Below are 72089 nucleotides of genomic sequence, written 5' to 3'. Positions count from 1 at the left end.
TCCGTAGTTGCCCTCCAAATCCATCCATCAGTTAAACCTGCAGAAGGGACAAAAGCAGCAACAAGTCTCAAAAGTTCCCCCACCTGACCAGTCTCCCTTTCCCTCAAATCCCTCCTCCAATTCACCGACCACACCCACTCTTCTCCTTCCCAAAACCCACTCTCTCCGACGAGGCCTTTCTTATTCGAACACAAGTTATACAATCTCGGGAAAGAGAACTTAAGAGGTTTGCTAATAGCCCACACGTCCTCCCAGAACATTGTATTCATCCCATCCCCGAGACGGTGTTGAAGGTGATCAATGAACCATCTATCATCTCTTCCTCCCCCTTTCTCTACAATTTTCGCCCACCACCCCAACTGCCCACTTCTTCCCACCACCGAGCAATCCCCCTCTTCGCCCCAGAGAAGTTCCCCATAAATAGATTTGATCACTCTCGCCCACAAAGCTCCCCCATCCACCAAAAATCTCCAAAGCCATTTAATTAACAGAACATGATTAAACCATTCCACATCCCGAAATCCAAGACCTCCTGTTTTCTTATTGGAACACAAGGAGCTCCATTTAAACCAGGTGATTTTTCCCGACTGAGAGCCTCCACCCCACAGAAATCTGGAGAACAAGGAATTGAGATTCTTGAGCACAGTCTTGGGAATGAAAGCGTAGGCCAGTTGATATACCGGAATCGATTGAAGCACCGCTTTAACAAGAGTGATCCTCCCCGCCAAAGAGAGAGGTCTTTTTCTCCAGCTTGCAATTTTGTTTGAGACTTTATCCACCAAGAACTTCCACTCGCTAACACCATTGCTTCGGCCGCCAATTTTGGTTCCCAAGTAAAGACACGGGAAGGAAGCAATCTTGCAATGGAGAAACGAAGCCCATATCCTCTCGACAGACACATTCACTCCCACCGTCATCAGGCTGCTCTTGGCGAAGTTGACAGCAAGACCAGAGATAAAATGAAAGAGAAGCAACAGACTTTTCAGAGATTCCACATTTCGGTCATCAGCCTCTAAAATAAAGATGGTGTCATCCGCGTACTGGAGGTGTGTAATCGGCACTTCATCCTTACCAATCTTAACCGGAAACAATAATTATCGTTCCACTGCCCTCTCAACGAGCGCATTCAACCCTTCCGCGATAATGAGGAACAAGAAGGGAGACATCGGGTCGCCCTGTCTCAAGCCTCTCTCCATTTTGAAATCTCCCGTTGACGACCCGTTAACTAGGACACTTGCCGTGGCTGACTGTAGACACCCTTGAATCCATTTCCTCCAAATCCCATCGAAGTTCATTCTGTCAAGCAAAGTATCCAAAAAGTCCCATTGAACTGAATCGAAAGCTTTGGCAAAGTCAATCTTAAAGAAGATCCTGCTTCGTCGCTTCTTCTTTGACTCAACAACAGCTTCATTCAAAATGACCGCCCCATCGAGAATGAACCGCCCTTTAACGAAAGCACTTTGATTATCAGAGATGATCGACCCCATCACCTTCGTCAGTCTCCCCGCCAAGATCTTTGCAATGATTTTATACAAGCTGGTAATGAGCGAGATTGGGCGAAATTCATTCAACGAATCAGCCCCTTCTTTCTTCGGTATTAAAACGATAAAAGAAGCATTACCTCCTTTAGGAATTTTTCCGTTCGCGTGGAAGTCCTTCAAGACCTGGAGGATATCCTCCTTAACAACATCCCAAGCCGATCTCCAGAATGAAAAGTTAAAGCCATCAGGTCCTGGACTCTTATCGCCAGAACAGCTCCAGACCGCTTCTTTAACTTCTTCAGGTTCAAAACCTCTAATCAGCCAATTTCTCTCCTCATCAGAGATTTTCCTTCTCACAAAATCAATGGGAATAACAGGCATCTGTCTATTTTTCCGCTTGAAAAAGGTTTCAAAATGATTTCTCACCCTAGCTTTTACCTCTTCCGGTTTGGAGATCCATGAGTTATCAAAGATCAGTCCGCCTATGTCGTTCTTCAAACGCCTCCCTTTAATCGCTTTATGGAAGAAGCCAGAATTCACATCTCCCTCCTTAAGCCATTTCAGTTTAGCCTTCTGTTGTAAAGTCATCTGCTTATGCTTCAGCTGAAGGGAAAGGAGAGCTTGGAGCTCATTTCTTCTGATAACATCCACTTCGCCTAAACAACTCTGCTCGTCAAGCTCATCTTTCTGTTGTAACTCCTTCTTTAATTCGTGAATTTTAGAATCAATCTCACCAAAGGATGTGCGATTCCAAACTTTTAAAGCCTCTCGAAGTTTCTTCAATTTCTCCTTAACTACGAAAAAGCTCCATCCCTGACAGTCAGTCCCCGTCCACACTTTCTTTACAACTTCTTCAAAGTCCGGGTGATTTGTCCAAGCATTTAGGAACCTAAAAGGTTTTGGTCCCCAATCCTCCGTTCTAGTAGTGAGAACAATCGGACAGTGATCCGAGATCGAACGCTTAAGACCGCGTGCAGAACTTCCTTCCCAAGTAAGCATCCAAGTTTCGTTAACAAGGAAACGATCGATCTTGCTCTTGCATTTACCATTGGGCTTGTACCAAGTGTACTTTCGACCTTGTGTATGAATTTCCTTCAGATCATTCCCCCCAATAAATTCCTCGAAAAACCTCGCCTCCGACGCTCGAAACGTCTCCCCGCTGCCCACCCTCTCTTCTCTTCTCCTGACTGCGTTAAAATCTCCCAAAATACACACACTTCGATCCATATTCTGTTCAACAATAGAACCAATTGCATCCCAGAGAATCCTCTTATCCTTTGATTCAGTTGGCGCATAAACATTGATAATGCAACACAAGAGACCGCCCTCCTTAAACCTACCGTTAACAACCACGGCCACCGGTAAATCCCAAGAACTAGATGCTTCGAATACCTCCCTATTCCATAAACACACAATTCCCCCAGCTCTCCCCTCAGAGTTCCTGATTGCCTTATCTGTGTTATTAAACCCCCACCAAGAATTACAAAAAACATCACTAAAAGTCTCCATTTTTGTCTCTTGTAAACAACAAATGTCAATCTTATGCCCTCTTACAAGTTCAAAAACATCTCGTTGTTTCGCAATGCTCCCCAAGCCCCTAATGTTGTATGACAGTAAATTCATGGACAATTCATCTGACACCCAGCATTATCGAAGGAAATGAAGTTACCTTGCATCTCGATTTGGCGGACAATCACCTCTTCTTCAGTCTGACTTGAAAGCCCTAACTTCTTCCCAAAGTCCCAGATTTTCTGACCTGAAATTCCCCCCTCCTTTGTCGAAAGCAACCCTTTTTGAATCTCCCCAGCGTATTCCTCACCTGCGACCTCCTCCCCTCTCCCATTTAGTGGTTCTATTTCAGAGATGAAACGCCCCCAATTCTCCTTCTCCCTCTCTTTATTCTTCTTTTTCCCTTTACCTTTTTTTCCATTTGTGCATCGGGGATCAACCCTTTTGTTGTTGGAAGGCATCCTCTCTTCCCCTGCTTGGGAACCCAAAGAATCATTGTTTTCGGTCCTAGCCACTTCCTCAGCATGTTTGTTTTCTTCTACAATAACATTCACGTCGAGACTCTCACTGTTATCTTCCAGATCGTCAAATCCCCCTTGTACAAGAATGGATTCCTTTTCTCTCACGGCAGGAACCGTGAGCAAGGAAAAAGGTACCTCACAATAGTTTTCGACAGGACGACAAGGGGACTCCAATAAGTTTCCACTTGGGCTTTTGTCTTGGTCCTTTGAGTTTTCGGCCCAAAGGAGACTATCCTCCTGCTCGGGCCTGCAAGAAGACTGGCCTAAACCTTCGGCAACAACCACATTCAAAAGCATTTTCGAGCCTCCCAACGTTGTCTCCTCATGATTTGTAACCTCGACTGAGGTGTCTGCAACGATTTGTTGCGAAAGAATCGAAGAGTTCAATTCTTGAAAAACCGAAACTTCTTGCGAAGGAATCGAAGAGTTCAATTCTTGGAGAACCGAAACGTCTCCATCTCCCACACCGATGTCGTCCATCATTCCGATGGTAGCAATAGCCGGATCCATGGACTCCGCTCCGTCCGACCATCCTGAATCCGATTCCAATTCAGATTCTGACTCATCTAAATCCGGTTCTTCGATCAAGGACGAGAGAGGGTTATCCTGAATTTCTTCAATGCGAAGTGTGAAACTAGCTCCATCAATGCAGCACTCAAATACTTGCTCAATGGATTTGAGACCTGTAGAGATTTGGATCAAAGCTTCGTCCAATTTCTCTCTTTCCTTCGTCAGTTCGTGAATTTTCAATACCCGGCCAAAGTTTGCCGTCACCGAATCAAAGAAACGAGAGTTCCATGCATGAAGCGGGATTCCAATCCATCTCGTCCAAATAGCTCGCTGCTGGTGCACATCAACGAAGTTCCATTTTCTCTTCCAAAGAAACCAGAAGTCGCTCCATTCATCCAACTCCTTGAGAACTTCTTGTGTTGACAGATCGCAAATACTTCTGATGAGCACCAAACTTCCCCCCATCGTCGAAACTTTCAATTTCCCGGCACATTCACTGTTGATTTCTTCTTTTATTTCATCCCAGGAGAAATCATCTTTGATGAAACCTGTGAATGTTCCTTCAAGCCACTTAGAATCCTCCTCCGAAGTTTTGAATTGTAGCTTTTCTCTTGTGCAGGGTTCTCCTTCAAAGACTCCAGTGAGAACTTCTTTAAAAGAAACTCCCGGCTTCTTCTTTGCAGAATCCAAAAAATTGAAGCAGTCTGTTTTCTTTCCAATATCTCTTTTTGTGTCGAACCTCATTTTTTCTTCATCCTTCACCACCCTCTCAAACCTTGGTTTAAAAACCCTAATTTTGTAGCTTCCAATCCAAAGTTGATTCAATTGTTCAAGCAGACCTTCCGTGTCCTCGACACCTTCGAATCGGACAAAGCCGAAAGGCTTCCCTTTTTTATCTCTCTTTTTGGGACAGAAAATGTCAGTCGGAACGCGAATGACACCAAACTTCCTTTTCAAGAAATCAAAGCTGCAATCTTCGGGGATGTTGTTAAAGAAGAAGGTGACTATCTGGGATCTCGAAAGAGGTTTAACCCCAGTTCCACTCCTCCAAGTCTTCCGCTGCCTATGAAAGTTATTGCTCCGTTGATACACCACATTACGTTCTGCTCCGGTCCTCTCGTGCCCCCTTCTCCTCACCACCCTCCAAACCTCCTCACGACTCATGCTCTCCAGTCAATGGACAAGGAAAAAGAACTCTTAACCAAACAACTTCAAGTTACTCCACAATTATTTCAACTCCAACAGCCACTGGTCAGATCGAAAACATTCAAGGTATTGAACTATCTCAAATATCCATTCCAGTAAGCATTCATAACCAATCATGATCAGTTTCATAACAGAAAACCATTGCAACCACCAATTACAGTATGTATGAGAACTCTATTCGTGTTTTGCTAAGACAAATCAGTGCAAACCCAAACTCCAAGCTCCAAACCATTCGCCATTTTCATAGTAGAGAAGAGACTACAACTTAGCTTTAAAGAGAAGTGACGACTGCCTGCTCTGAATCGGACCTGCTCTGAATCTGAAAACGGCACGGCGATATACTGGGAGGAATTGACCGAGGGAGGTTTGGGAAGAAGCCAATCAGATCTTGGCCGAGAGAGACTACCGGCGTTGAGATCGGTGGCTGGCTGGGAGACGTTGAGATCGGTGGCTGGCTGGCCGAGAGAGATCGGTGGCTGGCCGAGAGAGACTCTCGCCAAGTCGCCTCACTCGAAATGTCTTCCGGGAGGTTGGGTCGCTGCGTTTTAAGGTCGGCGGAAGCAGCTGCTACTTCCTTGCAAGGCGTGGTTGAACCGGTGCGACGGGGCGGCGGGTTTGAGTGAGACCGAGGCGTCGGTCAGATCTGGGCGCTGCTGGCTGATACCTGCTGTTGCTGGGCGTGAGGCGTATGCGCGGCGGTCCGATTGGCGGCCTGCTGTTGCTGGGCGAGTGCGCGGCGAACAAAAAGATCTTGTTTGTAGCTCATCCGATGGTGAAATCCGGCAGCTTGGGAAACGACTCCAGCAGCTGATCGACTCCGGCAGGGGGCGAAATCTGGCAGCTTTTTCCTAACATATACATTACTGTATACATATATATTTAAAGTTTTTTTTTTCTATGCAACGGTACAACTACATACTCTAAACATTAATTAAAATAAAATATATTGAAAAGAGAAGATAAATTTTCTTTGTCTTCCAACTAAAATGACTAATACTAGTAAACACTATTTTACCACATGTAGGAAAATTGAAGGTGAGTAGATGTGCAAAGAGAGAGAGATGAATGAAATGAAATGAAAGAGCAAACATATCACATTGGGGGGCTGAGCGGAAAGACAGGGACTAACAACGGACACCACGAAACCTTATCTTTGGCAACACCTCCATCATCTATTTCTCAACCAAATCAATTTCCCCATCATACCAAATCATTGCCCGGTCCCCTTTGTCTACTACCCCCTATCCCCCATCTTTAATTTCTTTTTCTTTTTTTACTTCATACTCTTTTATCAATAATAACTTCACTCATTAAATCGTAAAACAAAATTACTCTTAACTATGTTCATTTTTGCTTTATCTGTACCATGATTGTAAATGATTAGGCAGAGTTCAACTGACTATAAAATTAACACAAAAACTTGGGCGCAACTGGTTGCACCCGCACCCAAATTCTGACTCGAACCAGTATCCAGACTCAAATTGTGTAAATGACACTATTCGATTATACAAATGACACTGCCTATAATTGACACTATTCGATTATACAAATGACACTCTTAACTATGTTCATTTTTGCTTTATCTGTACCATGATTGTAAGTGATTAGGTAGAATTCAACTGACTATAAAATTAACACAAAAACTTGGGCGCAACCGGTTGCACCCGCACCCAAATTCTGACTCGAACCAGTATCCAGACCCAAATCATGTAAATGACACTATTCGATTATACAAATGACACTGCCTATAATTGACACTATTCGGTTATACAAATAGGCAGTGTCATTTATATAACCGAATAGTCTCATTTGCACGGTTAATGTCATTTGTATAACCGAATAATGTCAATTATACACAGTGTCATTTACAATGTTATAATGTCATTTATACGCAGTGTCATTTGTATAACCGAATAGTGTCAATTACAGACAGTGTCATTTATATAACCGAATAGTATCATTTACACGGTTCGGATCAGGGTGCGGGTAAGGGTCTGAGTGCGGGTGCAACCGATTGCACCCAAAATGACCTCTAAAATTAACTAATGGGTATATCTACTTGGGAGATAATTTTTCATTGTTAATAGGATAAAATACACATATTCATTATTTGTACTTGGAAAATACTCACTTTTATAAATAAACATATAGAATATATCCAAATTTAAATGAAGTGTCAAAGGGAAAAGATCCGTAGAGAAATAAAAATATGTAAGGAATTGAGAAAAAATCTTGGTCATTTATATTGATTGATCCTACGATCTATATTTATTATGAATTTATTCATTTCTAATATATTTTGCGAATTTGCGAAACGTTGAACAGGTCAATAATTTTGATGAACGATTCAATAATTTTGATGAACAGGCGTATTTTATTTAATATGTTGAAAATCTCGTCACTACAGGATTTGAACTCCAAACCAAAATGTTTGCTCATCAAAATTATTGACTTGTTCATCAAAATTATTGATCTATTCAACGATTCTAAATTTCGCAAAATATTTAATTTATCCATGGAACCTAACCCTATATTCAAATGCACACTTGAATGTCGATTGATTTACACAGGTGTTTGTAAAAGTTCTTACAAGTTAACAATTACTCTCTTCATTCCTCAAACATCTTCTTTTATGTCCATTTTGGTACATCCCCTAAGCATCTTCGTAACTTATTTTTGGAAACAATTTTACTAACAATTAGCTTTACAATCTTCACTTTTTGTGGAACCCATTTTTCACTCATCAAATACACAACTAACGTTTATTAAAACTAACGTGTCCCCAAGGGGACACCAAGTGGTGCGACCTCCTGTGTGTGAACAGTGAGGTCCCGGGTTCAAATCTCACTGCTCCCCCCCCCCCCCAAGTTCCCCAAATCAAAAAAAAATATACAACTAACGTTTATTAAAACTCGTGCCATCATCCGTTAAGAAGATGTTTGAATCATGAATGGTGTATTAGTCGTGTATTAGTCATAATCTTAGACAATTGCTGAAAAAAGGCTATTGCGACACTTTTGGTGATTAAATTGTGAAATAATTTGAAACACATAATTTATTATTTTAAAAAATATCTACCATGTATATATGTTCAATTAAAACATTAATATGTACTTAATTTTTTTTATATATATATATATATAAATTGTATGATCCTCTCTAAAATTTAATATTATGTCCAAATAATCAACTAGCCGATAACTACACTAGCTAGTAGCTAGCGATCATTTTACGCTAGCCATTAGGGCGGCTAGTATATTTTTGTCATTTTGTATATTTTTTGAATTAAATAAGACAATAATAAAAGATGACCATTTTCTAAGTAAAATATAGATTGCAACTAAACTTTAAAGAGTATAAAAATACTAGTCGTCATTTTAGTTATGAATAGACAAAATACCCTTTTAATTATTTTTTATTTTTTATATCAAAATTTTCAAAATTTTAAATGTTATTTTATTTATATGAATTTTCAAATTTATTTTTTGAAACTATTCCACATCCTGATTAAATGTTCATATCTTAGATTAGCCAAACATTAGAATTTCACTCTCCCCCATTCTTACTCTTCTAGGTTATCAAGATACAACACCAAAAAAAATTGGAAATTTATATACTTGAAGTTTTGATTGGAGTTGGGGTGTTCCAAGGTAATGTTTTAGACCAAAGCTATCTTATAGTACTGTTTATTTTTGTGTTTTTATTGCAACATAGGCTCTGAATCTATGTTTACAATTTTGTACTCTTGTTTACACAAAATTCGAAGTTCATATAATCACGCGTAACTAATTTCGCATGAAGGAGGGATAGTGCGAACTGCATATGTTGGTGCGAAGTTCGCACATTCGCATGATGGTGCAAATTCGAACGCTCGCATGATTGCATGAATGCGCGCTTAAGAGAGAATGAGAAAGATTCGTGCAATCATACGAACGCGTGAAGTTCGCATGTTCATGCAAATGTGCAAACTTCGCGCGAACATATGAAGTTCGCATGATCCTCTTATCGTACTATATTTGCTTCGCGCGATTGCATGAACTTCGAGTTTGGCGCAAACATGAACACAAAATTCTAAATTCTATACTATTATAGAAATACGAAAATAAGCAATATAAAATAGCACTGCTCCAAAACATTACTTTCGAAGAACCAATCAAATTTTTGAGAAAATTGATGTCCTAAGTTTTAGTGTTGGATCTTGAAAACCTAGAAGAGTATGAACAGTGAGGATGAAATTCAATATATGAATATTTTATGAGATGTGGAATAGTTTCAGAAAATAAAATTGTAAACAAATAAAATTTTAATTTTTAAAATTTAAATGAAATTAAGAAGAAAAGATAAATAAAAAGGTATTTTTGTCTACTCATCACTAAAATGACTAGGATTTATATACCTTTAAGTTTTGGTTACAATCTACTCCGTCCGATCCCAAATAACTTCCTAGTAGCGGACGACACATATTTTAAGGAAAAGTTGTTAAGTGTATTGATAGTGGAGAAAAAATGTTATACTCCCTCCGTCCACTAATTGTTGGCCTACTTTCCTTTTTGGTCCGTCCACCAATTTATGTCCTACCCATTTATAGTAAGTCTTTATAATTTTTTAATTGGTGGGTCCCAATAAACAACACACTTTTTCTCCATTCAACTAATAAACAATACTCTTTGTGGGTCCCTTTCTCCACTCAACTAATAAACAATATATTTTGTGGGTCCCTTTCTCCACTCACTACACTTTTTCTTAAAATCCGTATTTTGCCTCCTAGGCCAACAATTAGTGGACGGAGGGAGTAATTAATATTGAAAGTGATGAAAATGTATTATAATTAGTATTGAGAATTAATGATGAAAGGTTAAAAAGTAAGAATAAATAAAGTATTATTAGTGATGAGGTAATGTCCCAAAATGGATACACTACAAAAAAACGCAAAAATAGCGGCCAAAATTAGCGACGGCGAAGCCGCCGCCGGCAATTATCGACGGCACGGCGGCGGCAAAAACGGCGACCCGCCTTTTGCCTATTACCGGCGCATTACCAACGGCAAAACAACCGCCGCTAATTAGCGGCGGTTGTGCCGTCGCTAATTTAAATATATGTTAATTTAAATACAAATTATTTATTACCGACGACGTTGCCGTCGCTATTTACCGGCGGCAAGAGGCCGCCGCTAATCACCACCGCCGGTGACATCCGGCGATAGCACCACCGCCGTCCGGCCAAAATTACCGACGACATTTTTCCGCCGCTAATTACCGACGGCAAACGCCGTCGGTAATTTTTTTTTCATTTATCATCTAATAAATTGGTCAAAGATAATAATACAAAAACATTAAAATTAAATATATATTGAAATACAAGTGAAAATTTAAATATTGATTATTACTAATCTAAGATTATTACTAAGAATTCAAGATTCCTAGAAAGAAACTTATAATTATAACTTAAGAATGTTAATTTGATTAGTGATCCACTCATCAATCAACACTAATCTAATATTATTACTAAGAATTCAAGATTCTTGGTAAAAATCTTATAATTATAACTTAAGAATGTTAATTTGATTAATGATTCACTCATCAATCATCGCTAATCTCATATTATTACTAAGAATTGAAGATTCTTAGTAAAAATCTTGTAATTATAACTTAAGAATGTTAATTTGATTAGTGATTCACTCATCAATCATCACTAATCTAATATTATTACTAAGAATTCAAGAATCTTAGTAAGAAAATTATAATTATAACTTAAGAATGTTAATTTGATTAGTGATTCATTCATCAATCATCACTAATCTAATATTATTACTAAGAATTCAAGATTGTTAGGAAGAATCTTATAATTATAACTTAATAATGTTAATTTGATTAGTGATTTACTCATCACTCATCACTCATCACTCATCACTAATCTAAGATTATTACTAAGAATTCAAGATTCTTAGTAAGAAACTTATAATTATAACTTAAGAATGTTAATTTGATTAGTGATCCACTCATCAATCATCACTAATCTAATATTATTACTAAGCATTCAAGATTATTAGTAAGAAACTTATAATTATAACTTAATAATGTTAATTTGATTAGTGATTTACTCATCACTCATCACTAATCACTCATCACTAATCTAAGATTAGTGATCCACTCATCAATCATTGATTAGTGATTTACTCATCACTCATCACTAATCTAAGATTATTACTAAGAATTCAAGATTCTTAGTAAGAAACTTATAATTATAACTTAAGAATGTTAATTTGATTAGTGATCCACTCATCAATCATCACTAATCTAATATTATTACTAAGCATTCAAGATTATTAGTAAGAAACTTATAATTATAACTTAATAATGTTAATTTGATTAGTGATTTACTCATCACTCATCACTAATCTAAGATTATTACTAAGAATCTAAGAAACTTATAATTATAACTTAATAATGTTAATTTGATTAGTGATTCACTCATCAATCATCACTAATCTAATATTATTACTAAGAATTCAAGATTCTTGGTAAAAATCTTATAATTATAACTTAAGAATGTTAATTTGATTAGTGATTCACTCATCACTCATCACTAATCTAAGATTATTACTAAGAATTCAAGATTCTTAGTAAGAAACTTATAATTATAACTTAAGAATGTTAATTTGATTAGTGATTCACTCATCAATCATCACTAATCTGATATTATTACTAAGAATTCAAGATTCTTGGTAAAAATCTTATAATTATAACTTAAGAATGTTAATTTGATTAGTGATTCAGTCATCACTCATCACTCATCACTAATCTAAGATTATTACTAAGAATTCAAGATTCTTAGTAAGAAACTTATAATTATAACTTAAGAATGTTAATTAATTTGATTAGTGATCCACTCATCAATCATCACTAATCTAATATTATTACTAAGCATTCAAGATTATTAGTAAGAAACTTATAATTATAACTTAATAATGTTAATTTGATTAGTAATTTACTCATCAATCATCACTAATCTCATATTATTACTAAGAATTGAAGATTTTTAGTAAAAATCTTGTAATTATAACTTAAGAATGTTAATTTGATTAGTGATTCACTCATCAATCATCACTAATCTAATATTATTACTAAGAATTCAAGATTCTTAGGAAGAATCTTATAATTATAACTTAATAATGTTAATTTGATTAGTGATTTACTCATCACTCATCACTCATCACTAATCTAAGATTATTACTAAGAATCTAAGAAACTTATAATTATAACTTAATAATGTTAATTTGATTAGTGATTCACTCATCAATCATCACTAATATAATATTATTACTAAGAATTGAAGATTCTTAGTAAAATTCTTGTAATTATAACTTAAGAATGTTAATTTGATTAGTGATTCACTCATCAATCATCACTAATCTAATATTATTACTAAGAATTCAAGATTCTTAGTAAGTAACTTATAATTATAACTTAAGAATGTTAATTTGATTAGTGATTCACTCATCAATCAACACTAAGGTTATGAATGGTGTATAAACTAGATTGATAAAAAAAATCGAAAATTAATAATAAATTAATTACTCCCTCCGTCCACCAATCAACTTCCCATTTGGTGGTCGGCACGGAAACTAAGAAAGCTGAAAAAGGTGGTATAAAGGTGGTGTAAAAGACTAAAAGGGTAGTGTTAATGTATTGTGATTACTTTTACTAATCTTTCACTAGCTATTTGACATTATTTTAATGCCTTGACTTAAAGTTTTTTTTTTTGATAAGCTATTTATTTATTCTTTTTTTTACACTTTAATTAAATAAACTAAAAATTCAGAAAATAAATAAATAAACTAAAAATTCAGAAAATAAATAAACTGAAAATTCGAATATAAATAGATAAATAAATAAACTGAAAATTCAGAAAATAAATAAACTGAAAATTCGAAAATAAATAAATAAATAAACTGAAAATTCGGAAAATAAATAAATAAATAAATAAACTTGAAATTCAGAAACTAAATAAATAAATAAACTGAAAATTCAGAAAATAAATAAATAAACTGGAAAATTCGAAAGTAACTAAATAAAAAATAAATTGAAAATTCAGAAAATAAATAAATAAATAAACTAAAAATTCAGAAAATAAATAAATAAACTGGAAAATAAATAAACTGAAAATTCAGAAAATAAATAAATAAATAAACTGGAAATAAATAAACTGAAAATTCGAAAATAAATAAATAAATAAACTGAAAATTCAGAAAATAAATAAATAAACTGAAAATTCGAAAATAAATAAATAAATCGAAAATTCAGAAAATAAATAAATAAACTGAAAACAAAATTTTCAGAAAATAAATAAATGAACTGGAAATAAATAAACTGAAAATTTGAAAATAAATAAATAAAATAAACTGGAAATACAAAACGTAAATAAATAAATAAACTTAAAATTCTGAAAATAAATAAATAAACTGGAAAATTCGAAAGTAAATAAATAAATAAACTGAAAATTTAGAAAATAAATAAATAAATAAACTGGAAATAAATAAACTAGAAAATAAATAACCTGAAAATTCGAAAATAAATAAATAAATAAACTGGAAATTCAGAAAATAATTAAATAAACTGGAAAATTCGAATGTAAATAAATAAATAAACTGAAAATTTAGAAAATAAATAAATAAATAAATAAACTGGAAATAAATAAACTAGAAAATAAATAAACTAAAAATTCAAAAATAAATAAATAAATAAACTGGAAATTCAGAAAGTAAATAAATAAATAATCTGGAAATTCAGAAAATAAATAAATAAATAAATAAACTGGAAATAAATAAACTAAAAATTCGAAAATAAATAAATAAATAAACTGGAAATTCAGAAAGTAAATAAATAAATAATCTGGAAATTCAGAAAATAAATAAATAAATAAACTTAAAATTCGAAAATAAATAAATAAATAAATAAACTGGAAATTCAGTAAATAAATAAATAAATAAACTGAAAATTCAGAAAATAAATAAATAAACTGGAAAATAAATAAACTGAAAATTCGAAAATAAATAAATAAATAAACTGAAAATTCAGAAAATAAATAAATAAACTGAAAATAAAATTTTCAGAAAATAAATAAACTGAAAATTCAGAAAATTAAAAATAAACTGAAAATTTTGAAATATCCTACTCTATTTAATTAAAATCAAAATTGGATTAAGTAGACAAGTAATGATAGAGTGTGGTGGGTCCAATTGATAAAGTGTAGTAATTTAAAAAGTAAGGGAGGGTATATAAGTCCAAAAAGCAGAGTGGGAAGTTAATTGGTGGACAAAATTTTAGAGGCAAATGGGAAGTTGATTGGTGGACGGAGGGAGTAATAAATATTTTTCCGACATAAAAATAAGAACGGAAACGAGCCCAATCCGTAATTAACAACATTTTTTGTATATCATCTCGACATATTCTAAGGTTATGAATATATATGATATTGTATATTGAAGTAGACTTTAAATGAATTAATAGATACTATATATATCAATAATACAAGTGTTCTGTACTGGTGACCATTCGAAAAGAACTTCATGGTTAAGCGTGTTTGACTTAGAGCACAACTAAGATGGGTGACCGACTGGGAAGTTCGTCTAAATTATACAATACTGTATAAATACCGAAATAAATTGTGGATATACAATAAAATAAATAAATAAATAAATAAATAAAATAAAAAAAATTAATTAAAAAATATTACCGAGGGCAAATGCCGTCGGTAATTACCGACGGCATTTTGCCCTCGGTAATACCTTGAACAACTCCGGCGTGTGCGCCACCACCGTCCAGTGGAAATTATCGACGGTGATCTCGCCGCCGCTAATTACCGACGGCATTTGCCGTCGGTAATTTTTCGGCAACTCTCCGCCGTTCAACGACGGTATTTAACGGCGGAAATGCCGGCGGCTTCGCCGCCGTTAATTGCCGGCGGCGGCCGATCGCCGTCGGTAATGGCGTTACCGACGAGCCGGTTAGCGACGACGATTTGCCGCCGGTAACCTTTATCACCGGCGGCTGTGCCTTATTACCGACGGCAAAATACCGTCGGTAATCGTACGTTTTTTTGTAGTGATAGGAAGTTATTTGGGGGACGGACGGAGAATGTATATTTTATTAAACAAAATGGTCATTTTATTTTTTGACTTACTACATAATGTACATAATTAATGTCAAATATAAATATGATATACTCCATCCGTTCACCAATTCGTGTCATAATTTATCATTTTGGTACGTCTATCAATTCGTGTACTACTTATTTTTAGTAACTATTTCCTTAACAAATAAATTATTTTTTCTTAAAAATTGTGCCCCCTTTCTGCACTCAACAAATGATACATTTTTCTTAAAACTCGTACCCTCTTCTCTTAGCCTATAGTTGAATAACCCTATGTCACTTCGTTTGATTTTGCTCAGATTTCGGGATACATATATGATGCACATTCCACTCATTTCGACAATTCATAAAAAACCAATTTAGAGACATGCTTCCTAAATTGTTTTGGCAACGTACACTTTATCATGGTGGTTAGAGTTCTGTATCACACCAATACTTTTCAGAGGATGGCCATTTATAAGACGAAGTTGCATGGATTCCATTAAAATCCGTTAATAAAATGCGTGCTAAAATTAATTTTGGGCTCGACAAATGACTTGCATGAGGAAGAAATAGAGGCGCCTAATGCGTAAAAAGTGAATATAATTCTGGTGAAAATAATGTATAAGAACATGATCTCGTAAACGAGCTCCAAATTAATCCTAACGCCTCTAAAGATTTGTCAGATGATGAGATGATAAGTTTTGCTATAATTGAGTTTGCATTTTGGATTCGTCAGTTGGGCATACTTTTCACCTTGGTAAATCCAAGGATCCGTCTGGAAGACAACTCAATCTCCGATGTCAAGGAACTAGCTAATTGGTTAGTTTTGATGATTTCATTGAACGTGACAAATTAATCCACTCAATTTTATAATTGATTTGTAATTGAAAATTTATGTTTTAATATATGTAATTGATTATAATATATTTAAATTGAGTGATTATAGGTCAAATTATTATATAAATGGATCCATAATATGTAAATTGTCGAATTTTAGTTAAATTATGGTTTGCACACCATACAAAATTATGACTATAAATTACCATGTCTTTTATTGACAATTTTGTTACTGAAATTTGTTTACTCAAAATTGATGTTGACATGATCCTTTTAATGTTGGCCACCTTGACATGATCGTAAATTAGAATCAATTTTAAATATAATACTGATTTATGGGAATAATCTTTCTATGGCGTAAAAATTTAAAATTTAGCCAAAATTTTGATAATTTACATGCTATTATAATCCCTAAGAAAACATGCATTCTAGCAAAGAGAATTTAACACAATTTGGTTCTATAAGAGGACTCAGTTGGTAAAGTAGATGAGCTCGTAACCTCATATGAGATCGAATCTTAATCAACACTTCTGCGTCAAGTTCGTCATACAAAATTCGCTTAGTGCAGTTTAATTAGGGAAAGGATCCTCTACTGTGCACAGCATGGTGCTGTGCACAAAAACAAGGTAAACAAGGTGATTTAGTATTTTTACTTTTTTGTGTTTTTTTAAAGATGTATTTATTTCCTTCCTATTTGAGTGCACAGCACCATGATGTGCACTGCAGAGGATCTTTTTCCGTTTAATTATCGTTCATATATATGTGCATGCGTGTTTCTTTGTCAAATTAGAAATAAAAAATAAACAAAAAAAGTTGCATTCATCCAATCATGTGTATGCAACAGTTCTAATTAATATACTATTCTGATTGTAGACACTTCTATATAATGCCACATACTTGATTGTGTCAATTGTCACGATTGACGAATTATCCATCGATAATAATATTCTATATCGCGCACTAAAAATAAGTCAAAATATTATTAAACAAATGTCTAATAATCCAATTTGTAAACTGCGAACGGGTGTGGCATATATACTATTGCTTTAGTAGGTGTACATCGGTGAGCTTATATGAATTAATTATTGTGAATAGTTGTAGCTTCAAACAACATCATCATCATTATCCTCTTCTATTAATATATGAATATGATTGAATAATTAATTAAGAGGCGCCATCCAACATTATTAATTCAATTTGTTTCTCACTCTTGCACAAACGAGCCACAGTAGACAAAGTAGCTATATATCCAATTATATTTTCTTTATTTTAAAAGTGATTAGATGAGATTTGGAAGTTGATTAGATTAGATTATGGCATGATTAGCATCTGGACCTACTTTTTTCCCATTTGCCTAGCTAGATAAAGTGCTGGTTCGGGCGGATTCCATTTAATTTTTCTAGACAATGTTTTAAATTTCAAGCCATGAGAGTGTCGCCTACAAAAATAGCAAGAAAAATCGATAATAGAAAAAAAAGAGAAAATCATTATTAATAGGTAGAACGGTCATTTAAATGAAATTAAAAGGCTGCTTGCCTAACCTTATCTTAAAGAACATAACTTTGTAAAAGTGTTTAGATAATTGAACTTATAAGCTACAAAGAGAATTTTGTGATAGAGAGAAAAATTTTGTTAGGCAAATAAAATTAAAAAAGATGAATTTCAGAGGGTATATGATGGAAATAACAAATCATAGTTGAATAATACTCCATTATTTACAATGATTTTTACATGTAAGATTATGAAAAAATAAGTTAGGATTTTTTTATTTTTTTTAAAGAGCTTATAAGTTTTTGGAACATATTTTTACGTATATATATATATATATATATTTTTTTTTTTTTTTTTTTGAGAAAGGGAAAGGATTTCATTAAGAAGAAGAAAAGGTGTTCAACAAAGCAGGAAGGGAGCCTGCAAACGAGGGCATCGCCCGGGAAACAAAAGCAAAGCTAGCAAGCCTATCGGCTATGATGTTTCCTTCTCTCGATGTCCAGCTGAACACGACGCTTGAGAGGGTGGCAGCCCGGTTATAAATCGCCCTGAGCGTGTCACCAAGGTAGGAGAGATCCGACTCCTTTTTTGAGAGCATCCAGAAAAGCCCCAGGCTGTCCGTTTCTAAAATCACATCTTGGAGCCCCAACTTTTCACTCAGCCGCAACCCTTCAAGGATAGCTAAGGCTTCCGCTTCAAGCACAGAAACAGCACCAGGAACAAAACCAAAACGGCAGCCCGATGGCGACTCCACTCCCTCAGTAACAACCGCCCCAAAGCCCATTCCGACACCAATCGTAACAGAAGCATCACAAGAGATCCTAACCTGACCGGGGTTTGAACAGGAAACGCGCAGAGGTTTGATCGTGGCTGCCGGAGAGCAGGTGGGTTTGGACCACGTCGCCCTTTGCGCAATGAGGAGGCAGTCTTGGTGGCTAATCTTTTTTCCTTGAAAAATCAGAAGATTTCGGGCGTACCACAGGGACCAGACGAGATTGGCGAAGATTTGGTGCACTTCTTTGTGTTGGGAGTCACAAATCTTATTGAGCCAAAAGGGGATGGGCCAAAATTCTCCATCCGGGACAGGCTGTAACCGCAGGGGGGAAGATTCCCAGAAGAATTTAACCCAAGCATTTACGTATATATTTTAAAGAAGGGGTTATTGCCGAAAAATACATATAGTTTGTCAATTTTCTGATTTATAACATGACCTTATAATTTGACCAGAAAATACATCAAATTTCAATTTAATCGCAATTATAACATGACCTTATAGTCTAACCAGAAAATACACCAAGTTTCAATTTAATCTCAATTATATGTATAAATATAGTATATTGTGAGATGAAAATAAAAGTAAAAAATATTTAATGTTAAACTTTGATAATGTTATACTAAATTAATTATAAGGTCATGTTATAATTACAATTAAATTGAAAATTGGTGTATTTTTTGGTCAAGTTACAAAGTCATGTTATAATTATGATTAAATTGAAAATTTGTGTATTTTTTGATCAAATTAAAAAGGCATGTTATAAACCATAAAATTGGCAAACTATGAGTATTTACAGGCAATAACCCCTTTAAAAAACTTATAAACTTAGGCAAACACCCTCTAAATCTTTTGTTCGAAAATGATAGTACTTCATAATGTGTTTTGTTTATCTAAGACGTACACGTCACATTTGTATGGATAGGGTGCGATATTTACTATATATACATATAGAGGAAAGTTATATAGTACTACTACAAATCTTATGTGAGTTGTGAGTATCATTCCCTTTAATTTATGTTAACATTTTTTTTATATATATTTATTTTGGTTATAATAGTTTAAAGATTTTATATCATTAGTTTAACAAATTACATAAAAATCAAAGCTCTATTTATTCATTTTTCCTATAACTTTAAATAAATGAATAAAAGAACAAATCAAGCTTTTATTTTCATGTAATTTGTAAAATTAATAACATCAATAATAATTGTTGAGGTACTATAATTAAAATAAAATGTATAAAACAAAATAATATCATGATGTGGACCAAACGAGAATTGTACTACTCAGTACTTACATAAGATATGTAACATAATATTGCTATATATATATATATATATATATATATATATATATATATAATAAAGAAATATTATAAGAGGCAGTATGAATTGCATTTCCATGGCCAAGTGGAAACAGTCATGCATCTTGCATTAGTTATAAATTTACAAATAGTCCTTCCTCCGTCCCACCATTTTAGTCCCCTCCCACTTTTCACACATATTAAGAAAATGCATTTAATTTTTATATTTTTTATCTTTTATACCCTTATTTATTATTTTCACACATCCTTTTCACATTTAAGTGAAGCATTAAATAAGGTTAATTTAGTAAAAGCAATATTTTTATATAGTATTAATTAGAAAAATGAACTATCTTTTTGGGACATCCCAAAATGAAATAAAGGACTAAAATGGTGGGACGGAGGGAGGAGTATTTGTATTTACGGACCAGGCGTGTATGAAAGCATGCATGTATGCTTGCACAAAACCTTAATTAAAGTCATCCTAAGTAATTTATTTGCTGAGTAGAGACAGTTAATTAAAATAAAAAGTATAATACTACTACTTACGTCGAGATATTATTTGTTATATAGTTCAATTTAAAGAATCGCAAATCTTCTCGATGATGGTGATAATAATAATAATAATAATAATAATAATAATAATAATAATAATAATAATAATAATAATAATAATAAAAAAAAAAAAAAAAAAACAACCAACTAAAGAAATAGAAAATATAAGCATAAAAAAAGTCATACATCGATGAGGTGAGAAATGAACCGTTTTCCTAAATTTGAATTGCTACGTTGATGCTAAAAAAATTTAGGTCATATAAATTGTATGGGATGGGTGAAACACGCCTTGCAAATATAGCTGGGACGAAAATTAAAAGTATATTTCATGCCTTCTTGATCTTGGGGCTCATCCCTCAAAATAATTAATTCAAGCAACTTATTATTCGCTTGTGCGTGACAAAACCCACTCAACATTCATTAAAAAAAGAGACAAAAAATTTAATTTATTTACGACAACAAAATAGTATATGAGAGAAATTAATCATGAATCCTGATCGCACCTTTATAGCTATTTGGATTATTGTCAATTTTTGGTCTGAATTTTGGAAACTCATGATATACGTAAAAAAGATCTTAGCTTTTCAGTATTTTTTTTTTCAAAAAATGTCACTAAGTTAAAATTCTAGCATTAAATTTCTAATTTGATACTGAATTTATTTTTTGTCAAACGAAAATTCGAAAGAAAATGTTGAAAGATCAAATTATCTTTTTGCATATTTTCAAGGTCCGAACTTTGTTGCAAATACGCTAAAGTTCAAGTCATAAGTTGATAAGAGCATTCACAGTGGGGTGACATGATAGTTGACTTGATAGAAGGGGGGACCACAATGAGTTAGGAGGTCACAGTGGGGTGACTTGATAACTGACTTGATCTTTTTAGTTTTGATTTTTGTATTTTTCATTTAAATTTAATTGCACAATTTTAAATAAAACAATTTACTTAAAAAAATCGAGATGATAATCGCCGGAGAGGTACGGAACCCAATTTGAATCATAATACGTAGTTTGAATTGTATGGATCTATTTTTTTTTTTTCAGAATTTGAGAGAGAATGAGGAAGAAGATAGAAGAAGAATGGTGTTTGAAGAAGAAGAGGGAATGAATATATAAAGAAGAAAGGAAAGAAAAAAAAAAAAGGAAAAAAGTGAGACAACGGTCATTCGATCAAATTTTTTAATTTTTTTTTTGAGTCGGCCACAACGGCGTTTTTTTCAAAAAAAATCATTTTTTTTAATTGGGCGTATGACACACGCACCTCACCTTAAAGCCATCGTGCCTCACTCGAGTCACCCCTAACTACAGTGGGTGACTCGATCAGTTGGTGACTCGAGTGACACTTATCGAGTCACCCACTGTGGGTGCTCTAATAATCGTATTTTTTGTAATGCATGCAAGTTAAGTGTGCAATGGACATGTATATCCATTCGTAGATTGCACTTCGATTTTGAATTAGTGTTTTACATTATATATGCAGTAGAAGCATCCCATAATATAGATTAGTTTTAAGTTTAAATCTCAATTTTTATTTACCAATTATTAAATAAGAGGGTTCTGTGACATTAATATCTTACACTTTAATATGAGATGAGATTCAATGCCCACAATCTTATGCGTGTCATTATGTCTAACAATTATATGTACTGCATTTTAATAATATTTTTTATAAAATAAAATTTTATCATAATATTAGAATTATATTTGATTTTTATTTCAAAAAAATTACTCCCTCCGTCCTAGCTTTTTGTATCCACTCTTAGTTGTAAATACAACTAAAAGTGGATACAAAAAGCTGTGACGGAGGGAGTAAAATTTTAAGAAAGTATATACCATGACTTTGAATTTATCAACCTATTATTAATTAATAAAAGTAAATTAAATGATAAAAAATAATCATATATACTAATTAGATGGAATAAATTCTAATTAATAGTTAAAAATTACAACTAAAGCATATAATGTTGAAAAAATATACTTTATTAGAGAATAAATAAAATTAAAAGTGATACACAAAATGAAACATTAAGTATGATATAATAAATCTCAATTCCTAACTTAAATATACAATAAATTACAAATTGATGGAAAACAAATGAAGTGGTAAGGATTTCATCATGCGACACTTGAAAATGTTGTGAAATGGGTAATAAACGCACCACAAATCGTGCATATATAGATACGTACATATATACATGTACATGTAAGGATTAACTTTAAGATAATTAATTAAATAAAAGTATAGGAGGAAGATAAGTAGGGCAAAATGGTAAAATAGAGGTAGAGGGGAAAGCGAAAGTGCACACAATAATTGTTATTTAGTAAGTTGAGAGGATTAGTAATCATGCTTAACTGGTGGCCTAACTTCTCATCAGCATAGCCGACAAGGAATTATTATTATTATTTAATGTGTTTGCAATCCTACAGATTGGTAGGCCCCACACCCATCACCTTTCTAGTTAAGCAAAGATCCTCATTCGTGTTTATGAATCATATTCCATCAAACCACCCACCTCTATCCTCTCTTTGCCCTACTTCTTTTTTTTCCCCCCCCCTTTTTTACTCTTTTTTCATACACAAAACAAACAATGAATTACTCCTCTAAAAAAAAATTAATCACTATCTAATACTCACCCTCACTCCTACCTAATACTATAGTGCGCATCTATACATATAAATTGAATCAAATAAATAAATTAATTTTAAAATATAAATTAAAAATTATTTTTAATCCTTAAATCATGAAAATTTATATTTCCAATATTTAGATGGTGAAAATAAATAAATAATAGATTCATCAGTCTATGGAATAAATTCATGATCTTGAATTTGAATCATGTGAAGAAAATATGTTTAAATTCGTGATTATATATATGTATATGGTGTTGGAAAATACATTCCATCTTCCACATACATTCCTATTGATGGAAAAGGAGGGAGAGTTTAGTGAGCAGAAGTAACATCAGAAAAAAATGAAAACAAACATAGTGTAAGAGACATGTCATGTGGTCTGCTCCCAAACAGTAATTTAAAAAAGTAACAGTCGTCATTCCCATTATTACCAAACTCATTGTATTATTTGACTTTCCTGGAAAAATATGATATCTTGCATATTTAGCGCTAATTAAAGGTTTTGTCATCATCTTATCATTAAAAACGCTCCCAAATAGTGATAATTGCTTCTCTGATACGACCAAATTGAAGCCGCGGAAAGCGTTATCCTCGACCTCGAATCAATATGCCTCACGTTCACACAAGGTGCCCAATCATTATTTGCAAATCTACACCTTTTCTTTCTACTATTATTCCACTATTATTCTTTAATAGGAATTTGAAGCTACTATAACGAAAAGGGCTGGTTGCTGACATAGCATAGTGGAGATGGCCGAATGTCAAATCGTATATTGGTAGAGAGAGAGAGAGTAAAATTAATTGAAAAGTAAAAAAGGATAGGGGTGGGCGTGGTGAATGATTCTGTTCAAGTGTGTTCCCTATTTCCATGTGAATCCACGTAATGGTTTCTTTAGATGGATTCTTGACTTGTGAGTCTTTTAGTTTCCTCGTTGTTGGTCATCATAATTGGGGATAACAATAAGTGGGGTTCAATTGGTCAACCCCAAATACTCATGTGTGTGTGTGTGTGTGAGAGAGAGACTTTTCCATCATTTATTTTCCTCTCACACCCAAAATTCCTTTCCTCACTTATTCCTTGTGTTGATTATTAATCATACAAATCACCCACCCACCCACCATTTCTCCCATTACAAAACTCCCATCCCATCTCTCCCCTCTCATTCCTCATTTCCAACACCCACACACACACTTTTCTTCTCTCTGATTAATTAAATTATAATTAAATGGGTTTTGATGATTTATGCAACACAGGGCTGGTGTTGGGGCTGGGATTCTCATCATCCGCCTCCAAAAAGCCATCCAAAAACCTTGAGCCCTCATTGACTCTCAGCCTCTCCGGCGAAACCTACGATCTGGCTGTGAAGAAGGCGGATTCCGACAACAACCTGTACAGACAGGACAGCGCCGCCTCGTCCTTCTCCAACGTTAGCGTGAAGAGAGAGAGAGAGATGGGGAGCGAGGAGGTGGAGATTGAGAGGCGAGTCAGTGACGAAGACGACGATGGCCCCAATGGCAGGAAGAAGCTTAGGCTCACCAAAACGCAGTCCGCTCTTCTCGAGGAAAGCTTCAAGCAGCACAGTACTCTTAATCCTGTAATTACTTATCCCTCTCTCTCTCAGGAATTTCCTTAGAAAACATCATACAATTATGATTGCTCATTTTTATGATTTCCATCAGAAACAAAAGCAAGATTTGGCTCGCGAATTGAAGCTCAGACCCCGACAGGTCGAGGTGTGGTTCCAGAATCGTAGAGCCAGGTTTGATCCTCGAATTATTCCTCAATTTCAATTCTCATTTTTCTTTTTACATTGATTGTAAGAAATGACATGGGTGCATTTTAAATGAGACAGAACTAAGCTTAAGCAAACAGAGGTAGACTGCGAATTCTTGAAGAAATGCTGCGAGACGCTGACGGATGAGAACCGGCGTCTACAGAAGGAATTGCAGGAGCTGAAGGCGCTCAAATTAGCTCAGCCGCTTTACATGCAGCTGCCGGCGGCCACGCTCACCATGTGCCCTTCCTGTGAGAGGATCGGAGGCGCCGCCGCCGACAACACCGCCAAGACCTCCTACGTTACCAAGCCTCACTTCTATAATCCCTTCACCAATCCATCCGCAGCTTGTTGATTCCATTAAATTAACCTTGCTAGAAAAAAGTAAAAAATCAAAATCAAAATAAAAAATGCTAGTATATACGTGAAAAAGATGGAAGCATCCCCACAACCCTGTTTTTATTCGGTTAAGGGCTTGTAGAAAAAGCAAGATATATGTTCATCTAATTTATAGAATTTAGGAAATTACTAATCATGTTTTCTTTTATTATTTTTTTCCTCTTCTCTTTCTTGCTTGTGTAATAGTTGTATATTGTAATTTTTTATTTAAGATAATATTTCAAGGGATTATTGTTTAGTTACTCCATTTTTTTGCCCTTTTTGTCCTACATAGTTTTTTCCTGAATTATTGGTCTATGATTGCTTATTGATTAAAGATTATGGAAACATTTAGCTCCGAATTACTACTTAATTCTTGGTTGATTTTTGAAGTAATACGAATAAATAAATAAACTAGATTATGGGATTTAGTGGTGAAGACAAGAATATAAAAAGGATTGGGTCACGTGGATTTGTTTTTTGTAGAATTGCGATAAATGTTTGGGAATTGAGAGTAAGATTACAACATGCAGAAAGCAACGAGCATATGGAGTCGTGTACGTACCCTAATAATTTGCTTGCACAATTTAATTCAACGAATATACACGTGAGTCGATAGTATTATACCAACATTCACTTTATATTCATAGTCAGTTCCTTATTTAATTTCAATAAAATATATATTAAGAAAATATATTAGATGTACTTAAAAATTAAAATTATTTTCCGTACTAATAAGTAACGATGTCAAGATGACGCCAGCTACGGTGGCTTGTCGTCGGCAACGTAGCGGCGGCGATAGACCTACCGTTGTCTCCGATCTGTCAGAGAATCAAAGAAAAAGGGAGGAGAGAGAGTGTAACCACATCACCCTCTCTAGTTGAATTCAACGCCCGTAACCTGTGAGCATGAACATTGGGCTTCTTCACCCCCAACGGTTTGACAGCCGCTGCATAAGAAACAGCAACGGCGGCAATCGACTGCGCACCAGCTGGATTTTTCCATCTGCAGAAGTATTCTCAGCAACAGGAAGAAGGGGAACAACCCTGTCTGGCGTGTGAGAAGCCATCGTAGAACCAGCCGGTCCTGCTGCCATCGAAGCAGAACTCGCAGGAGCAGTAGGGAGATTGAGACCTCCCGGAACTGGAGCAACTCCCTCCGCCGAGACATGTGCAGGCGCCGAACCAGCATCCAACCCTGCAACCTCGTCCAAGCCAGGGGCCGAATGATTATAGTTATGTTGCAATTCCTGAAGGGCCGCAACTTTCTCGCTTAAAGAACGATCCCGCCACTCGCACGAAGAAGGAGAAGAAAAATTATTCGATACCATGGGGAGATTTAATCCCCACTACTAGACAGACCGATAAGAGGGGTACCGCCGTAAACCATCGTCGACGGCGCAGGCGGCGCAAGGAGGCGTTAGGTTTTCGTCTGCAAAAATTAGCGGCAAAAACAACCTCAAGGTTGACCGAAAATGGTGTTAACAGAAAGGGTAACGGCTGTTAGATAAGGTGTTCCATGCCATTTACGATTCGTTGGGGATGTTATTGCAAAATACGGGCCAACCTTGAGGTTATTTTTGCTATTTAATCCTATATTAATTCGTCTTTATAGTGTGTATCGCTCAGCTAATTATCGTGCTTATAGGCTAGCTCAGTTTACTAGAAATATTTCGAAGCCAATGTATTGGATTAAGGAGTTTCTTAGATGGCTAGCTAGTAGATATTGTAATGGAGGATAAGGAAATTTGCGTGTGTTTCCCTAACGATAGGTGGTTAATGTCTAATGTAAAAGCCTAAAGGTCATGAATTCGAGTTTAATATCGTGCGATCTTTAAATTTATTTATTTACTTATTAATTTATTAAAAAATAAAATTATAAGATGGAGGATAGGAATGATTTATAATATTATCTTCATTATTTTTATATAATAGAGATTTTGGTTTTTTTTTTTTTTTTGAAATACGAGATATGGAAAAAGAAAAAAGTTAAGTGAGGATTGGTGGGTCACAAGCCATGTGATGTTCCCGTGCGTGCAGACCCCACCATAGTGATAGGGCCAATCCTTTTCCCGCTAACCAATTACGAGAAACATGAAATTATGAAAAATCTGCGACGTCTATGTATTTAGGTTGGAGTGACCCTACTTAACCTCTTTGATGTCTATTTTCCAACCATCTAATCTACTTCCTCCATATTTTAGGGCACACATATTACAATACACATTGAAAATTCAATTCATTCTTCCACTCCCAAACATGTATAATGATAACTTCGATCTTACATACATTAATACGAATAATATTGAAGGAAACGAGTTATCCAACCATAATTTTCAAACTTTCTTAGCCTATATTAAGGGTGCGTTCACTTTCAGGCACAAGGGAGGAATAGGCTATATTTACCACCTTATACTTTATTTGTTTTGATGTACAAAAAAATTTGGACAAGTGGTATAATTTTTCGGGCAGCCGCTTATCCCTTGAAAAATGAATAATTTTATACCTAAGGGTGATATAATTTTATACCACATATAAAGGAAGGGATAAATGTATCAATAATGCTATTTGGACAAAATTTGTCCTGCAAAAATATAATGAAATACTTTATAAAATAAATTTATTTAAAAATTTTGGTTCAAAATAAAATAGAATTTAGCTAGTTTTATTATTTTCTTTATATTGTAATTTTTTTGAAATTTTTAAATAACCTTTCTGATTATTATTATTTTTAAAGTACACAAATTACAAATAAAGTAACAAAAAATAACAAAAAATGTTAAAAAATTATGAAAAAACTATAATATGGAGAAAACAACAAAACTAACTAAATCCTTTTAAACTTGAATCAAAATTTATAAATAAATTGATTTTTTAAAAAAATTAACCTTATTTTTGTTTGGACAAATTTTGTCCAAATAGCACTACTCTAAATGTATTATCATTCAAACCAAACAAGATATAAAATACGTGGTCCCCACTTAAAAGGATTAATTTATACCTCCTCATATTATCCCTCCATTCAGAGGGATAAAAAGCAAACACACCCTAATAGTATAAGATATGTACTAGCATGTTGATTTCCAATACCACAAAGAATATTTATTATAAATGTCAATAGAAAAAAAAAATTACTTTTTCCGTCCTAGAAAATAGCTTCAATTTATTATTTTGGGACGTCCACTTCTTTTATAGATACTATCCCACTTTTATCCTCATTAGAGCATCCACATCGCTTACACAATGCCGGCCTACTCGTGTAGAGCTCGCATCGTGTGTAAGGCGATGCAGCCTTCGCTTACACGAGGGCTACACGTTAGAACGTGTAGCCCGCTCGACCCTTTAATTTAGGCGCGTGTTTCACACCGCCATTAAAAAAAGAAAAATCGAATTTGAATGTGCAGCTTTGACTGCCTCGATTTCTGTGCAATTTTTGGCCGTTTTTTTAAGTGAAGTTTTATGTAATTTTTAGGATTTCAAAATTAATGCAATTTAAATTTGGATTAAATTGTGTGATTTAAATTTATGCAATTAAACTTAAATTAAAAATGAAAAAATCATGTAGGCTATCATGTAATCCTAATGCAGCCTCTTTACACAATGTGGTCCCCCCATCAAGTAAGCTACAATGTAACCCCAATGCGGATGCTCTTATTCATTAAACCACTGACCCCAAAGTGAGACTTTTTCTCAAATGTTGCATTCATTATATCAAAATGATGTATCTGCCGTAAATCTTAATAATCAAATGAATGAAAATAGTTCTCCATTCTTACTTGTAAATGGTATGAACCCACTATTTTGTTTATTTTTGTACTTAATAAAATCCCAAAAGAACAACCATGCGTAATACTAATTCAATATTTTTTTTTTTTTTTTTTTTTTTTTTTTTTTTTTTTTTTTTTTTTTTTTTTTGATCGGTCAAAGTCATGTTAGATGTTAGTAGTTAGTTCCCCATCCACTCCAAGAACCACCTTATCTCTCCATTCACCAAACTCCACCTTATATCTCCAATCACTAATTCAATATTATTTGATACAAAATACAAATTGATTGATGTGATTCCGTAAGCTACTTGGAAGGGGGTATATATAGTACAAATGATAACTATAGTAATGATTAATTATATATAAATTTAATACATCATATAAAATAATGAAGTACATATTACAAATATGTTAATACATTCTATCAAACACATATCAATCAAATATATCACACGTTAGTGCATACCAATTATTTTTAGATACAAATAAACCGCTAATATAAAGATTTATTATATATATCCCTAGCTATTGCTGCTCCAAAATCATGTGATCAGTGCCAAATTTTCTGCTATTTGCTTTCCATTATTAAATAGATAATTACATGTAGATATATTAAATTTGGCCAAAATTCATTTTTATCGTGTACTTAAAAAATTTCAATAAAATATACGAACTTTATTAGTTATTTAATTTTAACTCCAATTTCATTTTCCCCGAATTAAAAAATGACATAGCATTTATATGACTAACGAGAAATGACATGGCGTCTGCGTGGCATCTACATCGTGTCATGACAACTAATAAAGTTCGTGTATTTTATTGAATTTTTCTAAATACACGTCAAAAATGAATTTTGACTAAAATGGGTGTATTTATATACAATTAATCCTTTATTAAATACCGAAATTATATTTATATATAACCTTAACACTAATTTTTAAAGTACAAATTACAGCGAGCAATTATTTGTACCTTAAGAAACATATGAAGGACGAGTTTGAATTTTCCTTAAAATTAGTTATGTATGTTTTTTACTTTAATAAAAAAGATATTTCAAAATAGAATTATTATTGGAAAGGATTTGTTTAACCTTTTTTTTAGGTTTACTTTTTTCTTTCGTTTTGGATTGGGAGAATTTCAGTTTATTCATGGAGCATTTTAGTTTCATTTAAGAAATGGAAATGGCAGTGTGAAAAAGCAAAGCAAATAAGCAAATGAACAATCATGATCAGGTGACTTTCGTGTGGAAACTACGAACTTCAAATTTGACAACCCAATCATCATTGTTGTCGTCACTTATCACCATCGGTGTCATTAATTTTTTTAGGGAACCATCCACATCACAATAAATTACTACTATAATCTTTTACCGCGCGAGTATATTTACCCTTCTTTCACATAGTCTTTTTCCCTTTTTATGACTTTTGAAAATTTTACAATCGCTACTAAAATGTGCATTGGGTCAGTATACTTTATTCTTCTTCAATAATTTGCATACTCATACCATGCAGAGAATACAACTATTTTATTTTGGATATGGGAGTAGTTTGAATCTTGGGAGGTTAATTAACTTTTTTTTTTTGGGTATTGATTAATAGAACAATGCGCTTAATGGTTTGGAATTTTTAAGAAAACTTTCAATGTTGTCACATTATATTACGAAATTTAATTTCGTCCTATTTTTTTAGTAAGATATATACTGAAAATAGCGAGATGCATGATGATGATGATGATTATTTAATTAAATAGAGTAAACTAAAGAGTGACAAATGCAAATAGAGTATAAATAATTACAAACTTTATAAATACTTTTATTTTATTTTTTTCACGTAAATACATATTACATATATAATCTGTATATATATGTTGTAAATCATTGAAGTAAAATATGGCGTAGATTGTAATACTTTCACAAGATCGATAATCCCTCGAAGCCGTTTGATTTGGTGGATTAGATAGATAAGATTGATAGGATTGGAGGGGTGTGATTAAATAATCCATCCAACTTTGGAGTGATAAACAATCACTCATTTAGGTGATTATATGCGGGCCAAGTTACGAGCTCAATCATGCAAATTAATCAAACACTTGATTAAGGTGAATTATCTTATCAATCATACCTTGTCACTCAAACCAAACGCATCCTGTACTAAAGAATTACCTTTGCCCATACATACTCCTTCTCATATTTTCCTCTCTGTCTCGTCTCTTTCTTCTTGCCCCAATTTCTTTTCTTGATCTTCCCATTTTTTTTACAATAAATCTATGCAGCCACATTGTGGCCACACTAGTATAATAAGGAAAATCTTGATTTATGTAATTTATTTTTAAAATAAAAATAGGATTTAGTTATTTTACTGTATTCTCTACATTGTAATTATTTTTTTTTAATTTTTTTTGCATTTTTAATTTTTAATTTATTTTTTTAATAAAAATAAGAAAGTTACCAAAAAATAATTACAATGTAGAGAATATGATAAAATAACTAAATCTTATTTTTATTTTAAAAATTAAGTTAAATAAATTAAATTATTTTTTATTTAGATAAATTGTGGGTGACCACAGTGTGTTTGTTTAAAGTTACTCTTTTTCTTATCTCATTTCTTAAAATGATATAGATTAACATTTAATAAAAAAAAATATTGTCGAAGAAAATCGAAGAAGTAATTAATGAATTCAAAAAAGTAATATAAAAATAGCTTAAATCATGTGGGCCATACAACAAATAAAGATTAATAATTTTAACAAAATATATATTTAAGTTATTTATTTAGGTCATTGATGACGTAAATCCATCATTTTCGTTGTTTGTAGACAAACCTGCTTGCTTGCAATTTTGAATAAACTGACGACAAGCAGAAGTCGAAGTATTGTTTTTCATACAACAGCTAGGCTTTGAAATATCATAATCAAAGAATTGCAAAAGAGAAAGAAAACTGAATGAATGAATTACATACATACATGTCGCCTACGATATATCAAATATATCCAATTTATGAATTTGGAATATCACGGGAAAAGGACCAGTGCGAATGATAAAAGGGCAACTCACAGCAAATACACGAAGAAAAAAGAAATAAAGTAAGCTAGGGTTTGTGTATATCTATGAAATGAAAGTGGTGTTTAGTCTGATTTATTGAAATTATTAAAATTAGTGTGTAAGAAAAATACAGAAAAAGGAGAAATGGACGACAGATGTCAAACGTTGGATAGTTTGTCGGCGTGTTGTACTCTACCCATCGTGTCTTACGTTTCATGCCTTTTTTAGAGTGGCTGACTCGGCGCCACCTCGTTTATGCAATCCTTCATCTTTTTCATGTTTGGATTGATACTCATTTTTCTGACTCCTCTTAAGCTCGACCTTGCATTGCATATGCAATTTATTTGATAGTGGTTTATCAATTAAATTAATTAAGCCATTTACATCAGTTTTAGGGCGTGTTTGATATTGACTAATACTCCTTTCGTTCCATGAAGCATGACACACTTCTTTTCGACACGAGAATTAAAAAATTGGTATTTTGTGTCTTAGGTGTGGTAGGTGAAAAAATGAAAATGTGAATAAAGGGTAAATTTTTTACTATTTTTAGAAACGTGTCATGCTTCGTGGGACATACCAAAAAGAAAACTGTGTCATGTTTCATGGGACGGAGGGAGTACACTATATTAGCTAATTTAGTACTGATCAGTCTAGTGTTTGGTACTCCCTCCGTCCCAATAAAAGTGACCACTTTTTTTTGGGCACGGAGATTAAGAAAGGGATTGTTATGTTTTAATTGAGTGTTACCCACCAAAATTAGTGAGTAATTTTTAGAAAGTGGCCTACAATTGTTGACTAAATTAGTGAGTAATTTTGGCATTTTTAGAAAGTGGCCTACAATTGTTGACCAAATTAGTGAGTAATTATTGACTTAATTAAAGTAAACTTTTGCCATTTTTAGAAAGTAGCCACTTTTAATGGGACACCCAAAAAGGAAATGTGGCCACTTTTATTGGGACGGAGGGAGTATTATTTAGTAATAATGCGAATGACCCGATTTAATCCCACGACCCGGTATTATTAATCCAGATTTCTTAGGATTACTAATACCCCCCCTAGGATAAACTTAAACCAGGATATTCTGTATTTAGCCATGATAGCAAACACCAACTCAGTATTAATAATCTATCATTATCCACGCTAAATATCCTGGTTACAAATTATCCTACATAATCCTTTACTGAAAATCAAACGAGCCCTTAAGGCACAAGATTACACACTCAAATTCATTTTATACTATCCGCCGTATCAAACTATTATCTTACTATGATCTATATGTCCTAACTTAGAACCTTCGTCCATAAAAAATAGTCATAATTTTATTTTTAAAAATATATATATTTATTTTATTTATATACACACTATCTCATAAAAATTAATACACATTAATTCTTAATATGTCAACTTAATTATTAACATGTTCTATCATATAACACTATAATTTATGTGAATTATTTTCTGTAGTACACTCAGTTAAAACTCGTGTCAGGAGCTCTTAGGACTTTTTGTGTGGACAATGAGTATTATATTTTTCTCATACAATTTTTATGCACTTGGAGAACATTTATTTTGAGTGATATGATTGATGGATAAAACATAAGATTGAGCAGTTTAATGATAAGATATGGTAAAATAAATGTAATTAAATTTAACCAATCCATCTAATTAAGTAAATTATAGATTAAATTAGATTATTTTGTTTATATCCTTGTTTCTCTAAAACAAAATGTAAATGTTCCCTTACAACAATACTTATATATTTTTCCATATGACACACTAGAACCGAAATTGAGATTCATTTTGAGAGATGAATTTTTTCAGAAGATAATATGTGGGCAAGTTGCTACATATATACTGACATGTCACAATTAATACATATTAATTGGGGAAGGGGATACTCGCATCTATTTTAACGACTCCATGATCGGTATTTTATTAGCAACAAAAATTGTAATTATAATAATGTAATTATAGCAACATAAACAGTAAGTCGAGTATCGTATTCACGAGGACTGATAAATGAAATCATTCTAAATAATTCTAATAAACACTCTACCAATATTCAGGTAAACACCAAGACAATGAATGAATTAAACTAAATTCAATAATGCAAACTAAAGCAATTAAAAATCAAGTAGAAAATCAAATGATAATTAAAAGACTGATCCTAGGGATGTAAATTCACATAATCAATCTATTAATCCTAACTATCAGTTTAATCCAGCTATGATGATAGATCACACATATAATCAAGTGCTCTCGCTAGAGCAACAAATGACAGTAAATTAATAAATTTTGTATCTCCGTTAGGTCTCAAGAAAATCTACTAACTACCAAAAGCACATAAGAATAGCTCCCTATGATCCACCTATCTCCGTTAGGTCTCAAGGTTAAAATCATATCATACATTCCTGAATTCGCTAAATAGTTATCTCCGCTAGATATCAAACCGAATAGCTACACATGCAAATTATTGGCCAGATAATCCACAAGAAATCAAGCACCGAGAATTATGAATCATAAACTGAAAGACAAAAATGTATCAATAAATCAATATCACATAAATCTAATCAACTATTTACAAATCCTAGAATTAGAAAATAAAACTGGCTAGACATCAGGAAATAAATCAAAGACATAATAAACATAAAAGAAATAAAAATAATTGAAATTGATAAAACCCGGAAGAAATTCTGAAGTAAAAGCTTGAATATTGAAATCTTGCAGGAAAAAAAAGGAAGAACAGAGGTGAAAAAATTTGTCTAAGAAGTCATGAAAAAGACCTATATATAGGCACAGAAAAAAAAAAAAATACAGTACATAGCTTGAAAATACTGATAAAATCTCAAAAGTTCCGAAAATTTCGAAATTCCCGTCGGACACTACTTACTACTGCGCGCGACTTTCTTGTTTCGGCCATATCTTTCTCGGTTGAACTCCGATTTGCAATTCGTTTGTGCCCACGAACTCGTATCGTGATGATTTACAACTTTTATTAAGGCCATTTGTCCAAATTCAGACTCAATATTTTTGTAAAATTCATTAAAGTAAGAGCAAATATCATGTTCACAAGTTAAATCAATATAAGCACGAAACAACTATCTAACACTCAATTTCCTATAAAATTGACATCATTTAAACATTAAAGATCACGGAAACATGAGTGCTAGCACTCCATTAACTATTTCCCTAGGATTTGTGCTCCATCCCTCGATGTTCTTTATGAATTTGTATCTTTAGAGTATATCCTAATTTTTTCCATACTTCAAGTTTTTTGTTTCTACATTATTTTTAGCGTGTCTATCACTATAAAAAAATATATTAATTTGTGACTTTTTTGTGACTGAAAAGAGACACCCGTTGCACGTTGCCATGAAATTTTCGACGGAAAATAGCCTTCGATCTAGTATTTTTCAACAAAATTTATGATAGTCTTCCATCGTAAGACCACTTGTGTGTTTCTATCATAAATCTTAATTAAAAATATTATTTAATTATATAAATAATCTTGCGAATTCTTGTCGCAAAATATTTTTTTAATAATAATAAACTTATGATCCTTATTGATGTTGCAATTTTTTTATATATTTTTTAAATAATATAGGTAGCAAATGACTCTTGTCATAACAAATTCTTTCGCAAAATTAAGTAAAATGCGGTATCGGTCTAGTTCAGTCATCTTCGCAAATTTTACCCCAAAATTATTATTGCCACTGCAAACGAACGCCTCAGTCATTGCCAACTTATTCTCATCGTTGTAACATTGCACGTCTCTCTAGTTGCAGTTCGATTCTAGAAATTGGTTTGTGTTGCCTTCACCATTCTAATAATAAAAATAAAATTAATTTTGAATTAAAATATTAATTAGCGACAGATTAACAACGGAATTTATTTTTGAAAATAAAAAAATCGGGTCCGTCGGCAATCAATCGTTAATCCCACATTTTTAACTATAGATCTGTTTCTGTCGTTAATTTTGAATTCTTTTGTAGGTGTAAGCTTCAATGAAGATACGATCATATGCCAACCGCTAGAACAAACGTCATGGTCAGAACTAAGAGTACCGCACATGGCAGGTGTTTCGCTGGTGCATGGGCAAAATGACATAACTAGACTTTGGAAAAAAGTGTTGCAGCTTAGGCGATTGTCTTCAACCAAGATATTGACCTAACTACCGCTCAAAGTTAGCAGTTCATCCAGGGTAAGCTAGTGCAAGAGCAAGTAAAAAAGAAAGTAAGAAATGAGGCAAATGATGGAGTCCGGACGAAGCAAGGGAAGTCAAGAAGGAAAAATGAGGGGAGTGGCTGGCGTTACCGGTCAAGAGGGTGATATGACAAAAGCAGCTAAAATCAGGAGAAGGATAAGGGATGATACAGACCTCTTCTAAAAGCGCGAAAGGGATAATTCAAATCATTCATGATAAGCATGACTGCAGGCAAACTAATCTGGAGAAGAAGTCCTATGCACGAAAGAGATCCAGACACATTGAACCTGGATAGTTTGATCCTAGAAGGACTCCTCATCCCAGCCACATATTGGCCTCCAGTCCATGCCCGAAGCTTCCCCAATAAATATCAATTGTTAGTTTTCGGCTTAACATCACTTTGAACCGCATTTTTAGTATTATGTGACACCTAAACTCAGTTTAGTTTGGTGATTTTTGCTAAGTCCCATTTAGGGCAAGATAATATATTAGATACGGCATGTTTCCCTTCAGAGGTGTTGGTGACATCCGATTTATCTTTTAATAGTAAGTTGTTTTCCTTTATTTCCATATCTTATTTAACTATTGCTTTCGTTATTTACTTTATGTCCGAAAATTTTTATGGATTGGGCATGATGAAGTAGATATGAACTGATAAATCGTGAGCTTGTTGTGTGCTTAATTGAATGTATGTATGTTCCTAAAATGTCAAGCTTAATTCCAAAGTATTTAATTTTAATTGATTAGTTAGAAGGCCATAAATTAATTGAGTATAATTAAATCACCAATAAATTGAGTTTATATGGTGTGCAGGATCACTTTGCGCCTTGAGAGTATCGTGGGCGCGGGAGGTTGAAGTAGACTACAATCTGCATTTGTCAATATCATGTCTATCTAAGGCTCAATATTTTTTGATTTTATTGCATGTACTAAAGTATTTTCGAGCGTGGTTGGTCGAGATGATTTTTGGCATAGGGTGTTGTTGGGAACTTTATGGAATATCTTAATTCTTGTTTTGATGAAACCAAAATCCATAGGTTTCATTTGTAATAGACTAGAAATGCTCGAACTAAGTGTTAGAGTTCTTTTTCTAGTTTAGTTGCTGTTCTGAAGACTGAAGACTGAAGAACGAAGGACTGAAGACTGAAGACTGAAATTGCCGACTGAAGTATCAGTCTTGAACTGATTACTTAATGCGTGCCACGTGGAATTAGCGGACTGATACTAAAGTCAAGTATCAGTTAAACATTCTTCCTCGTACTGAACCTCCAACATTCAAAGGAAGCCACATACTCCAGAAGTACAGCCGCATTAAATGCAGAGATCTCAGGATCGTCCTTTCTCTGCAGAGGTCATTCCTATTTTGTGACTACTTTATCAGAGACGTCGCATCTCCTGCTCATCAACATAGTCGTTCTCACCAAACAAGGAGCCTCGAAGATTGAAGCCTCAGCCCAAGTTCAAATTACTCTCTAACGGAAGAAATCTTGCAGACCTTCTCCGCCAACGGATCTATTCAAGACTTCTCCTATAAGTAGCGCTCGATGATCACTTCAATCTTCACCGATTCAACAACATAAGCTGAAGCTCTGCCAAAATTGCTTCTCAGTCAAAGCTCAAATTCCCCTAAGCTTTAATCGAAGAAGAGAATCACAAAGCCAAAAATCAGTCATTGCTGATTACGTAAATTCTCTTAGACCTTAGGCAAACCTTGATTATCCAAAGCCTAGGTCAAACTAACTCCAAAGAACTTGTTATTTGAAGTTCAGTTGGCAGGATTTCAAACCTCCATTCGACCGATAGAATCGAGTGTTTGAGTGCAAAGGAGTTCAGGAAGGTACTCTGACTCCGTGAGGTCCTAGTGCCAGTTCGTGCGAGGAGTGAGAAATCCAACAAGGTGTGTTGGTACTGAAGATTAGATCTTTAGTTATTTCGGTTGTGTGCACCAGCAAGCACACGGTTCGGTTTGATGTGCACCCGTAAGCACTTGCAGAGTGAAGTTGTTGGTATGATCAACCGACCGTGGATGTAGGAAGTGTTTTCCGAACCACGTAAAAAAATTTGTGTCATTTACAGATTTTAGTATTTTAATTATTACTTGTGCTCTTCCTTTCATAAACTGAAATCTGATTAATAGCAAAGAGAAACTTAAGACTAACAACGTGCTCAACCCAAAAGGCTATTGCGAAACAAAATATTTCTGCTGCGTGTGTTATCAGTCTGACTGATCTGTCCTCTGATAGTCAGTGAGACTTATAACATCTCTGTTTATCAAACTCGACTGAAGCCTTACGTGCATCAGTTAAGTTCTCGTAACTTAACTGATAACTCCTTACTGAAGAGTCTTTCAGTATAAGTCGTTAACCCTGTTTTGGTCAAAACTCTTTTCAGTAAACAGGTGTCTGAGTTTGTATTTGTAGTTTCGCTTTTGATCTCTGTATTGAGATCTTGTTTGATTCATTAAAAATAGCCTATAGATGTATCCCCCCTATACACTTATTCAAGACCCTCCGGACCTAACATGTGTCCTTTGCCTTTTAACTCAATGTAAGTATATATTTTTATCATATAACAGAAGTGCATGTGACAAATGAGTATCCGTGGATTTGACATCTTGTCCAGGTTGTCTTTTATTATTGATTTTATCTTGTTAGTGTTTTTAGTTTATATCAATTTCTAGTAAATTTGAGTTTAGTTCCGTGAGACCACGATAAAGTCTTTGGTGACCAGGACATACACGTCCACCTTTAGTTTCTCTTTTAAGTTTGTGACACGAGACACAACTATACCAACTCTATGTGGGATCAACCCTATCTTATCACTAAACTACGCCTATTTTAGGTGAGGAAAATAAAAATTATTTGCACAAAGTTGAAACGACAATTTTGTCAAATTGGTGTCGTTTCCGGAGAGTTGCGGTTCCAATAGTAAGTCTCACCTTGCATTTGTTTAGTTTTTTTTATGCATGCTCCATCCTAATCTTGTAGACCAAGATGAAAAATTGTGGTTTGATCCAAAAAATAAAAGATCTGCAAGTAGAAAGAGTGTCCTTGCAAATAATGCAAGATTGATGCACAAAGCTATTCAGGACGAAGGAGTTTTTAAGGAGGCAGGTCGACTGACGAGTCCTCATCAATAAGACAATCCTCTGGACAACATAATTGTTATCCATCTTGATCAAAACGAGATGGATGACCATGTAGGAGGAGAGAAAACACTTGGAAATATGGTATTACCGACGAATATCAGTCAGAGACCATTGGGCATCACTTTGCTCACGGTGGAAAGAAATTGGGAGCTGAAACATTTATTTATCCAGATCCTGCCCAAGTTCTGTGACTTACTTGGGAAGATCTCATCAACATCTTCAAGGCTTTGAGATAGTATGTGGTACAGTACAAAACGCAAGAAACATAAAGAATATGTCAAATCAATGATTTTCCCATTTTCACTACATGATGGAGCTAGAGAGTAGTTGTATACATTGCCAACTGGAAGCATCACAACCTGGGCACAACTGCAACAATAATTCCTTAAGAAGTATTTTCTGGCCTCCAAAGGTGTAAAATATGAGGAAAAGAATTAGTAGCATCAAAATGGGCACATCAAAGTCATTTCACGACTATTAGGAACACTTCAAGAAGCTCTTACACAAATGCCCTCAGGATCAAATCAAGGAGCATGACTTGATCCAATATTTCACTGCTGGACTTAGAGCACATGAGAAGTCGTGGCTCAATACTTCGTGTGGATGATCTATCTTGAACAAGATCCTAATTGAAGCTTTCAAAATGTTTATGGAGATGGCTGATGAGTCAAGAGATGAATGAGAGAATGTTACAAGACAATCTAACCAAAAGTTGCAACCCGATTCCTAGCCAGTGATAGCGTAGGACGAGAATCGTACGACTAAATAAAATAAAGGATCAAAGGAACATAACAAGACCAAACAATATGCGGAAGCAATAGCATTTACATCATTTATCATAATAAAATCATAGATCATCATCTTCAAGGAATAGTAATGATAGATGATAATGGAGTACTACTTATTGAACATGCATATAGAATAAATGTAAGCATAATTAGGTTCAATATTAATTAGTCCTGGAATAGGGTTACATATTATGTTAAGTTCAAGTATCACGTAGCTTAGAAAGAAAAAGGGAAAATAAGAATAAAATATGGAGTAACATTCATCAAGGTTAGTGACACAACAAAAACGTAGTCGGGCTACATGTATGAAGACATGTAGCCTGTGAAGTCTAGATGAGCATAAACCCTAATAGTATGGTATGACACACTAAAGCCACAGTCTTGCCAAAACAAATAAATTCAAATTTATAGCACATAATTAATGTAGGACATGATAAAACATCGGATGTAACAAAAGCCTTGGATCATTAGCCCCTCATCTCCATCCAAGCTCAATCTGCATGTTTAGAAATGCATACATGACTGAATACAAAGTACTCAGTGAATATATGCCAATTTTTTTGAAATCTTAACAATTAAAGCTATAAGTTGATCTCGCCGAATGTAAGCTAAACGCAGGGAGATAGTTAATTGAGAAAATATTTGTGCATGCCATAGTTATCATAAATAATTTTTCCTCACTTATCATCATCATATAATAATCATAGCATATCATCATATCATATAGTTGTTGTATTTTATTTTGGCAGGAGACTACCAAGTCTAGAAATAATGTTAAAAAAATTATCCCTTTCTAAGATTTGTGAATGTGAATTATTTTTCTACTGATAAATTTGATCATGATTTGAAGAAAATTAAAGCTTTTGTCGGGTCAAAGCCAATAATCCAAGTAATTTCAAGTTCATGTAATCAATATTTGTTCTTTTATGGACAATCAATGATTTTAAATTCATGAAATTATGATTAGCAACCCAAATCTAATAAATTAAGAAGTCTAACTTTTCTGTTCTTTAAGCTTATGAAGAAATGTAGCTAATTATGGAAGCCTAAAGTCTGACTTTATTTATGAAACATGTTTTTGTGTGCGAAATTTTGTATGTAAGTGAAATTTTTTACTTACTAATACTTAAAATTTTCTGCACTATCAACATACAGTTAGGGATTGCAGTGGATTCCGGACTCGATCCAAATTCCTTTTTTTTTGGACCTTGTAAAAATTGGACCCGATGAATCCAGAGTATTCTTAAAATTTTTGAATCTGGATCTGGAGTAAGAGCCGATCCAGATCTGACCCATGAACCCATATATAGGGGTGAGCTACCGTGAGAACACATCTTAAAATAATAAATAAAAGCAATTTTCAATGTATGAATTTGCTGTAGAAAGGTATGAATTGTGAAAAATAAATATTTGCTACCTTTAGGATTCGAACTCAGAAACATAAATTCATTCAACAAGGTTACGATCCAACGAATTAACAGTGTAGTCTGGTCGGTCCCCTTGGCAGGATCCAGTCATTCTTTTCCTACAACAGATTGGGCTCTATACTGTGTTTAACCGTTAAGCCACATTAGGTAACGGCCCAATAATAGAAAACTTTTCGCGGTAAGAAATTGTGCCATAGGAAGCTCCGCATTCAATTTCCGAGCGACTTGCTCTACTAGTTTTAACTTCTGTCAGAGATAAATTATTTGCTGCGCTTGGATACTAATTTTGCTATCAATTCAGAGATGGAGGTCGGCAGTAAGGTATATTTCATGCTTTATTTTAATCTCGGAGACAATGGATGAAGTACTTTCAATGAGCAATTTCAATTGCGCCTCCGGCATTGTAGAAATTCACCGACAAAAATAGATGCCGGGAGCTGGCAATGTCGTCGTCGTTCTGCCGCAGAATATACTCGGAGGTAATTTTCTCTTCAGGTTTCTTGATGAGTATTATCTAACGTTTTCCTAGAAATTTGGCACAAATTGTGTACGAGCTTTTAACAAGTTCGTTAGTTCTGTGGAGTGTGTGGTTGTGTGTCTCCCCCCGTTTGCCTCTGCATTTCTGCATATATTTCGATAACAGAGGCTGCATTTAGAATTGATACAAGCTGGAGATTTAGTGCAAAAGTGCTTAGTATGCAGTTGTTCTTATGTGCTATGACGTGATCACTGATTTATCTTTTGATAAAATATGTAGGCGTTCAGGCTTAGTTCCTTGCAGTTTTCTAGGATTAATATGTGCACATCTACAGGTAGAAGAGGTTGGATGGGAGCACCTACTGAAAATGGGAGAAGATCTCACATTTCTTAGGTTTTGTATCATGTAAGTAAATTTGCTTTACAACACTGAAACACTGTATGTTACTGTGAATTTTTAATGTCACAAAGCATGTTGTGTTTACATTCTTGGAAAAATCATTTATTTAATACGAACTCATATGAGTGTCTGTGTAGACGACTAGATGTGATTCACTATTAATGGATTTGGAATACCACTCAGTAGAATTTATCAGAGCATTAAGACTTTGTCCAAAGCTAGTTGAAAGTTGCATGGCTGATTATTGAGCAGTTATTCTATTTACTGTTTTGTATGTATGATGAGTTAAATGGGACAGGAGGAAAGTATTACTGTTATTGTAGACCAGGGAAGATGCTCTGCGTGATGTACAAAGTCCACTTTTCTTCATTTGTCATAGTTAGAATTATGACATGGAACTGGTCTAAGTATTTGAGCTTAGTGTCGACTCCATGCATGTGAAGCACTTGTGCATTATATTTACTCAAAATGTTCAATGCTCTAGAGAGTAAGTGCTTACATTTACACAAAATGACCTTGAGTGAGAGGAGTGAGGACTATTTGTAAGTGTAAACCATTCATCTTATCGGTTATAGTCCTTGGTCTTCTTCAGCTTGAAACTTGAGGCTATTGATTGCTTGTAAATTTGATTATGGTCACAATCTTTGCTGGGCACACCACCCTGCTTCAACTCCAATTTACATAGAAAATGGCTTTCGCTCAGAATCTACATATATATTTTAAAGTTATCTCAGAAATCTTACTACTTTTGCTGATTGTTATAACCGAATATCTAAAATTTGTTAATGAAGTGGGTACAAATTAATAAGACCTTATTGTTCATTATTATGTTCATATTTGTCGTAGATGTGCTTAGTTGTGAATGGTGTATGTGCTAGGGACAATAAGAGGAGAGCACATATTCTGGAGATAACTTTGGATAAGACCTATCCAAGGTCTCAACCTTCGGTATCAGCGGTATGGATTTCTCCATGACCACTTCTTTTTGTTTGATTCTTCTCTGGATGTTTGTGTAGGAACTAAGATCTGCATCGTGCCTTCAGGATGTGCCTTATAATTCTGATCTGGAATGGTCACCAAACTCACGGTTAAGAGATATTGTCCAGCAGTTTCAGAGGGTAGCTGGAAGATTTCTGAATTTGTTTCCAATTGTAATTTTATAAAATTTATTTTCCCTTGCTGTTTCTTGATGCATGATTTCTATTTGGTCATTACTGTGCCTAGCATGTGGATAAGCTCCAGGATTTTTGGTCCACTTTGGATGACATTGATCGGTCTCTTTTGGTTCTTGATCCAAAGCACTCACATCATGCAGTGTCATATCGCCCAATAAAAATAGGTTAGTGAAACATCATGCAAAATCATTTTACCAATACCATATCAAATTCTGTGTTTTACTAAACTAATTTTGATAACTCGTATTGTTCGTTGGTTTATTGCTCATACTGCCAGTATTGACTTTTTCTAGGAAATGATTGCTGTATGGTACTATCTATCAATGTTGATGATCCAAGATCCCTGCCAGAGTACAATTTCCTAAACAAACAGCACATTTTTTTGTCTCAAGTACAATTGGTATCGGAATTTCTTGTACTGACTGGACTTTAACCTGGTAGATGTCGCTTCCTTGGTTCAGATACGGCAGTGAATGTTCTGAGAGATATCTGGAAGCGAAAGTGTAAGGAATGGTACTTTCAAAATCTTTTTCACTATTTCTGCCACCTTAGACAAGTTAATGTCTACTAAATCTTTGTCATTTGGTTTTGTCTAACATAAGGTGCATGCTTATTTTGATCCTGATTTTCTGGATATCATGGTTGAACTTGTTTTTTCTTAGTTAGGCCTGTCTTTTGTATATGTTTAGTACAATATTTGACTACAAAATGCTATTGTTGTTTTCGTAACACATTGTTGTCAGATATTCCCAATTTGAATTTGACCTTAAAGTTAAAACTTCATATTATTGCTGACACTTATTAAACAATTGGTGTTGTATTTAGCTCTGTTTGAAAGATGGTTACATGCTAAAACTAACTTGAAATCATAAAGCTTTAATTGATAAAGCTTCTTGTGCATGGTAATATATTATTTTTTATGTTGTTTATCTTTGACCTAATATTTACTTTCTGTTCTGGAAATAGGGCGAGAGAAAAATCATTTCTTGAAAATCTTCTGCATATATTTGGCAATCTGTTACCACAACCTTCGTATCTCCAACAGAATGAGGAGCAGGTTGAATGCGGCATTTGTTATGCTCAATATCTTCCAACAGGTTCCATCTTCGACTTCCAATTTGTTGGCAGTGCTATTGCTGCCACCACTCACAAAACCAAGCAACACCTGCACTAGACTACCCAGAATTTTCCAACCATACCCAGATAGAAACACATTCATAACCATCAGTTTTTCCTTGCTTCTAGATGATGAACTTGGAGCCAAGAGTGGGACTGCAACTGATTATTCTTGCGAAAATGGAAACTGCAATCGAGCATTCCACAGTGTTTGTCTTGGTGATTGGCTCCGCTCCATCACGACTACGAGACAGTAAGTAATGCTCTTACAATCTAACTTAATTTTATGCAAATGTTCACGACTACGAGACAGTAAGGATGGGTTCTGGTAGGAACCATCCCTAGTGTAGACACTAGTAACCATACAGATATCAATGACTTGTCCATTTGTTTATGATAATCGTAGATCATACAGATATCAATGACTGGTCTAAATTGGTTCCTAGTCCTATAGGACGGGGAAAGGTTTTATTTAATCATCCCCTACATATAGGTATGCAAGATAGTTCTTCATAGAATCAATTTACGTTGGTAATCTCTGGAATGAACCATCATACTTAGTATCTTTTACAATTTATAGTTTTTCTAGTACTGATCTTTCGTTATAGTCCAGAATTTGTGGGTTTGAGCATTTCATTATTCATATATTTTCTGCATTTAATACATTAATGTGCATCTGCCTTTACTATAGGTCATTTGATGTTCTGTTTGGGAACTGCCCTTACTGTTCAGATCCCGTTGCAGTCAAACTGAGCATCAAGAAGTAAAAACAATGGCTCCCATCTTAAAGGGTGAATTGAACTGAAGAATAGTTCATTTTTCTCATGGTATAAGTCCGTGTATTCTAAAGGAGATGTGTGTTGGGAGAAACGAGGCATACGAAGCAAATCCCTAGTTTCCAGTGATTTTGTGAAGCATTCTCATCTTCTGTATTTATGAGTTTTGGTAATGAGAATGAGCAGGAAATCTGATCAAGATTTGGTGTGCGATACAATACAAATATACAATACAGCTGGGAATGATTGATATATAGTCATTAGTGGGCTGCCATTGGACCCAATGACAGATTCTTCATCCTAACAAGTAGAATTACTGTCTATGGGGCCTCTGCTCATCATATCCATATATCAATTTTCTTTAATATTCCCATTTGTCTTCTCTTTTTCTATGCACTACACTTTTGGAAACTATCCTTTCCTTCACTCATCTCGCAAACTCTTGCATTAGTTTTCAATTAGGACTTATAATCCATCATCAAAGGAGATATGCGCACAGTTATTATATGTCAATAGTCCACCATGTTTGACTGAATTTTTATTAACAATACGACTCTTAACATCTTCAAATAATGACCCAAGAATTCCAATTTATAGCAAATTTAACATCCTTAATTTTTTTGTCAACGACCAAATATCTGAGTTGGCACTAAAAGTAGAAACGTTTCAAGCTCATCACAAAAGTCGTGGTTTTGATACTTGGGAATTGGGATCCTACTGATATCAGCAGTCCCGTAATAATGATTAGATTATGTCTAGACTAGAGTTTTGGCCTCTGGCTTGCCAAAACCGTAATCATATTGGTTGCCAAATATTTTCCACGGGATGCTGAACACCCATATTATGTCTATCTAAAAATTAGTTAAATAGAAAAAAATAATTTATTTAATTTATTTTTTAAATATAAAAATATTTAGTTATTTTATTGTATTGTCCACATTATAGTTATTTTCCTATAATTTTTGTAGTTTTTTATTTTTTAGAAAATAAAAAAATGCAAAAAAAAGTAGATAAAATATAGACAGCACAATAAAATAATTAAATCTTACTTTTAATTAAAAAATAAATTAAATAAAAAGAATTCTCTATTTAAATAATTTGTGGGCGGCCACAATAGTCTGCATATTTATTGTAATCAGAAGCCTCTAATCAGATTTGTTTCAAGTCTCCAAAGTTAGACTCGATTCCACGAGATACAATCTAGATATCACTTCTAGAAAGAAAAAAAAAACTTTAGTTTTTCAGTAGTTAGATAAATTCAGAAATGTTCAATTTGTTACAAATTAAAACTTTAGGTCATTATTGCAAGGTCAATATTTGAATAGTATAGGGCAGATCCATACCCAATTGAAACTTGGATTTCTACTCAAGGTTAAATCATATCTTAAACTCTCTATGTCGGTTGGGATTATTCTATTTGTCGACAATTATTTATACAGGAGGGTTAAATGAGAATCATTATTTAAAATTAGAATGAATAATCATTTTCAATTTTTTAATTATTAAAATTTACAATAGATGCATTGTATACATTAAGTGCAGTTATTCTATATAGGTTAAGTATAATATTTGTAGTTCTTACGTTAAATAGGGTTTGTACTGGAATCCAACCTTATATACAAGGTTGGTTATTATAAAAACTGGCATTTATCGGGAGAATGTGAAATTAACACTGCATTTAGAAATGAAATTTTCTCGAAAAAAGTTGAAATATTCGCTTCCTCCAAGATTTGAACTCAGATACTGCATTCATTCATCAAGATGATGCTTCCACCGCAGATCTTTACGATTGAAGGACTGTGAATAGTTATTCATTCTCATTTTAACCCCTCTCTCTCACTCACTCACTCACTCACACACACACACAAATCCCATCAAATGTTGTAGATCATAACAATAAAAGATAATCTGGCTGAAACTCTTCCGCACACTAAAGATCTCTCAAGAATCCGTATGGGAGATCTTTACCAAAAACAACTTTTTCAAACAAGGAATGTTTCAAAAAGCTGCAAAAGAAAAATGCGAAGCACTCATGCTATCATTCAAGGCCAAAAGAGATATTCCCGATATATGTCTTCATAATGATATAAACTGAGTCATACTGACGAAGTTGCCGTTTAGCTTCACGAAAATAAATTTGTAGTCATGTGCCCATAACTTACTTTTAGGTAGCGCAAGTCTAGTGTCGAATGCTTCCCGTTGGACCTGAGGAGAGGCTGTGTCAGATTTATGCTAATCAATACTTGAAGACTGACATTATGTAGAAGTCCTCGTACCATATTGTCATTTTCAATAATAAAGCGAGATCTTCATTAAATGTCAAATCCGCAGCATTAAATATTCGATATTTGTTGATACGTCACAAGGTTGACTCTGCATTATTCTTTCTGACTTTAAGGCTGACGTGACATAATTGTCTCAGTGTACATGTCAGCTTCAGATCCTTTAGTCAGTTTACTCAAGTTGATTAGAGCATCAATTGGTATTTTGGTACTTAGTGAATCCTTCGAATTGAAGGCATACCAATAAACTGTACAGCTTGGCCATTAGCTGATCCTCCAGGCTCAGATCTTGTAAACATAAAATGCACACTCTCTAAGACGAGAACTGCAGTCTATAAGATACAACGTATGGCATATAAACATTAGTCTAGGGGTTTTGGTATGAAATCAAAACTTTGTAATTTTCCCTACAACAGAGAAATGAATGTAACTTCTCTGCTCACGATTACAATAAAACAGGTTTGGGTTTTGCTTACTACTACTGACTACTCTTGTGGGCAAAATAATAAATAAAACTAAGTTAACACAGGAAAGTAACTTGGTCAAAATAAACAGATGACCTGATTTAGACTCAAATCATCAAACATGAATAACCACTTGATAATAGTTGTAAATAATTTTATTACATGCATACATCAATTTGTTATAGGCCAAAAACAATAATGCCCCTATTATCATGCATCGCACATGCCAGAGCCCTAAGCCTAATCATTCCTTTCACTGTATAACCTAAAACTGATCAATAAAAAAGATTAAACTATTCTGCTCGAAACCCCCCACGTTGGCCTCTCGCTTGAGGTTCTTTTTAGAAAGCATCAAGATTTAGAAAAACCCAATATGACTTTTAGCAATTTAGCATGGCCAAAGCCACATGCCGCTCTCCAATGCTAGTTGTACTTTAATTTTGGAGGCAAGTTATATCCTTATGCCCAAAATTACTTGTGCTCAATACCACTTAACCAAATAGTCAATTAGTCAATTAATCGATTAAGTTGTCCAACCTTTTGGAATCAAACTAAGTGGCTTCAGAACATATACATGCAATTTTTTTACGCCCAAATTAGACTTCACGAGTGTTAAATATTCATGCTCAAATTATCTTGCCCAAATCTGGCTATATAAACTTAGCTGAATATAAAATATATATAAATAATAATTAAAAAAAATAAAAATATATATTAAAACTAAAAAAAATTGGTCCAAACTCAAACCGGATGAAGAAGTTATGAGAAAACGAGTATTGTGAGACTCGAACCCTCGACCTTATGGTTAAAATCATATCCACCGTGTTCAACTGATAATCAATTCCATTCGATTGACATATATATATATATATATATATATATATGGAGGGCTATACAAAAAACTCCCTTTAGACTATAATATAAGAACAAATTAAATCTTGACCATTTATATTAAATCTTGGACGGCTGAGATTAGATTATCATGGGCCGTTACATTCAAAAATGGTGTACCTATAGTTCATATATAGTTAATTATCGCCCAAGGGTATATTTGGATATTGCATTTTAATCTCTCTCCACCTTAATGACTCGATTCCGAAAATATTGCTCAATTTTTTGGAAAAGAAAACACTATCATTGACATTCAGAATTAGAAAACGCAATAATAATTCCGATTGATTCATCCAATAAAACTAAATAAATATTCAGATTATGTGTACGTATAATTCATACTTTATGTATTTATAATTCATGTACTTATAACAAATGTTGAGATTTAGAATACTATTACATATTATTCGTATAATTCATACATAATATATTTATAATTCTTTTACCCGTGCCCGCTTTGATGCCTTTTTTCTCATGATAGTTCATAATTAATTAAAATTTAGTTCGTGCTAGTTCGAATTCATATTATTTCACAAATAAACTAAACAATGTCTAATAGTTCATCTTAAATGTGATTTAATGCATACTGGTTCATTTTTCAAATGCAAATTGTAAATTAATGAATTAAAAGTGTAATCATGATGAATTATACATCGACCGTGGCATATATCTACATAATTCATACCAATACAATAGTACATGAAAATCACAAAGCAATTTAGAGGTATCATACATTATGAAGCATTAAATCATAAACAAATAAAAATAACAAATTAAAAGAGGTATAATTTACATAGCCATGTCTTTTTCTATAAAAATATTGTTCTTTACCTGTTGTTATATGAGATGAGATAAAAACGCAACAATCTCGTGAAACATGAGAATTATAACATAGATCACAAAAAATGGAATATAGATTAAGCATAAAATATGTAATATCCATTGATTTTCTGGGGTGTTCACAAGAACTGACGTAGGTTTTCAGTTTTCTAATTGTCGTGTATAATTGTGAATTAGGAATAGATAAAAAAAGATATACACTTAAATATAATCCCCACAATTAAGGAAAAGATATTTATTAAAAGTATAAAATTACTTATTTACCCAATAATCAAATGAAACGAAAATTGACTGAAGAGATTTAAAACTAAATCCAGCCGTTAATTGCTTAATATCTAATGGCCTAGATTAGTTTCTATTTTATAGTCTAACTTTGGTTTTTATTTTAGCCTTCCCCTATATATATATATATATACCCCTATAGGGTGTGCTTCTAGAGAGAACAACATTATTTGTGAGAACAGGAGAACCATCAAATCTAATGCATCCACTGTAAAAATTAATGCATTCGCTGTTAAAATTAATGCACTAAAAATTTTTAAAAAAAATGCTCCCTTCAGGATTCGAACCCAGGATCTGCATTCATTCAACAAGATGATGCATCCACCGTAGATCTTGATGATCGAATGGCTGAAAATGGTTCTCCGATTTTCTTTTATTTATGGTTCTTTCTTGAACCTCTCCCTACCCCTATATATATATATATATATATATATATATATATATATATATATACATCTGAATGCACCGTACATTCGAATATATAGGAGACAGAACTTTATATACATAGCGGGAGTTGTAGAAAAATATTTAGTTACATATATTTACATAAAAACAAATAAATATTCAATACTTCCACATGATGGATTTACAGTACAGTATATTTTATCAAATTCTTGGTTTCGTGCATACTTATTCCTTTCATTCATGAAAAAAGTTTTAATTTGTCATTTTCAAGGATCATATCATATTTTTATTGTTGCGTTTTAATTTGTATCCATCATATTTTAATTTGTGGGGGCGCTCTTTTCTCTTACTCACGTTTTTGTGCTTCTTTTTTTTTTTTTTTTTTTTTTTTTTTTCAAATTTGTGGAGCAGTTTTTCTGTTCACTTAATACATAATTAACTTTATTTTTAAGATTTCTTTTTGTAGACGGAATATAAATTACTATAACAAGAAACTCGAAATTCCATCGCCGGTTGTTAAAGACTATTATAGAATAAAGGGAATAAATAAATAATTGAAGAAGGAATAAGAGCTTTCTTTATATATCTTGACGAGACCGAGCGAGAACACATCGCTTTCACAATTATAGATATACATAAGACGCACATTATTGGGTGAGACAGCATTCACCGACATCAACTTTCCCAACCCCAGATTTACAAGAATATCCAAAGTAAATTACAATTTCTGGTCTATACAAATTTATAAATCCAAGTAGACATGCACAACATAATATATGAATTGAAGATAGAAAGGAGTCATATTCCGGCCATACATTCAGGTGGGGTAACGGGGTAGCGCGACCTGTCGGTGCAGTAGTCGTAGATCATGTGGTTGATGCGGACCCAGCGGTAGCGCCTGGCGGCTTCCGGGGTCAGCTGCTGGTACGCTGCGCCCTCCCACCAGTTCCTGGGGTTCGAGGGGCAGTTGGCTGGCCCCGGAACCGCACATCCTTCGATGTCGAAATCTTTGTAGTAAGCGTAGAATGGGGCTTTGCTCCAATTTATCTTCTCCAATCCGCCCCTCGTGGCCCAGTCGTCGGCCTCCCATAGTGTCGAGTACACTCCCATTGGTTGGAATTTAGGGTACGGAATCCCTCTTCGCTCGTTGTTCTTGTACACCCTTATCGGAGTTTCATCCACAGAGAAGCTGCCAAAATTAAATTATAGATTATATTCTATTTCTAAGAGTAGTAGCCAGTTTATAATGAATTGTGATATGGACTTACATGATGTGTTGATGGTTCCAAAAGATGCAGTAAGTGTGGAAATCTAGGGAGGGGTCGAACCACAGATTGATGCGTTGCTCCCTGTCACCTTTGCCGTGGGCGTATATATTAGTCTGAACCGTGTAGGGCTGACCCGACCGGTTGCCCAGGAACTCGAAGTCCAGCTCGTCGCGAACCGTGTCCGTGTCCGAGTTCATCTGTAAATAATTTAATATTGTAAAACAAATTTGAATTAGATATTAATGTTGAATAAATAGATACGCACGTAGAAGGCAGTGACAGTTCCGGCAGAGTCGCCTGGGACGAGCTTGATCTTCATGCAGACACGTCCAAAGAGATATTGGTACTTGGAAGCGAAGCCGCATCCTTGAATGAATTGAATGTGAGACATGCATTCACATACATGATCATAATTAAAATAAAAATAAAAAAATACCAGAGGATTGGTCAAGAGTGAGCTGAATGGCCCTGCCTCCATCTATTTGGCGAACGTGGGAATCGGCCCATGCGATTCTGAAGTCTTGGCTGAAGGTTGCAGGTCGAGCCTCGACGCTCAAACAAGACAATGCCAATGCGATAGCGCATAGTATGAATGCTGCCATCCTCTCCTCGATGCTGATGTAAGGTAGATCCAACGTGGGTGTTTTTATAGCCACATACAAAGACAGAGGGAAGGAGAATGAGCTTTCCATACAGCTAATGCATGCCTAATGGAATGGGCCCATCTCTCTCTCTCTCTAACCAACCCATATTATTGCCATCTCTCACAAATCACTTCATTTCAATCAATATATGCTCCTGTACTTCCCATTAATGCCATGCCCCCCTACCTCTCTCTATTATCTTTTCATTCTCAAAAACCCAATTCATTCCTAATTACAATTTATTAATGCATGCCTCAAATTAAATCTGTTGATCAAAATAATTTCAACATGGTGTTCTTTCGTTTCGTGTATATATATAGTAGAGACGTCTTTATGATAATGCATTTATATACTACGAAATATTGAAACACGTCTAATTTATACTATCATATTTAATTGGATTTAGTTTCATGATCGATATATATGTCATCAGTCGTTTAAAATTTATTGATCGGAAAATGAATGGGTGAAAGTGTGAAACACAATTAATGAGGTGTAAGAGTCCCTAAATCTCGAAACGTGGCTAGTAAGTGAAGAGATGGTGTAGAGAATGAAATGGTGAAATGAAGCTTTAAAGATGGAGGTAGTGACGGCAGAGACATGGAAAAGCTGTTTGAGTGGTACCACAGATTTGTTGGTTTGTATTGAAGTGTGATGCATTTATCTAGAATATTCTAGGTGAGAATAAGCTATGTATATTCTAGAGAATTCACTACTAGCTAGATTAATCTAGAGTATTCTAAATAATACTAGGACAAGTATGAATATTCTAGAGATTAGATATTTTTCATATATTATCTAGAGAATTCCTTAAGTAGATGCTAGTAGAAAATTCTAGATACAAACTAATGTAGTGGGATCTAGAGAGATCTTCCCACACCTATAAATAGAGCTCTTGTAAGCCATTTGTAATCAATCTCACATAATCTCAAACCAATCTAAAACATCTCAAAAACATCACTCTATCTAATATTATCTAAGTTCTTTGGAGACAAGAGCTCCACTCTAAAATCATTATCTCTATCTTCTACACACACTACACTCACAATATTCTCTACACCACTTCACTACAATCACTCACCACACTCAAACCACTATATAATCACCTCCATTTTCTAACAAGTGGTATCAGAGCTTGTTCGATCATAAGCGGGCGTTATGGCGTCGTCAAGTCTCTCCATCACGACTCCAATATTCAATGGAGAAAACTATGACTATTGGAGTGTTCGTATGAAGACTTGCCTTGAATCCCATGATCTTTGGGATGTCATTGAAGAAGGAATCACCATGCCGGGAGAAGATATCGACAAGACATCCTCATCCGAGGTACGTAAGAAATTAAAGCAACAAAATGCTAAAGCTCTTTATCTTCTCCAACAATCTGTTAGTGATTCTATCATGGCAAGAATTATTCGAGCCACTACTGCAAAAGAAGCTTGGGATATCCTTAAGGAGGAGTTCCAAGGAAATGTTAAAGTTCGAACCATTAAACTGCAAAGTTTAAGGCGAGAACTAGAGAATCTTAAAATGAAAGATTCAGAAGCCGCAAAAGATTATTTCTCAAGAATAATGGAAATAATCAATCAAATGCGGTCATACGGAGAGAACGTCTCCGATGAAAGGATCATACAGAAGGTCTTAATCAGCCTTACCGAGAAGTATGATCCAGTAGTGGCGGCGATTGAAGAATCAAAAGATTTGTCAAAAATGCCCGTCGCGGAGCTGATGGGTTCCTTGGAAGCACACGAGCAACGATTGAGTAGGCGACATGAAAGTTCACTAGAGAGTGCCTTTCAGTCCAAGCTCAACGTTAGAGGCAATAAGTCAAGAAACGGCGGAACTTTTAAAACCAATCACAAGGAAGGAAGCTCCAGCAACAAGGAGAGTAAGGCAAACTTTCCACCATGTGGAATTTGCAAGAAGACAAATCACTTAGAGAAGGACTGCTATCATCGAGGAAAGCCACAGTGCAAAAACTGCAAAAGGTTCGGGCACATGGAAAAAGATTGCAGAGATAGAAGAAATCATCAAGCCAACTATTCAGAAAATCAAATGAGAAGGAGAACATGTTCTATGCATGTCACTCGGCAACGGAAGCAGGAGAAGAAGAATGGTACATCGATAGCGGATGCAGCAACCACATGACATCCAACGAGACCATCTTCCGTGAGTTAGATACTTCAGTCAAGACGAAGGTGAAGATGGGCAATGGAGAACTGGTGGAAACGAAAGGGAAAGGTACAATTGCCATAGAAACTAATAAAGGTACGCGATTTATTAGAAATGTTCTCCTAGTACCTCGTCTTGCACAAAGTCTATTAAGTGTTGGCCAAATGATGGAAAGTGGATATGCCCTCCACTTTGAGAAAGATTCTTGTCGAATTTACGACAAGAAAAATAACCAAGATATTGCAGTAGTAAAAATGGGAAAAAATAGAAACTTTCCCATTCAATGGCAATATCCACAAAAGGCAATGGTGGCTCAACTCGACGATACGAGTCTATGGCACCGGAGATTTGGGCATTTCAACCTAAATGCCTTAAGGCTACTTCATCATAAAAATATGATGAGAGATATGCCTTTTCTAAATGAAAGAGAAGGTGTATGCGAAGGATGCATGATCGGAAAGCAACACAGACAACCATTTCCAACGGAGAAAACATGGCGAGCCAAGGAGATACTAGAGCTTGTCCACACCGACGTTTGCGGTCCAATGCGCACACCTTCAGTAAACAAAAACAGGTACTTCATACTCTTTATTGATGACTACTCTAGAATGACTTGGGTATATTTCCTCCAAGAAAAATCAGAAGTCTTTAGAATCTTCAAGAGATTTAAGAACTTTGTGGAGAAACAAAGTGGTCGCAAAATAAAGAAGCTAAGAAGCGATCGAGGTACCGAATACAACTCGAAAGAGTTCGACAAGTTCTGTGAAGATGAAGGTGTGGAGCATCAACTAACGGTGGCCTACACTCCACAACAAAACGGCGTGTCGGAAAGAAAGAATCGAACAGTCATGGAGATGGCGAGATCCATGCTGGCGGAGAAAGGATTGCCAAAGAAGTTTTGGGCAGAGGCAGTGTATACATCAGTCTACCTACTCAACCGATGTCCAACAAAGGCCGTGCTAAACAAGACGCCGATCGAAGCTTGGTCAGGACAAAAGCCTTCAGCCAAACATTTGAGGGTCTTTGGAAGTATCTGCTACATCCACATTCCCTCAGTAAAAAGACACAAACTGGAGGACAAGACGGAGAAGGGAATCTTCCTCGGCTACAGCTCTAAATCCAAGGGTTATAGAATCTACAATCTCGAGACCAAGAAGCTGGTGACAAGTCGAGACGTGGAATTTGACGAACAAGCCTCTTGGAATTGGGAGACAGAAAGTGTTGAAAGGCAGACAACAACTACACTCCTAAAAGAAGTCACAGAACATGGAGAACAAGATCAACAAAGCCCACCAAGGTCCTCTTCAGAAGCCAATACTTCAAGTGGATCCGACTCAGACTCCTCACCAGACTTTCCACCTTTTCGGGTAAGAACTCTAGCAGATTTATATGAATCCACTGATATATATGAGACATGCAACTTTTGTTCTTTGGAGCCAAGTAACTATGCAGAAGCATCCAAAGAGAAAGTTTGGATTAAAGCAATGGAGGAGGAGATAAAAATGATAGAAAAGAATGATACTTGGGAGTTGGTGGATCTTCCAAGTGACAAGGAAGTCATTGGAGTCAAATGGGTGTTCAAGACAAAGCTGAATCCTGATGGTTCGATCCAGAAGCATAAGGCAAGACTTGTCGCAAAAGGATATGCTCAAATACCAGGAGTCGACTACACAGAAACGTTTGCTCCAGTGGCACGGATGGACACAATTCGAGCACTCATAGCTCTGGCGGCTCAAAAGAGATGGAAAATCTATCAACTTGATGTTAAGTCGGCATTTCTCAATGGAGATCTAACAGACAAGATATATGTGGAGCAGCCAGAAGGATTCACAAAGCAAGAAGGCAAAGTTCTTCGCCTCAAGAAAGCACTCTATGGGCTCAAACAAGCGCCACGAGCCTGGTACAGCAAAATAGACGGATATTTCACCGGTCAAGGATTCAGGAGGAGCAAGAACGAAGCAACTCTATACATCAAAACTCTAGGTACGGACATCCTGATTGTCTCTCTTTATGTTGATGACTTAATTGTCACAGGAAATAACACAAAATTGATCGAGGATTTCAAGAGAGACATGATGAGCACCTTTGAGATGACGGACTTAGGATTAATGCACTATTTTCTCGGAATGGAGATAAGTCAAGAGGAAGAAGGCATCTTCCTATCACAAAAGAAGTATATTGAAGATATGCTCAAGAAGTTCAAGATGCAAGACTGCAAGCCAGTGGTTACACCTCTCATTCCAAATGAGAAGTTGAAGAAAGAAGATGGGTCAAAACCGACGGATTCTACCAACTATCGAAGTTTGATTGGGAGTCTACTATATTTGACGGCAACGAGGCCTGACATCAAGTATGCAACAAGCCTTCTATCCAGATTCATGGAAAGTCCGAAGGAGATCCACTATGGAGCAGCAAAGAGACTTCTCAGATACCTGCAAGGTACGCTCAACTATGGTATCTGGTACAAACCAAAGTCTGACTCACAGATCAGTGGATATAGCGATAGCGATTGGGCTGGATCTCAAGATGACATGAAAAGCACATCAGGCTATGCTTTCAAGCTTGGCTCAGGAATTTTTTCTTGGGGATCAAAGAAGCAAGACTCAGTTGCACTATCAACTGCAGAAGCTGAGTATGTTGCAGCAGCCGAAGCAGCATGTCAAGCTATATGGCTTAGAAGAATACTAGCGGATATGGGCGAACCGCAAGACTCATCGACAGAGATCTACTGCGATAACAAGTCAGCTATAGCAATGGCTAAGAATCCAGTTCAGCACAATCGCACCAAGCACATCGACATCAAGTATCACTTCTTGAGAGATGTTGAAGCAAAGAAACTTATCGAGATGAAGTATTGTCCAACAGAAGAACAGTTGGCGGACATCTTCACCAAAGCACTACCAAGGGACAGATTCCAATTTCTGCGAAGAATGCTTGGAGTAACCGATAAATGCATCAAGGAGGAGTATTGAAGTGTGATGCATTTATCTAGAATATTCTAGGTGAGAATAAGCTATGTATATTCTAGAGAATTCACTACTAGCTAGATTAATCTAGAGTATTCTAAATAATACTAGGACAAGTATGAGTATTCTAGAGATTAGATATTTTTCATATATTATCTAGAGAATTCCTTAAGTAGATGCTAGTAGAAAATTCTAGATACAAACTAATGTAGTGGGATCTAGAGAGATCTTCCCACACCTATAAATAGAGCTCTTGTAAGCCATTTGTAATCAATCTCACATAATCTCAAACCAATCTAAAACATCTCAAAAACATCACTCTATCTAATATTATCTAAGTTCTTTGGAGACAAGAGCTCCACTCTAAAATCATTATCTCTATCTTCTACACACACTACACTCACAATATTCTCTACACCACTTCACTACAATCACTCACCACACTCAAACCACTATATAATCACCTCCATTTTCTAACAGTTTGCATGAAAATGGTCAAATATGTAAATTCAATCTTTTTGTTTGGTGCAGCATATGACATTAATGCGATGTCATCCAATCACTGTTCCACTCCAATAATATTAATAATATAGAAAATAAAATACTGAATTATAAGAGGGATCGATGTGGATTGTGGTGTGGCGACTCATAGCGCCAGCTGACAAATTCTGCTATTGCCAGACCCAAATATTTATGTGGTCAGACACTTCTTATACCAAAGATTATGGATTATTATGATGAGAGATAAAACACAATTAATAATTCGGTTCTTATGCTACCGATTGTGTTGTAGCTAGAAATATTTTTGAAGCAGACAAGTATGTGTATATTACTTTGCTAAATTCGGAATATGGAGCTCAGCACCAGCATGTTCAGCTTCTATTATGAATAGTGACTTAATAATCTGGTGCTTTAATATTCTTCTTTTCTTCTAACTGTATGACAATTTAAAGATATCGAATTACTAAATGAAATTTTGTTCTATGGTTAGTTATTAGGTTATTTTGAAGTATATATAGTATTCTAAATATGTAAGCTAGCTAGCTATATATAATTAAACATTAAATACATAGAAAATGTAGCAAGAAAATCAAATTAATCTGCCTATTTTATAAGAATCATAGAAATAAAAAACTTATTGGCATTTATAATTAAAGTTTTCAAAACATCAAGAAATATGCAAAGAGAGAGAGACATATTAATGTTATGCGACATACCTTACGTGAGCATCACTCACATAACCTCTCACCCTCTTATATATATATATATATATATATATATATATATATATATAGGGGCGCGCTCCAGTGAGACCCCCTATTTTTCGTGTAACATGAGTACAATGAATAAGACATATAATACTACTAATGAACAAAACACATATCTAATGAACAAGATGTATATACTGATGAAAAATAAAATTTAAAAATTCGTAATGAATAAGACATATATACTGCTGAACAGGGTCGTATATACTGATGAACAATGCACTATATACTGATGAATAACAAAATTTAAAATATTCTGCTCCCTCCAGGATTCGAACCCTGCGAAAAAAAATCACCCTCCAGATACAATATCCGCCATAGGATTGATAAAATAAATGCACCAGATCGTGCCCTAGATCTCACTAAAATTAGGGGGTCTCATTAGAGCGGCCCCATATATATATATATATATATATATATATATATATATATATATAGGGATAGGATCATGTGCGAACCAATGAACAAATACATAAAATACATGAACAAAAACGCATAAACAACGATGTTCATATAGAGAACCATGAACAAATACATAAAATACATGAACATAAGCACTTGAACAACGATGTTCATGACAGTAAGTCATGAACACCGTAGTTCATGTGACACATGAACAGCGATGTTCATGACTTAATGTTGAACAATCGTTGTTCATGTCCAAATAAAGGGCTGTGATTGGTTCCCCATTCTCACAAAAAGATGTAATTCTCACTTGAGTTCTATAAAGAATTATCTTTTTCTTCATCATAAACAAATCTATACATTTTACGAACAGATCAACATAAATAATGAACAGACGTATTTAGTAAAAATAGAGAAAAACTCGTTACCAGCTGGATTCACATTGATTTGTTCATCAAAATTATAAATCTGTTTCGTTTTCGTTTTCGTTTTTTGTTTCACGAATTCTCTATTCTCTCTCTCTCTCTATATATATGAGTAGATTTTGAAAATAGCCTATTTGTTTTAGTAAATTTAAAAATTGTCCATTAAGATAAAAACTTTAAAAAATGGTCACACTTACCATTTCACCCTTTACCTTTAAAGAAAAAAAAAATCTTTTACCCCGTGCCCTGCTCATCCCCCGACCACCCATCCCCAAGCCAAAAAAAAATTACTGATAACACTCATGTTTCAATGGTTTTTAATGTTCATATGATGTTAATTTTATAGGAGATTGAGTGTTGGATAGTTGTTTTGTGCTTAAATTGCTTTATCTTGTGAAATATGTTACTTGCTCGTACTTGCCGCACTTTTAGACTGAGAGTATTAGATTTTGATTTTGGATGAGATTTTGCTACATACACTTATTTTAGTTTTTGAGTGCAGACGTCCTTTTTCTTTCCAATTTTCCATGCATGCAATTCCATTACTTTCATGCAATTGTTGTTTCATTACGTCTTTAGCAATTTGATTCAATAGTTTGCTTTAGTTTTAATTCTTGTTTTTTTCATTTAATATTGCGGCTGGACTTGGATCGAGGCAGACGACATCTGGACAAATTGGTTCAAGTTTGATTTAATTTCTTGCAATTTATTTCGTAGTTCTTGTTCGTTATTTTATTTATGTTTAATTTTATTTATTTGATTGTTTTTATTTTAAGCATGAGTAGCTAAATCTTTTAATTCGGCGAGAATAATGAAACTCTAATTTAATGATATGTGAGACCTAATTGGTTTAAAATTGATTCCTATTGATTCCGATTAATTCCTAGGTTCAAAGATAATTCTGATTTTATTTAAGCCTGATCAACTTAGATTAAATTGGATTACAGTCAATTAGTTCCTGCCAATCCGTAATTGTTGGAATTGGACTAATTAGTGATACAACTACCGTGTTCGTAGGGGGAATTAATTGGTATATTAATTATTACTAGCGTCTCTAGGATAATTGATATAAATTGGGTTCTTTCATCTTAATGCTATTAGAATATTAAATCTAGGTCTGGCGTCTCCAGCTAGGTTATATTTTAATAAGGGAAATAAGCAGGTCTGGCGTCTCCAGCTGTTTATCGACACAGTAAGTAGGAATTGGGGTACGTCCGTTGCGTTTCACGGTATCCTATAACTGGTTGGTTGATAGGGATTGATTAATTATTGCGTCGAGGATCAGAGTTGAATTAGAGTGGATTTATTTGAGCCGAATTACCCTTTTTATTGATTTACTTCAAGCGTATTTTATTTGATTTAATTTTGCATTCTTAGTTTAATTAATATTCTCAAAATTAAGGCGTGGTGGCATCACCGTTTTTATAGATTTAGGGATTTGAATGGTTTTTAACTGCTCTCTGTGGGATCGACCCTGCTTACCATTATACTAATTTATTTTGGTAATTCCGCAGGAATTATTTGGTGGTTGGCGACGTCCACCAAATTGGCGCCGTTGCCGGGGAGCGGTGTTAATTAATTCTTTTCTCTTTGTCTATTTTTCTTTTTTTTATTTTCTTTGTTTATGAGCAGATCGTCCAAGCCGAACCTCCTCTACGATAGTGAAATTGAGAAGACCGCGAAGAAGCTAAGGAATGAGGCAAAGGCGAGGAAGCTACTGGATCTGCTGGATTCGCAGGCTGACCTTCCCGTTCGACAGGAGCAGTTAGTCGAGGAGAAGCCCGGTGCTGTATCTGCTGACGAGGTTCTGTTTGCCCAAACAGACCACGACTCAGAGATAGAATCAGACTTTGAAGAAGAAACCGACTCGATTTCAGTTGCAAGTACTGAGAGTGACATGGCTGACGATCCGAGACTGTGCGATCTCTCCAGCCACGAAGCTGATGACCCCCCAACTCCGATCCGGATGCCGGCGGCTGCTACTGCTATAGAAATTAAGCTTGGGTTGCTTAATGTTCTTCCTAAGTTCTACGGGAAGAAAGGAGAAGATCCATATAATTTCCTAAGCGAATTCATCAAGATCTGCAAGGTACAGAAGCGCCCTACTGGAGTAACGGAGGAACACTTCAGATTAGTTGCTTTTCCCTTCACCATGACAGCAGAGGCGAACTCTTGGTTCGCGAGTCTCCCACCGTATTCTATCACTACATGGGCGGAGATGAAAAGGCTATTTCTGGAGCATTTTTTTCCTTCCACCAAGACGAACGCGCTAAAGAAGGAGATCAGTGGTGCAAAGCAGGAGTATGATGAGTCATTAAGTGCCTACTGGACCAGATTTAGGAGATTGGTGGATAGTTGCCAAACCACAAGTTTTCTGAGGGCGACTTGTTGCAATATTTCTACCAAGGGATGACCGTTGACAGCAAGAATTTGGTGAATTCGGCAAGTGGAGGGGGATTTTCCCAAAACACGGTGAGTGAAGCCAAAAGGTTGATACAACACTTGGTGGAAGCAACAAGAGAGTATGAGGAGCCGCGCATTCAACTGCTCAAGAAAGCTGCTCAAGCTAGTTCGTCGGATTTTGAGGATAAGTTCGAAGCAAGGTTGGGGAAAATTGAGAAGATGCTAAGTACTGTGGTGGAGAAGGTTGCAACCGCTGGACAACCGACAGAAAAGCCATGTGGAGCATGCGGTAATCCAGGCCACACGAGCTTGCAATGCACAAGGGATGAGGAAGAGTATCAAGCCCATGCAAACTCTTCTCACAATTTTTACAGCTGTGACGCGCCACTGCCCCATTTGCCCAAACGGGACCAGTAGGCGAACAATCACAATACTCCATGGAGAAACCATCCCAATTTCCGATGGAGAGATCCCGAGCCGAAGCAACCACCAACGATGCAGCAGCCACAGCAGCAAAACTACCGTCCTCCACATCAAAGGACGGGGTATCAAGCTCCACAAGCTCAGCAACATCCTCCCGAGAAGCAAGGCAAGTCACTTGAGGAGATGATGGCGGATTTGATCGGCAATCAACAATTTTTGCAAAATAATGTGCAACAGCTTCAACAATCTCAAGCCGAGCAGAAGGTGCAGATTGAGGGGTTGGCTCGTCAAGTGTCTCAACTCGCAACTTCCGTGAATCAACTCAAGGGCCATCAAGGCAAATTGCCATCGCAAGTCCAAGTGAATCCTCAGGAAAGTGTGAACTTGATCACCTTGAGAAGTGGCAAAGAATTGGATGAACCACCAATCAAGAAAGTGGAAAAAGCTCGAGAAGGCGAATCTGGCGAGAGCAACTGTTTGCCCAAACAGAACGATTCTGAAGAACTAGTGCTCACTGGAGGTCAATCTGGAAATACGTCTCGTTTGCCCAAACAGGACGGTGAGTCCGAAGCTGTGCAGAAATGAAGGGAGGCGGAACGAAAAAGTGTTGAGGATGATTCGACCAAGGAGGAACCAATACTGAGCCTCCGCGATCCTAAGTTTGTGTCACCAGTACCTTTCCTAAGAAGGTTAGCAAGGAAGAAGCCTGAGGAAGAGATCAATGACTTCATGAAGATATTTGGAAAGTTGGAGATTAATCTTCCTTTCCTCCAAGCACTCAAACTCCCTCATCTGAGCAAGTTTTTGAAGGACTTCATCGATGGAAAGTCTAAGAAATCTGGAAAGATTGTGATGGGCGAGAACGTGTCAGCAGTGATACGAAAAGAGTTGCCGCCCAAATGCAAGGATCCAGGTATGTTTTCCCTGCCATGTTTCATCGGTGATACTAAGATTGAGCATGCTATGTGTGATCTAGGAGCTTCTATTAATGTCATGCCCTTAGCTGTTTATAATAACCTAGTTGGTGTGAAGTTGGTGGCTACTAAGGTGGTGATTCAGTTGGCTGATGGGTCACGTGTTCATCCTGAGGGTCTTCTAGAGAATGTTCTTGTAAAGGTGCATGATTTTGTTTATCCTGCTGACTTTTATGTGGTGAAAATGAGTGGTATGCAGTCGAAAGAGTCAGCCGGTGTTCTGTTAGGTCGTCCTTTCTTAAGAACCACTAGGGCAGTCATTGATGTTTATAGTGGTACCATTTGTTTGGATTATCATGGAGAAAAGTTTACTTTCAACATTGATGATACTATGAAAAGTCCCCTTGTTGTTAAAACTGTTTGTGCCACTAACATTACTGACCCTTCTGTCCAAGAACATCTTGAGACTAAATCTGTGCAGGACAAGTTGGAACCGACCTTGATCAAAAGAGCAACTGGTCTTGATGCTCGTGGGATGAACAATGAAGAAGTCAAAGAATCTACCAAGTCTCTTCATGCCCACCCGAAATTGGCAGATTCTGGAAATACGTTCTGTTTGCCCAAACAGGACAAAATTCTTCATGATGACCCGAAATTCACAGGTTCTGGACATACGGACTGTTTGCCCAAACGGAAGCCACGCGACAGAAGTCTGCATTTTGATGTGGAACCACCCGACTTAAAAGATAAGTGTGTGGAGGAGCTTCGTCTTGAAGCTTATGACGCCGTGATGTGGTATAAGGATCGCACCAAGATGTGGCACGACAAGAACTTGCAAGGAAAGACATTTACAGTCGGCCAAAATGTACTTTTTTTCCAGTTAAAGCTGCGGTTGATGACCGGAAAATTGAAGACGAAGTGGATTGGCCCCTTCATGATACAGTCTGTTTGCCCAAACGGGGCGTTTGAGATTCGCAGTTTAGACACGGCTAAGATATTCGTCGTGAACGGACAACGTTTGAAGCCGTACTATGATGCCTCTTCTTTGGTTCCAGCGGAGTCTGTTTCGCTGCTGCTTTCGGGCACGTTTTGAGCACTTGAGCAGTCGAGCCAACGACGTTAAATAATGGCGCTTATCGGGAGGCAACCCGACTTTCTTTCCCTTTTAATTTTCCGTTTTGTTCTTCTTTTCTTTAATTCTCATTTTTCGTTTAGTTTTTTATAAGTTTCTTAGTTTCCCTTCCTTAGTTTTAATTTTTTTTGTTACGCTTTAGTTATAAAAAAAAAAACAGATCGGCGGGAACATGGCTGCACTATAGGAAAGCCTCACGAATTTGAGCGCCACGATTCGGCAGGAGCTGCGGTGGCAGCGCACACGGTGACTTCCTTCATTTTCTTGTTTTGTTTCGTATGTTTTTTGTGTTGTCTTCATGTTTTATCTTTTGTCTCTTGTCTTGTTTCGTTTATGTCTTTGTTTTCTTCGTTTAGTTGTTGCGTTTGTGTGCTCCTTTCTTATGCTTTGTTTTGTTTGCTTGAGGGCAAGCAAAATCTAAGTGTGAGGGGGGCGTCTTTGAGTTTGTGTTCTGTTGAGTCCGTTTTTTATGTTGTGTGTTGTGAGCCTTCTGGTTGTTGAAATATTAGTGATAAGCATGCTGCCCGGTTGAGTTGTGTGATGAACTTGAGATTTGATACTTGAGAATTGGGATTTTGAGATTGAGAAATTTGTGTTTTTATTGGATGACATTTGGGATGACAAATAAGAGCAACAATGAGTAAAATGCCACATATAAGTGAGAATTGAGCTTATTAGAGTAGAGCACTCTCTACTATTTTTCTTCTTGAGTGGTTTGTCGTTCATGAAGTTGTGATATGTTGCAAGTCATTGGTAATGCATGATAGAAGGCACTAGGGTAGCCCATTTGGCTTGCTTTTGATTTCCTACCTATGCATTAACCCCTAGTGAGCCCTTTGAAGCCTTGACCATGTTCTTTCTTATGAGTCACTAAATAATTAAGCCAAGGCCTGTTTTGGACTATCTCTTTGGCCCAGTGATGCATGTCTAATTTGAACTTCATTCCATTGATTACTAGAGGAAGTTAAGTTGTGTTCTTATGTGCCGTTTGCCCAAACTGCTGTTTGTGTAAAATGATAAGGATCTGTGATCCGTTTGGCCAAACAGTGGCATTGATCAGTTCAGTTTTTGGGATGGGAGCAGTTTTGGGAGACGATTTGTGGGGATATTTTATAGATGATGATTGCATGTTGATTGAGGATATAAAAAAGGAAAGGTGCTGCAAAAAAAAAAAAATCGAAAAAAAAAGAAAAAAAGAAAAGAAAAGAAAAGAAAAATCGAAAAAAGAAAAAAGAAAAAAAATGTTGCACCAGTTTGAGTTGAGCATGTAGTATCATTGTTATTATTGGAGTTTTTCCCCTAAGTTTAGTTGCTTCCTTTCTTTCTCTATGAACTTGAAATTGTGGATGATGGTTTGGATTAGATGTGCACACTTTGAGTTTCACTGCTTGAGCTTAGGACCCCTAGGATCTTGCCTACATCATGAATGGTCCTTAGCCCCATTACAACCAATGAGAAAAGACCTCCTTGAGTTACTATGTGACCACGACATATCACGACTAAGTGGATTTTCCTTCTTGAGTGTGAATTTCCAAAATACATATTTGAGAAAAGAGTGAATCTTGAGAGGAATTTGTTGTTGCGTGATTTGGACTAGATAGACAATGAAAACACTTGTTTGATATTTCCTTTTCTTGATTTGAGGTTGAGAATCGAGTGTGAGTTGCATGGTTCGATTTGGCAGTATGTTACGTTACTAGTGTTTTGATGATTACTTGGCTGTCGTTTTCTGTTGAGTTGTTTAGTGTCTTCGTTCTGTTTAGTTTTCGTTTGCTTGTTAGTTTGTTATTTTATTTTAGAGTCTTTTGTATCGTGTCGAGGGAGGAAGTTGTTTCGAGTGGCTGATTTTCACCATTGAATTCTTCTTTTATGTCATACTTGAGGACAAGTATGATCTAAGTGTGAGGGGATTTGATGTGTGTATTTTGGCTACTTAGTTTAGTGTGTGTTTCGCCATGATTTTATATGATTTTACATGGTTTGTGACATTTTGGCACAGGAATTAAATGGATTGGAGATGGATGCTCGTGGATTGAAGAAGTTGGTGAAAGTCGAGAATTATGGAAGAAGTTGGTGAATTTTTGGAGAGATTTAGAGATTTGAGCTTTGAAGATATTTATCTTGTAATTTAATTAAGCCAAATACTCTTTTTAATTATATTTTGGGCCTTATTTTGATTAAGGGTTGCAGCCCATTTGTGGGGGTAATTAGCGGCACATTAGGGATTTTTAATCCCATTAGTTATTTGTTCTTCTTTATAGCCGCATAGGAGAATTATAGATAGAGGGAGAGTTTAGTTTGAGTGGGACACGGTTTTCTATTTTCCTTAGGTTTTAATTAAGCAAGAGCCGCACTTTTAGACTGAGAGTATTAGGTTTTGATTTTGGATGAGATTTTGCTACATACACTTATTTTAGTTTTTGAGTGCAGACGTCCTTTTTCTTTCCAATTTTCCATGCATGCAATTCCATTACTTTCATGCAATTGTTGTTTCATTACGTCTTTAGCAATTTGATTCAATAGTTTGCTTTAGTTTTAATTCTTGTTTTCTTCATTTAATATTGCGGCTGGACTTGGATCGAGGCAGACGACATCTGGACAAATTGGTTCAAGTTTGATTTAATTTCTTGCAATTTATTTCGTAGTTCTTGTTCGTTATTTTATTTATGTTTAATTTTATTTATTTGATTGTTTTTATTTTAAGCATGAGTAGCTAAATCTTTTAATTCGGCGAGAATAATGAAACTCTAATTTAATGATCTGTGAGACCTAATTGGTTTAAAATTGATTCCTATTGATTCCGATTAATTCCTAGGTTCAAAGATAATTCTGATTTTATTTAAGTCTGATCAACTTAGATTAAATTGGATTACAGTCAATTAGTTCCTGCCAATCCGTAATTGTTGGAATTGGACTAATTAGTGATACAACTACCGTGTTCGTAGGGGGAATTAATTGGTATATTAATTATTACTAGCGTCTCTAGGATAATTGATATAAATTGGGTTCTTTCATCTTAATGCTATTAGAATATTAAATCTAGGTCTGGCGTCTCCAGCTAGGTTATATTTTAATAAGGGAAATAAGCAGGTCTGGCGTCTCCAGCTGTTTATCGACACAGTAAGTAGGAATTGGGGTACGTCCGTTGCGTTTCACGGTATCCTATAACTGGTTGGTTGATAGGGATTGATTAATTATTGCGTCGAGGATCAGAGTTGAATTAGAGTGAATTTATTTGAGCCGAATTACCCTTTTTATTGATTTACTTTAAGCGTATTTTATTTGATTTTTTAATTTTGCATTCTTAGTTTAATTAATATTCTCAAAATTAAGGCGTGGTGGCATCACCGTTTTTATAGATTTAGGGATTTGAATGGTTTTTAACTGCTCTTTGTGGGATCGACCCTGCTTACCATTATACTAATTTATTTTGGTAATTCCGCAGTAATTATTTGGTGGTTGGCGACGTCCACCAATTAATTATGTAGATTTAGTTGATGAATTTACTGCCCTAGGATCAGTTGTCTTTCTTTATTTGATTTAGATATTTGTATTGTTTATTCTTTTTGTTTGCTATAGTTTAAGTAATTCGACCTCTACGTTGTGTTGCATGTCTACTATTTAAGTTTGTTTAGGAGATAACTAGAGTGATTTCGACACTTCTATCCCTGTGGAGACGATATTCTTACTTGCTATTTATTACTACAATTGCGCCGTGTTAGTTGCGGTTTAGTTACTAGAAAAATAGTACATCAACTTTTTAACTCCCCTGCCCCTGACCCCAAACCCCCCACCCCCGACCACCCATCCCCAAGCCAATTTTTTTTTTAACTCCCCCTGCCCAGCCCCCAACCCCCCAAAATCAAAACAACCAAAATAACTAGTTTGTGAATTCGAGCTTTGAAACTCAAATTCATGATTACTTGAATTCACAACTAGCAATAGAGTTGGTTGTGAATTCGAGATTTAAAACTCGAATTCACAACTAACACTAGCAATTCAGTTGTGAATTCGAGAATTCACAACCAAAACAACTAGTTGTGAATTCACAACCAACACTAGCATTCAGTTATGAATTCATCGAGTTGGTTGTGAATTTTAGTTTTAGTTGTGAATTCTCGAATTCACAACCAAAACTACTAGTTGTGAATTCGAGCTTTAAAACTCAAATTCACGGCTACTTGAATTCATAACTAGCAATAGAGTTGGTTGTGAATTCGAGATTTAAAACTCGAATTCACAACTAACACTAGCAATTCAGTTGTGAATTCATCAAACTGGTTGTGAATTCGAGAATTCACAACCAAAATAACTAGTTGTGAATTCGAACTTTAAAACTCGAATTCACAACCAACACTAACGATTTAGTTGTGAATTGATCGAGCTAGTTGTGAATTCTAGTTTTAGTTGTGAATTCATAGATTTGGTTGTGAATTCAAGAATATTAAGTTGTGAATTCATAGATGTGGTCGTGAATTCAAAAACATTAAGTTGTGAATTTATAAATTTGATTGGGAATTCAAGAAAATTAAATTGTGAATTCAATAATTTTTTTGGGGGGGCTTGGGGGTGGGTGGTCGGGTGGGAGGGGGGGAGGTTTGGGGATGGGCGGGGGAGGGAGTAATTTTTTTTTTTTTTTTGGCTTGGGGTGGGTGGGTCAGGGGGATGGGGGGGAGTTAAAAAAAAGATTTTTTTTTTTCGCTTGGGGGTGGATGGTCGGAGGGGGTGGTGGGTCAGGGGGGTTTTGGGCAGGGCAAGGAGGAAGGGAGTATTTTTTTTTTGCTTGGGGTGGGAGGCCAGGGGGTGGGAGGGGTCGGGTGGGATGGGGGCAGGGGTTGGGGGGCGGGTTTAAAAAAAAACTTTTTTTTTTTGCTTGGGATTGGGTGGTGTGGGGGGAGGGGGGGCAGTTAAAAAAAATGGCTTGGGGGTGGGTGGTGTCAGGGGAGGGGGGTGGAGGGGATTGGGAGTAGGTGGGGAGAGCTAAAAAAAATTAGCTTGGGGTGGGTGGTCGGGGGTGGGCAGGGTAGGGGGAGTAAATTTTTTTTTTTTTGCTTGGGGGTGGGTCGTCGGGGAGGGGGGTGCGGCAGGGTAAGAGGGGGAGTAATTTTTTTTTTTTTGTTTTTTGGCTTTTGGATGAGTGGTTAATTTTTAAATTTTAATGTTAGGGGTAATTTTATACTTTTCCACAAAAAGTGGCCAATTTTTAAATTTTTTATCCCATAGGCCAAATTTTAAATTTACTATATAAAACTGGCCAAATCTATATATTAACTATATATATAACTATATATTGCATTATACATCTGTTAGGTCCTGAGGGTCTCGAATAGGTGTATGGGGGTGGGGGGAATACACCTATAGGCTATTTTTGACTTAATCTACTGACCTCAATCAGAGGGATCTCAGTCAGAGATCAAAACGAAACTTTGCACGCAAACAAGGACTCCTGTTTTACTGAAATCAGTTTTGACCAACAGGGTTGACGACTGATACTGAAAGCTCTTCAGTAATGAGTTATCAGTTAAGTTACTGGAACTTAACTGATCCAAGTAAGGGCTTCAGTCGTGTTTGCAAAGATAGAGATGATATCACTCTTCCTTACTATCAGAGGATAGTTCAGTCAGATTGATATCATACGCAGCGGAAATTAAACTTAGTTTCGTAATAGCCTCGGTGGAGCAGATTGTTGGATTAAGGTTTCTCTTTGTTGTTAGTCAGTGTTCAGTTTTATCAATAGAAAAACACAAGTAAGAATATAAAACTGAAAGCTGTAAATAACACAGAGACTTTTACGTGGTTCGGAAAAACTCTTTCCTACATCCACGGCTGGTTGATCAGACCAACAATCCACTCCGCAAGTGCTTCACTGGTGCACTGCAAACCGTACCCGTGTGCTTGCCTGGTGCACACAACCGTAAACTGAAGAAAACCCTTCTTCAGCACCCACACACCTCGCGTAGGATTTCTCTGCTAAGCACACCTCGTGCTCAGACTTTTCACTCAGAGTTCAGAGTACCTTCCTGAACTCCGAACCACTCAAACACTCTTATGGGGGGGAGGTTTGAACGAGTGCCAACTATACTTACAAAGAACAAGTTCTTTGAAGCAAGTTTGACCTTTGGCTTCTGGGTAAACAGATATATGCCTAGGGTCTAAGAGAATGTATGTAATCAGCAGTAACTGATTTTGGCTTTGGAATTCTCTTCTTCGATTCAAGCTTTGGGGCGGTTAAGCTTTAGGCTGAGTAGCAATTTCGGCAGAGCTTCAGCTTATGTCGTTGAATCGGTGAAGGTTGAAGTGATCCTCGAGCGCTATTTGTAGGAGAACTCTTGAATAGATCCGTTGGCGTAAATCGTCCTCAAGATTTCTTCCGTTGGAGAGCAATTCGAATTTGGGCTGAGGCTTCAATCTTCGAGGTTCCTTGTCTGTGTGGAAACGGCTCTGTTTGATGGACAGGAGATGTGACATCTCTGAAAAGTAACCACCAGATAGGAATGACCTCTGCAGAGATAAGATATTCTGAGATCTCTGCATTTAATGCGGCTGTACTTGTGCGTACGTGGCTTCCTCTGAACGTTGGAAGATCAGTCCTTGGAGGAATGTTCAACTGATACTTGACTTTAGTATCAGTCCTTTGCGCGCATTAAATAATCAGTCTTCAACTGATTCTTCAACTGATACTTCAGTTGGTATCTGCAGTCTTCAGTCTTCGTTCTTCAATCTTCAGTCTTCGACACCGCAACTAAACTAGAAACGAACTCTAACACTTGAGTTCAAAACGATTCTAGTCTATTACATATAAGTCCTATGAATTTTGGTATCATCAAAACAAGGATTAGGATATTCCACAAGGTTCCCAACAACATCAATATATAATGGTTTTTTTTAGAAATAACCACTAAATAAAAGAAGAACGTAGAACCATTTTCAGTCATTCGATCATCAAGATCTACGGTGGATGCATCATCTTGTTGGATGGATACAGATCCTGGGTTCGAATCCTGAAGGGAGCAATTTTATTTTTATTTTTTTGAGTGCATTAATTTTAACAGCGAATGCATTAATTTTTACAATGAATGCATTAAATTTGATTGTTCTCACAAATAATGTAGTTCTCTCTAGAACCACACCCTATATAAAATAAAAATCATTTTCAACCCTTAGACTATCAGGATCAACAGTTGATTCATCATCTTATTGGATGAATTCATGATCCTGACTTCGAATCTCAAAGGTAGCAAAAATTTATTTTTCGCAATTCATACCTTTATACAACGAATTCATACGCGTTCTACATAAAATTCATACATTTTTCCTAGTTCTTATTTCTTATTTTAAGAGGTGCTCAGTGCTCTCACGGTAGCCCTTCCCTATATATATATAGTGTGTGTGTGTGTGTGGTTCTAGTGAGAACTATATAATTTTCATAAAAACGTGAGAACCATTAAATTACTGCATCTACTGTTAAATTTACTGCACTCAAATAAA

At 35.3% G+C, this 72089-nt stretch overlaps 5 protein-coding genes across 8 annotated transcripts; 4 read left to right on the top strand and 1 right to left on the bottom strand.

The window, feature by feature from the left end:
- Nucleotides 1–23849: 23849 nt before the first annotated feature.
- Nucleotides 23850–25371, top strand: LOC131001812 (homeobox-leucine zipper protein HAT22-like). Its single transcript, XM_057928407.1, has 3 exons — nt 23850–24545; nt 24631–24710; nt 24804–25371. The coding sequence occupies exons 1-3, from the start codon at nt 24177–24179 to the stop codon at nt 25078–25080; spliced, it is 726 nt and encodes a 241-aa protein (XP_057784390.1). The 5' UTR covers nt 23850–24176; the 3' UTR covers nt 25081–25371.
- A 16245-nt stretch (nt 25372–41616) lies between these two features.
- Nucleotides 41617–45787, top strand: LOC131001811 (uncharacterized). 4 transcript variants are annotated; one of them, XM_057928405.1, is made up of 11 exons: nt 41617–41797; nt 41884–41955; nt 42289–42359; nt 43232–43310; nt 43397–43471; nt 43578–43692; nt 43822–43879; nt 43990–44031; nt 44495–44625; nt 44774–44897; nt 45336–45787. In XM_057928405.1, exons 1-11 carry the CDS (start codon nt 41780–41782, stop codon nt 45409–45411), a joined length of 861 nt encoding a protein of 286 aa, XP_057784388.1. In that variant the 5' UTR covers nt 41617–41779; the 3' UTR covers nt 45412–45787. The 4 variants fall into 4 exon arrangements, with proteins under 4 accessions (XP_057784388.1, XP_057784387.1, XP_057784386.1 ...); XM_057928404.1 differs by having other exon boundaries at nt 43970–44031; XM_057928403.1 differs by having other exon boundaries at nt 43970–44041.
- A 5351-nt stretch (nt 45788–51138) lies between these two features.
- On the bottom strand, nt 51139–52771 carry LOC131001810 (probable xyloglucan endotransglucosylase/hydrolase protein 7). Its single transcript, XM_057928401.1, has 4 exons — nt 52289–52771; nt 52118–52218; nt 51853–52049; nt 51139–51773 (listed from the first exon to the last, which is right to left on the bottom strand). The coding sequence occupies exons 1-4, from the start codon at nt 52542–52544 to the stop codon at nt 51383–51385; spliced, it is 945 nt and encodes a 314-aa protein (XP_057784384.1). The 5' UTR covers nt 52545–52771; the 3' UTR covers nt 51139–51382.
- An 883-nt stretch (nt 52772–53654) lies between these two features.
- Nucleotides 53655–54552, top strand: LOC130998187 (uncharacterized). The gene is made up of 2 exons (XM_057923619.1): nt 53655–54386; nt 54433–54552. The coding sequence occupies exons 1-2, from the start codon at nt 53655–53657 to the stop codon at nt 54550–54552; spliced, it is 852 nt and encodes a 283-aa protein (XP_057779602.1).
- Nucleotides 54553–63425: 8873 nt separating this feature from the next.
- On the top strand, nt 63426–64635 carry LOC131001809 (uncharacterized). Its single transcript, XM_057928400.1, has 2 exons — nt 63426–63468; nt 64132–64635. Exon 2 carries the CDS (start codon nt 64260–64262, stop codon nt 64560–64562), a length of 303 nt encoding a protein of 100 aa, XP_057784383.1. The 5' UTR covers nt 63426–63468; nt 64132–64259; the 3' UTR covers nt 64563–64635.
- Nucleotides 64636–72089: the final 7454 nt, after the last annotated feature.

The sequence above is a fragment of the Salvia miltiorrhiza genome, chromosome 8 (assembly GCF_028751815.1).
Source record: "Salvia miltiorrhiza cultivar Shanhuang (shh) chromosome 8, IMPLAD_Smil_shh, whole genome shotgun sequence".
NCBI lineage: Eukaryota > Viridiplantae > Streptophyta > Magnoliopsida > Lamiales > Lamiaceae > Salvia > Salvia miltiorrhiza.
This window is presented reverse-complemented; position numbering and strand designations above follow the sequence as displayed.

What these genes read in the sequence shown, in the direction of transcription:
- LOC130998187 (XM_057923619.1), top strand. Translation starts at nt 53,655, where the DNA reads ATGGCGTCGTCAAGTCTCTCCATCACGACTCCAATATTCAATGGAGAA. An exon ending in CCAGCAACAAGGAGAGTAAG is followed by an intron (nt 54,387 to 54,432) that starts GCAAACTTTCCA and finishes CAAATCACTTAG; the next exon opens with AGAAGGACTGCTATCATCGA.
- LOC131001809 (XM_057928400.1), top strand. Translation starts at nt 64,260, where the DNA reads ATGTGGTATAAGGATCGCACCAAGATGTGGCACGACAAGAACTTGCAA.
- LOC131001810 (XM_057928401.1), bottom strand. Translation starts at nt 52,544, where the DNA reads ATGGAAAGCTCATTCTCCTTCCCTCTGTCTTTGTATGTGGCTATAAAA. An exon ending in GAACTGTCACTGCCTTCTAC is followed by an intron (nt 52,050 to 52,117) that starts GTGCGTATCTAT and finishes AATTATTTACAG; the next exon opens with ATGAACTCGGACACGGACAC. An exon ending in TGGAACCATCAACACATCAT is followed by an intron (nt 51,774 to 51,852) that starts GTAAGTCCATAT and finishes TAATTTTGGCAG; the next exon opens with CTTCTCTGTGGATGAAACTC.
- LOC131001811 (XM_057928403.1), top strand. An exon ending in TTGTCCAGCAGTTTCAGAGG is followed by an intron (nt 43,472 to 43,577) that starts GTAGCTGGAAGA and finishes TACTGTGCCTAG; the next exon opens with CATGTGGATAAGCTCCAGGA. An exon ending in GATCCAAGATCCCTGCCAGA is followed by an intron (nt 43,880 to 43,969) that starts GTACAATTTCCT and finishes TTAACCTGGTAG; the next exon opens with ATGTCGCTTCCTTGGTTCAG.
- LOC131001812 (XM_057928407.1), top strand. Translation starts at nt 24,177, where the DNA reads ATGGGTTTTGATGATTTATGCAACACAGGGCTGGTGTTGGGGCTGGGA. An exon ending in AGCACAGTACTCTTAATCCT is followed by an intron (nt 24,546 to 24,630) that starts GTAATTACTTAT and finishes GATTTCCATCAG; the next exon opens with AAACAAAAGCAAGATTTGGC. An exon ending in TTCCAGAATCGTAGAGCCAG is followed by an intron (nt 24,711 to 24,803) that starts GTTTGATCCTCG and finishes TAAATGAGACAG; the next exon opens with AACTAAGCTTAAGCAAACAG.